General features: G+C 40.3%; 1 non-coding gene and 1 pseudogene across 1 annotated transcript; both read left to right on the top strand.

The window, feature by feature from the left end:
* Positions 1-23371: 23371 nt before the first annotated feature.
* On the top strand, positions 23372-24068 carry LOC132229335 (large ribosomal subunit protein uL30-like; annotated as a pseudogene).
* Positions 24069-39480: 15412 nt separating this feature from the next.
* Positions 39481-39587, top strand: LOC132232030 (U6 spliceosomal RNA). Its single transcript, XR_009452194.1, has one exon. It is a non-coding gene; the product is annotated as a U6 spliceosomal RNA (small nuclear RNA).
* Positions 39588-72089: the final 32502 nt, after the last annotated feature.

Here is a 72089-nt window from a genome sequence, read left to right as displayed (position 1 = left end):
TTTCCATTTCAGAAAGGCTGATTGATACTACCAGTTATTTGACTCTTACAATGGCCCTCTGAGGACTTGTTCTCCCATAAATGTTAGAGTGCTTTAGGGCCATACAGAACAGCCATCATGAGTATGAGTTAGGTACATTATTTTATGCAAATAACCATATAGTGCCTTTTTCTAAACTCTCATTTCTTCAACAAGGCAGGGTTTCAATATACTATTAGACAGAAAATTTGTCCCCTATAATTTTACTGTATATCATAATTGCACATTTTAAGGCAATTTTCTTTTAATGATCACACCCATAAATTTTCCAAAAGGTTAGGTAACTGACTAATTTGATGCCAAGTATCTTATCTCTAGAGACTTAGGTTAAGAAATGTCACTTTTATTATCTCCATGGCAAGCCATGACATATATGAACAACTCTATCTCACTGTCTAATTTGACCCAATTTTCCATATTGCTTAATACGCACATTACAGTGAATCACTGATCTATTATCCAAGGAATTATGAAGCTTATGGGTTATCTTCCATTGCACCTGCTTTAATCAGCATATTGCCTTGGGTATTATGGCCACTTTATTCTTTAATAAAAGAATTGTTAATATCTTCATCTGCAATTTCAAACAATTTGAAAAATTAGGTTAGCTGGATTTTATGTAGAATTTATCATAAACTCAATTACTTAACATGATGTTTTCAAAAATAATTCATATATTTCCAACATCCTCAAATTCATATTTTTATTAAACAAATTATCAGTATTGAAAATGGTAAATTTCATTTAATAAAATAGATGCAAATGTATCTTTGTTTGTAAAGTTACTTCCATGCTATATCTGATGCAAAGTTATTGCTATTCAAAGATGATTTTATAACAGCTAATACTAATAGGCACTATTGTGTTTATGACCCTGCATAGTTAAAGATATTTTAAATTGTTTTTAGAAACAGTTTGCTAAAATATATTATACTATAATGTTATTGAGTTATATAGAATAATTTCTTTGTTTTTGGACATTTTGTTTTCTACCAGTAAATATGTTACTCTCATTGTTTAAAAAAATCATTATAACTTATTTGTACACGTTATATGTGCTATCAATAAATAGGCTGGATATGGAACTACCATATTCAGGCTCCATATCATGTCTCCCAGAAAGTCAAAGTTTACATCACACATTTGAATTTATTCTCATTGAAAATACCTATTGAAGTATCTTCTGTGTGTCCGTAACAGGTACCTGTATTACATGGTAGGAGCACTCAGCCCTTACTCTCAATGAGCTCAGTCAAGCAGAGAATCTACATTGTAGCACAGAAAGCTGGAGAGAGAAGCAGTAATCAACAACTAAAAACCAAGCATTCCCTTTTCCTCAGGAAGTTGTAATTAGTGAATATTAGTTTTCTAGAGGTATAGTTTAAATTTTCTAAAATTTCGAAAGTAAAATTCCTGCAGTGCAGAGGAATTAGATATCTTGATTAGATTATCTAATTTATATCTATGCTCACTTATTATATCCAATATATGAATGTTTCTACCTTACCATTTCAAGTGTTAAATAGTTCTTTATTTGTTACTAGAGGCACCAGTGGGGTCCCTTGGCCTGGTCTGCGGGATCGGGCTGAAACTGGCTCTTCGACATCCCCTGAGGGGCTCCAGGTTGCAAGAGGGTGCAGGCCAGGCCGAGGGACCCCACTAGTGCATGATCCAGGTGGGGAGGAACGCAGGAGGTTGGCCAGCCAGGGAGGGACAGGGAGGGACCGTGGGAGGGCTCCAGGGCATGTCCGGCCTGTCTCACTCAGTCCTGATTGGCCTGACCCCAGCAGCAAGCTAACCTACCAGTTGGAACATCTGCTCCCTGGTGGTCAGTGCACATCATAGCGACTGGTCAACTGGTTGACTGTCTGCCCCCTGACAATCAGTGCACGTCATGGCGAGCAGTTGAGCAGCTTTAGCATATCATTAGCATATTATGCTTTGATTGGTTGAATAGACAACCGGACACTTAGCATATTAGGCTTTTATTATATAGGATATCCCTATAGTCCAGCGGTTCTCAACCTGTGGGTCGCGACCCCTTTGGGGGTCGAACGACCCTTTTACAGGGGTTGCCTAAGACCATCCTGCATATCAGATATTTACATTACGATTCATAACAGTAGCAACATTACAGTTATGAAGTAGCAACAAAAATAATTTTATGGTTGGGTCACAACATGAGGAACTATATTTAAAGGGCCAGAAGATTGAGAACCACTGCTATAGTCTATCAAGAATTTTTAAAAAATATACATATATTATTGATTTTTTACAGAGAGGAAGGGAGATGGATAGAGAGTTAGAAACATCGATGAGAGAGAAACATCAATCAGCTGCCTCCTGCACACCCCCTACTGGGGATGTGCTCACAACGAAGGTACATGCCCTTGACCGGAATCGAACCTGGGACCCTTCAGTCTGCAGGCAGATGCTCTATCCACTGAGCCAAACCGGTTAGGGAAAGAATTTTTTTAACTTAGTGACAATCAAAATAATGAAAAACAAGATAAAAGAAAAATATTTATTTTCTAAGGAGAATTTTACTAAAATATTGATTATAAAAATCCTATTAACTAGGTATGTTTTTCCCCATATGTCTTTTGACAGGGCCCTCTTTGATCAGCTATCCATTCTCTTTGACCAACATATTTTATTCCCTAATCATTCTTTCATAAGGAAACAATATGCCAGCAGTCCCTCCAAGAATCATGTGAAGATCTTCACCAGTTATGTTGCTTTACTGCTTTCATGAGTCTTTTGAGTCTGCTTTGAAAAATGGGTATCACCTATTTTTCTTATCAAAAGTTAAATATCTCTGTCTTTTTCTAAAATGCTTTTCAAAGTTGAGGTTGATGTCTCAATGGAAGTAAAACTGTCTAGAATTCAGGGTCCACACAAAATTCCACTTTTGTACTGGTTTGTCATACACAGTTTCATATACTTTCACCAGGCTAAAAATCAAAAATGGAAAGAATATAAGATGACTCTTGTAAGATTTGGTTTAAGTCTTAACTCTTTCACTCTACAGCTACATAATTTTGGGCAAGTCATTGTCTCATTTCATCTTCTGACTGTTAATTATAAAGTTGCAAAGTAAGTCCTGTGTATGTTATCACCAGGGCTGAAGGGCGCATCAAGTGGTATTATACATGTGAACCAGGTCTGTAAACTTCAAAGTGTTATATAAATAATTTCAGTTTTTACTGCAAAAGACTTTGCAGCCTTGGGGGAATTATCAAATAAGTAGATAATGTTAGAGCTTTTCCCAGTAATTTATTTCCAGTAGAAAAATAAATACACAGATTCTAGACCTTATGTGTGTAGTTCTTTCAGATTCGTTAATTTGGAATGGTGTTATGAACCTTTCCAGGCTAATGATTTGTGTTTATGTGGAGAGATTTATTCCTTTATAAATAAAACTGAGGTAACCTGAGTTATGACAATTTTGATTTACATTGGTGGCTTAGATGGAACACACATCCTTTATGTAAGAGTAGTTAGGCCTTTGAACATTTTTGTACAGATTGTCTAACAAGTATTTTTCAAAAAAAATATTTATTCAGAAAAATCCCTGGTTATATGATAATGAAAACTCATATATCTTTGAAATGTCCTGTGATGACATTTGGCAAGAATCAGTGAGAATCTTCTCAAATATTAGAAAATTCAAAATAAATATGTGTGGGCAAATTCTAAAGGATATTTTATTTTCCTGTTATTTTGTAGTGTTCTGAATCTCAAAATGATACTTACTAGTACTACTTATTATTCTTAGAAATAAAATGTATAATATTATTATTTTTTCATGCTATTGTATTTCACTTTTGACAGCAATATATTTATCTTCTGAATAGCATATATGGGATCTATTTGGTGTATGATCCATGCCTTAAAGTTTTTTACCTTCAAATGATAATGATTGCACAATACTAATTAAGTGCATTCATTTTATTTCAAAATATGGGGAAAACTTATGGAAACATTATTAAGTTTAGTGCATTAGAATTTTCCCATATTTTAATCATTAACTGAAAGAAATGAGTACAAGTAAATTATTGGCACAATATAGTGTCATACAAAACTTCAGACATAAGAAACAATATAAATATAAAATTTATCAAGAAATTTTGACAAATCGCAAGCATGGAAGCAAAATGCTGATATTGAAAATTTTAATAGATTATCATGTGCATAATTAAAGGTCAGGAGGAGGAGAGACTAGAAGCAGAAGGAAATTAGGAGGATGACAAGTGGTTCACAAGGGGTGGAAAAGATAACATATGAAAGAGATTTACAGGAGGTTAAGTGCACAAAGCAATTGGATATTAGGCTGAAGGAATGAAAGAAACCAAGATGCTTTCGGCAATGCTAGATTTCCCAGAAAATAATTGGATATATAAGTCTGTGGTAAGAAATAAATTTATAAGGAATAAGAATATCTTAGAAATGGAATCTTGAGACTATATAAACATATAAGATAAAAATGTAAAGGATGGGAAGAGGTAAGTACCTAAATTCTAACCAGTGGAAAGAATCCCACAAAAAAGATGGAGAATTTCAGGCAGAGAAGATAAACAACCAGAGAGAAAGGATAGAATAAATGTTAAATGTTGCTATTGGATCAAAGAAGATATACCAATAAATTTCCATGGAATAAAATAATGGAGAGATTTTTGGTAACCTTGGCAAAAATATATTTCTGGTGTGATGTAAATAGAAAAAAAATGATGTATTGAGAAGTGAGTGATAGGTGGTCAAAAAAAAATACTAGAATAGAGAGCAGATGGGGGAGTGAGAGACAGAGACGTTTGGAAGGAAACAAGATGATATTTGGGGTTGGGACAATTTGGATTTTATTCATTGTTGATATTTGGATTTATTTTGATTTTTTTGAGATCCTTAGAGGGAGAGAGAAAGGGGGAGAGGAGGGAATTAAGCCTGCAGTGATTGAAAGAGCAAACTGCTACGGAGTCAGAAAAGGTTGAGTTAAGAGCACAGACCTTAGTCTCAGGAGGATGAATATATTTTCCGTAAAAATAGAGAGGAAGAGAAGTAGGAAGAAAGGAAAGTGTTCCACCTGATATTTTCAGTATTCAACTGGCCCCATACATAATCATTAGAATATTAACTAAATTTCCTATGCTGTACTTTACATCCCCATGACTGTTTTGTAACCAATATTCTATACTTCTCAATCCCTTTACCTTTCCACACAATATAAACAAACAAACAAAAAAACAGAAACAGACTCATAGATACCTAGAACAAACTGATGGTTTCCATGAGGAGTGGGGTTGGTGGACTGAGTAAAAAAAGGTGATTGATATTATTTAAAGACTAGGGGCCCGGTGCATGAAATTCGTGCACTGGGTGTAGGGGGGGGGGAGTGTCCCTCAGCCCAGCCTGCCCCCTCTCACATACTGGGAGCCCTCAGGCGTTGACCCCCATCACCCTCCAATCGCAGGATCGGCCCCTTGTCCAGGCCTGACACCTCTGACAGAGGTATCAGGCCTGGGCAGGGGACCCTCATTTCCCCCCATCACTGGTTCTGCCCCCAGCCCAGGCCTGATGCCTCTGGCCCAGGCATCAGGCCTTGGCAGGGGACCCCCAGACCCTTCCGATTGCTGGCTCTGTCCCTTGCCCAGGCCTGATGCCTCAGCCAGAGGCGTAGACCCCCATCACCCTCCGATCACCTGATCGGCCCCTTGCCCAGGCCTGACGCCTCCACCAGAGGTGTCAGGCTTGGACAGGGGACCCCCATCACCCCGCCGATCACTGGCTCTGGCCCCCGCCCAGGCCTGAGGCCTCTGACCCAGGCTTCAGGCCTGGGCAAGGGGACCATCATATCCCCCCAATCCCCGGCTCCGCCCCCCACCCAGGCCTGATGCCTCGGCCAGAGGAGTTGACCCTCATCACCCTCCAATCACCAATCATCGAATCGGCCCCTTGACCAGGCCTGAGGCCTCCGGCAGAGGTGTCAGGCCTGGGCAGGGGACCCCCCCAGCTCCCCGTGGTTGCAGGCTCCGCCCCTGCCCAGGCCTAACGCCTCTGGCTGAGGCGTCCGGCTTGGGCAGCGGGGACCTGCAGCTGCAGCGGCCCCGTGATCGTGGGCTCCACTTTAGGCCCAGGCAAGGGACCCCTAGCTCCCGGGACTGCCAGCTTCGACCATGTCCAGCTCCCATCACTGGCTCCACCCCTACTTCCTGCTATCACTGGCCAGGGCGGCAAAGGCGCCTGATTCTCTGATCATGGCTGGGGGGCAGGGCAAAGGCGGCCCCAGGGCCGCCTTTGCCCTGCCCCCCAGCTCTTAGCTCCCCCCTGGGTTTCCGATCACTGTCAGTGGCAGGGGGCTTCTTCCTGCTTTCCCTTTCGCCTCCCTGCATTGTGCCTACATGTGCAAATTAACCGCCATCTTGTTGACAGTTAACTGCCAATCTTAGTTGGCAGTTAATTTGCATATAGCCCTGATTAGCCAATGAAAAGGGTATCGTCGTACGCCAATTACCATTTTTCTCTTTTATTAGTGTTGATCACTGGAGTTGCTATGGGAAGACTAGAATTTAGGTCAAAGAAGAAAGAATAGACAACTGGGTTGAATGAGATGATGATGGTATTGGCTAGGGTGGTAGAGATGGAAAGAAGTTGACATATTTGGGATATACTTAACCGTAGATTCAGTGAGACTTGTTGATGGATTGACAAGAGAGAAGTCATGGATAATATTTTGATTTTTGGCTTGATGACAGGGGCACTTACTGAGATAGAAAATCCCAGGTTAGGAATGAAATCTCAAATTCTGTTTAACTATAAATAGTTTGAAATATCAATTAAGCACTATGTGACGATATTAAGTAGGGGTTGGACTGATGAGTCTGAAATTCCAGGGAGAGTTAATCTCTATTGCCATCTCCTTACTATGCTTTTCATTTCTCAGTAGCACTTACCACAATCTGACATACTATGTACTTACACTTTATTTATTTACTAGAGGCCCGGTGCACAAAAATTTGTGCACTCAGGGGGGAGGGGAGGTCCCTCAGCCTGGCCTGTGCCCTCTCGAAGTCTGGGACCCCTCGGGAGATAACGACCTGCTGGCTTAGGCCTGCTCCCGGGTGGCAGAGGGCAGGCCCAATCCCTAGGTGCAGCCCCTGGTCGGGCTCAGAGCAGGGCCGATTGGGGAGTTGGGGCACCGTCCCCTGTCACACTCAAGGCAGGGTCGATGGGGAGGTTGTGGAGCAACCCCCTGTCACGCACAGAGCAGGGCCCATCAGGGGGTTGGGGTGCTGCCCTCTATCACCCACAGAGCAGGGCGGATCAGGGGGTTGGGGCGCCGCCACTCTCACACTCAGGGCAGGGCTGATGGGGAGGTTATGGCTCTACCCCGTCACACACAGAGCAGGGCCTGTGGGGGGGGGAGCTCCCCCCTATCAGGCACAGAGCAGGGCCAATAGGGAGGTTGTGGCCCTGCCCCCTGTCACACACAGAGCCGCAGGGCGATCAGGGGGTTTGGGCGCTGCCCCCTGTCACGCTGATCCCAGTGCCGGGAGGCATATTACCCTTTTACTATATAGGACAGAGGCCTGGTGCATGGGTGGGGCCGGCTGGTTTGCCCTGAAGGGTGTCCTGGATCAGGGTGGGGGTCCCCACTGGGGTGCCTGGCCAGTCTGGGTGAGGGGCTGAGGGCTGTTTTCGGGCTGGGGGTGACTGAAGCTCCCAACCGCTCCTTTTTTCCTTTTTTTTTTTTTAATTCTGGGCCAGCTTTAGCTTTGAGGCTTGGCTCCAGCTCTTAGGCCTCCGGCTGAAAGTAGGTTTCTGGCCTTTGCTTACAATGTTGCGAATCTGCTGGCTGAAGTTGGGCGTATTTGTTACAATGTTTCTTAAACTGCAGGCTCAGAGGCAGCGGCAGGCGGGGAACGTTGGTTTCCTCCGTCACTGAGGCAACCAAGCCTCATGTTAGTTTCAAGCTGCCTGGCTGCCGGCCGCCATCTTGGCTGACAGTTAATTTGCATATCTCGCTGATTAGCCAATGAAAAGGGTATCAGTCGTACGCCAATTACCATGTTTCTCTTTTATTAGATAGGATTAACTGCCTTACAGACACAAACATACACACACACACACACACACACACACACGACTATGAGCTTCATAAAGACAAGAACTTAATTTTATCTGCAATGTCCTCAACTATTAGTACTGCACTTAACACTAATAGATTCTTATTATTTTTTGAAAAATAAATATACTCTAGGATGTCCTGCCTTTCACTTAGAGTGTTTATATATTTTGAGGTCCTTTATAATGCCAAAGTGAAGAAATGGTTTTGATCTCAATCGAATTCATGATGCTGATGTCCTCTCCCCTGATTCTTACAGCACTGAAACTCTCTAGGTTACTTCTATGTAATAGCAAGAGACAGAACAGCATTTCTGCAACTTCAAAAGCATGTGAGAACATGTTAGTGTCCTCAAGGCTGCCTAAAGACCATAAGCCAATACACATTATGCACCCATTTAAACGCTGGTACCCTACCTCCTGCCCAGCAATAACCTAGGAGCGAGGACAAGGACCACTGTGTCCCTTTGCTTCTATCTACCCTCCCTCTCTCAGACCTGTGGGTTGTTTTCTTCAGCCCTGTAATGAATGGGCCAGAGGACAATATACAACTGAGAAATATGCAGTTTCCTTTCTCTACACCTTCCCTGTGTTTTCATGATGCCTTTCCTAAGTAATTGTTATGCCTTAAACCCTCTAAATACTTCAAGAGAATGAAGCTTTTGTGACACCCCAGCCAAACACATATTTTTTTTGCTTTCTATTTCATCACATCCTTTTGTATGGTAATTGATCTCAGTAAAATGATCTATGTGCTTGAAAGGGGAAAAGAGAAATGTGAATATGGCAAGAAAGACAAAAAGAACATAGGTTAATATCTTTAAAAATATTATTCTGTTATGCATATATAGATGTTGTCCCTATTTCAGTAAGAGATAAATTTTATTACACTTTTGTAAAACTTTCAAGAGTTTTTAAAATAAGCCTAGTGATCCAGAAAGTAATTCTCATGAAACACGAGCAGTTGTCATATTTCGGATTCATGTCATTGGGGCAGAAGTTCAGGCATAGCGTACTTAGGTACTCTGCTTAGGATCTCAGAAGCCTGCAACCCCAGTGCCAGTTGGAGCTATAGTCTCCATCATAGTCACAACTGGTAAGGCTTCCTGAGGTTGTTGGTAGAATCCATCTCTTTGCACTTTCAGGACCAATATTTTCAAAATGGGGATGCCAGGAAGAGAAGAGAGATAGCAAGAATTAAAAACCTATTTGAAAAAATAAAGACAGAAAACTTCCCTAACCTGGTAAAGAAAATAGACCTACACCTACAAGTCTAGGAAATTCAGAGTCTCAGAAAAGATGAGCACAAAAATGCCAACACCAAGACACATCAAAATTAAAATGCAGCCGAAACCGGTTTGGCTCAGTGGATAGAGCGTCGGCCTGCGGACTGAAAGGTCCCAGGTTCGATTCCGGTCAAGGGCATATACCTGGGTTGCAGGCACATCCCCAGTAGGAGATGTGCAGGAGGCGGCTGATCGATGTTTCTCTCTCATCGATGTTTCTAACTATCTCTCTCCCTTCCTCTCTGTAAAAAATCAATAAAATATATATTTAAATAAAAAAAAATTAAAATGCAAACATTTAAAGGGAATCATAAAAGTAGCAAGAGAAAAGCTGTTAGTTACCTACAAGGGAGCACTCATAAAACTGTCAGCAGAAACATTTCAGGCCAGAAGGAAGTGGCAAGAAATATTCAAAGTGATGAAAAGCAAGGACCTATACACAAGATTAATCTACCCGGCAAAGCTATCATTTAATTCAAAGGAAAGATAAAGACTTTCCCAGATAAGTAAAGGTTAAAGGAGTTCATAACTACCAAACCAGTTATTATAAGAAAACTTAAAGAGTATTTTTTAAGGAGAAAAGGGGAAAAAAGATAAAAAATATGAACAATAAAATGGCAATAAATGTATATGTATCAACAGTTGAATCTTAAAATAAAAATAATTAAACCAGCATTGCAGAAAGATACACACACACACACACACACACACACACACACACTAATATAAGAGAAAGACACAAATTGACCATACCATTGTGACACCCACCAGCCAATCAGGAGTAAGTATGCAAATTAACCCTACAAAGATGGTGGGTTAATTTGCATATGCAGGTCCCGAACGGCGGGAGCAGGGTGGGATGCAGGCATTCTGCACTGCCCCAGCTGCTCTGGGCCTCTGGGCAATGGGGAAGGCGGAAAGGCAGCTCCGGGACAGAACAAAGGCAGAAAGGTGGTTCTGGGCCGGAGTGAAGGCAGTGCCAGCAGCCAGGGGAAGGAAGGCCCATTCTTGCATGAATCTTTGTGCACCAGGCCTCTAGTAGATAGATAGATAGATAGATAGATAGATAGATAGATAGATAGATAGATAGATGATAGATAGATAGATAGATAGATAGATAGATAGATAGATAGATAACATTTTGACAGGTGCCAGATGAGAGGGGTTTGTTGAGTTAGGTGAAAAAGGTGGTGAAAGGATTAGAAGTGCAAATTGGTAGTTACAGAATAATCATGTGGGATGTAAAGTAATGCATAGGAAATATAGCCAGTAATATTCTAAAAACTATGTATGGTGTCAGATGGGTATGAGATTTATCAGGATGATCACCTAGAAGTTATATAATGTCTAATCCCTGGGTGTACAACTACAACTAATATAATATTGTATTGAAAAAATTTTTAAATGTTTAAAAGTGTTTAATTTTATGTTATGTTATTTCACCTCATATTTTTAAAAAGGGGAAAAATACTCCTACATATGTGTTTGGGGTCAACATTTGTAAATAGATAAAGGCAAATGAAATAATCATATACATAATTTTCTCTTTAGTAGTGCCCTTAATCTGCCTTTATTTAATAGTACTTTGAATTACTCTTCATTCCTTATTTCCCACATCTGATTCCAAAGTTTAAGGCACAAAAAGAATGTAATAGCCTTCAATTGCTCTGGGTTATGTTTTTTTGTTTAATTAATACATGATTTAAGTGGTTGGAGATATTTGAGTTTGCTGAGTTGTGTATTAATGGAATACTAAAACAGGCTTTGTCGTATCTTAGTGCCTTCAAACAGCCTCACATTCAATAAGTGAAAACTAATTAAAACTTAAATGTCTTACCACTAAAATACTTACTAACTTAGATGTGATTAAGTGATTAATCATTTGTTCACTGACATCATAAATGTTTTCATCCTGGTGCTAGGTATTATATATTATTTTTAGGTCACTTAGACTGTAGATCATTTTTTACTTCCCTTAGTGTATGTGTTCTGTTTATTTTAAACCATCATCAAAGTTATGGAAGAAACATACGGTCAACAGTTATGTTATAAAAGTCCTTGAAAATTGGGTGAAAATATTCAAATAATGGGGTTATGGAGCTGGTCTCTTACATAGCCTTTAAAGAAGGACATCAATGTTTCAGAATACAAAATATGAAATTCATGTGTAAAATAATACTAGTGCCTGTCTGATTCTCACTTTTATATAAAAAATGTAGAAAAGCTATGGATATTGATTGCTCAATTATCTATGGTTTCATGTTTTTATGAAAGTAAAGAGTTTCATGCAATATATGCCTATTAATATTTCATAATTCATATAGAATATTTCATATAGTTAACAGCCATACTATAAAGTCCTTGAGGTCAGCAGTGTAACATTGTACAATGGAAGTGCTTCCAAAATTATCTTTGGAGTCTGCATTTATATTTCAGACAAAATATTGTGGACATTAAGCAAACTGCTTTTCCTTATCTGTAAAATAGGGATAATTTCCAAATCCATGATTGTTTAACAGTTATACAAATTAATATAAGAATGTGTCTAACATTCTGCCCATTCTCCCTCCCCTATTTCTTCATCCTCACCTGACAAATCACACTGTTCATTCTTTAAGTTCCAGTTTAAATAAGATCACATTTTAGGGGAAAATAATTTCAGTTCTTAGATGATTCCATCCATTACAAATGTCTTTTTACCTCTATATTTTCCATGACTGCCAAATTCACCTCTGCTGTTCCCAAGACTCTTTTTATATCCAGCTACCTACTTGATTTCTCAATGTGGATATCTCCTAGGCATCTTAAAGTTACCATGTTCCCAGCTGAAATCTTGACTCCATAGACTCCTTTTCAGTGTCCCTCATCTCAGTAAGTGGCAAAACCATTTATTTCATTGCTAAGGATAAACTTTTAGAAACATTTTTTTTTTTTATCTAACTAGAGGCCCAGCGTATGAATTTGTGCACCAGTGGGGTCCCTCGGCCTGGCCTGTGGGATCAGGCCGAAACTGGCTCTCCAATATCCCCTGAGAGGTCCCGGATTGAGAGAGGGCACAGGCCAGGCCAAGGGAAACCACTAGTGTACAATCGGGGCCAGGGAGGGACATGGGAGGTTGGCCAGCTGGAAAGGGACTGCGGGAGGGCTCCAGGGTGTGTCCAGCCTGTCTTGCTCAGTCCTGATCAGCCGGACCCCAGCAGCAAGCTAACCTACTGGTCAGAGCATATGCCCCCTCGTGGTCAGTGCACATCATAGCTAGTGGTTGAGCTGTCTTAGCATATCATTAGAATATTACACTTTGATTGGTTGAACAGATGACCAGATGACCGACACTTAGCATATTAGGCTTTTATTATGTAGGATTCTTTACAACCCTTACCCAAAATATCAGAAAATCTGTTGCTACTTTCCAAATATGTCCAGAATTTAACCATTTCTCATCAACCACACTGTCATCATGGCATCCCAATCCACAATTATGATGTTCAGTATATTTCCAGCTTACCCTTTTGCCTCCTAGTAGTCTATTCCTCACATAACAGCCAAAATGAATTGCTTTATTCTTGAGTCACATCGTGCAGTTGATTGTTCAAAACTCTACATGGTTTTCCCTTGTGCTTAAAAGAAACAGCAAAGTTCTTAAAAGGCCAAACAGTCCCTTACTACTCCTTGATCTTATATTCTCTCTCCCTGGCTCTCTGCACTCAAGCCATAGTGGAAATCCTCTGGGTTGTTCTTTGACACTGCCTGCTACTCCTGCCCCGGGGCCTCTGTACAGACTTTTTCCTTTGCTGGGAAGCTTCTTCCAGGTATTCTGAAGGCTCACTTTCGTCAATTCTTTCATGTCTTCTTTTAAATGCCCTGTCCTTTAAAAGGAATAGCCCTTGTCTCTTGCTGTGATTGTTAATTTTATGTGTCAACCTCACTTGGCTATACGTTCAGTTGCTTAGTCAAAAATGGGTTTAGGTGTTTTGTCAAAGTATTTTAAGATATTATTAACATTTAAATCTATAGACTTTGAGTAGCATACATTACCCTCTGTAATGTGTTGTTTCATCTATCACCTGAAAGCTCTAGGAGAAAAAAACAAGTCTCCAAAGAGGAAAGAATTCTTCCTCTCACCTTCAGTCCTGTCGGCATTTTCACCTCCTGCCTCAATCCCCAGCTTGATGGCCTCCTTGCAGAGTTTACACTTGTTAGTCCCACAATCATATGAGCTAATTCCTTAAAATATCTCTCTCTCAGAGAGATACAGAAAGACATATATACACACATATGTATGGGTATGTTTTTGGCTAACATGCATACATACATATATATCCTATTGATTATATTTCTCTGGAGAACCCTGATTGATATCTTTTTATCTTCTTAAACTCTTTTTTCTTTTTTTTCATGTCTCTAATCACTTCCTCACATTACATTTTATATTTCTTTGTTTACTCCTTTATTATTTGACTCCTCTATTTGAAGATAAGCTCAAGAAGGAATAAATTTTCAATGTTATTTTCACTATTGTCATTCTAGAAATTTGGAAAAATCCTTAGCATGTATTTTCCAAAAGAATATATTTCAAAAATATTTTAATGAATCAATGACTAAGCACAAAAGTGAGAAAATATTGTGAGTTGTAATTACTTGAAACAACTCTTTTACTACTAGGTATTAAAATGCATTTGTTACAAATGTCAAGATTTCTTTTTTCTATATCTAAATAATAGAATAATAGGTACATGAAAATATATCACATTATCTCTATTCTGCCTTTTGCAACAATGTGGATAAAACTGGAGAACATTATGCTAAGTGAAATAAGCCAGAGACAGAAAGGCAAATTTTGTATGATCTCACTCATATGTGGAATCTTAAAACAAACAAACAAACAAACAAACAAACCATAAAAACATTGAACTCATAGAAATAGTAGAATAGTGATTCAAAGAGCTGGGGAGTATGGGAAATGGAGAGCTGTCTGTCAAAAGGTACAAACTTTCAGTTATAATATGAACTAGAAGCCCGGTGTACTAAATCTGTGCATGGGGGAGGGAGTGTTCCTCAGCCCAGCCTGCACCCTCTCCAATCTGGGACCCCTCAAAGGATGTCCTACTGCCGGTTTACAGGGATTGGGCCTAAATCGGCAGTCAGACATCCCTCTCGCAATCCGGGTCTGCTGGCTCCTAACTGCTCACCTGCCTGCCTGCCTGATTGCCCCTAACCACTCTGCCTGCCAGCCTGCTTGCCCCCATTGCCCCCACCACCACCAGCCTGATCACCCCCTGCTGGCCTGCTCACTCCAAACTGCCCCCCCACTGTCCTGATCACCTCCAACTGACTTCCACTGATGGCCTGCTTGCCCCCAAATGGTCCCCCTGCTGGTCTGCTTACCCTCAATGGCCCTGCCCTCCACCACCCTGATTACCCACAACTGCCCTCCCCTATTGACCTCTAACTGCCTCTACCTCGGCCCCGCCATTATGGCTTTGTCCAGAAGAACATCCAGAAGGTCTCCTGGAAGGTCTCCCAGTCTAATTAGCATATTACCTTTTTATTAGTATAGATAGAAGCCTGGTGCATGGGTGGGGGCTGGCTGGTTTACACTGAAGGGTGTCCCGGATCAGGGTTGGGGTTCCCTTGGGGCATGGGGCAACCTGGGAAAGGGAACTGTGGTGGTTAGCAGGCTGCCCACACCCCCTTCAGAATGGGGGGTCCCCATTAGGGTGCATGACCAGCCTGGGTGAGGGGCTGATGGCTGCTTGCAAGCTGGCCAAGCCCCCCAGCGAGGACCCACACCCCATGGGGGTGTGGCCAGCCTGAGTGAGGGTCTGAAGGCCATTTTTAGGTTGGCCACACCCCCTTCAGGGTGGAGATCCCCACTGGGGTACCTGGCCAGCCTGGGTGAGGGGCTGATGGCTGTTTGCTGGCTGTCTATGGCCCCAGGCAACCCAGGCTCCCAGACCCTCCTTGAGCGGAGGCCACAGCAGCTGGAAGCAGGTATCTGGGATTTATTTATCTTCTATAATTGAAACTTTGTAGCCTTGAGCATAGCCCAGTCAGCCAGGGCAGGAGGGAAGCTTGGCTTCCTCCATCACCAGGGGCAACGTAAGCTTCCTGTTCGCTCCAGCTCTGTGACCTCTGCCATCTTGGTTGGGTTTAGTTGCATACTTGCTCCTGATTGGATGGTAGGCATGGCTTATGGGTGTGGCTTGTGGGTGTAGCAGAGGTATGGTCAATTTGCATGTTTCTCTTTTATTAGATAAGGTGGTTCTAGGAATCTATGTATAGCATGGTGATTATAGTTAATAATACCTTATTGTATACTTGAAGTCTGCTAAGAGAGATCTTGCATATTCTTGCCACAACACAAAAATGATAGACTTATGATGTGATGAATATATTAATTGCCTTTATTGAGGTAATCATCTCACAATGTATACATGATATATCATCACATTGTACACTTTAAATCTGTACAGTTTTAGTTGTCAATTATACTTCAAGAGAGTTGAAAAATAAAAATAGTAATCAATAAAATGCATTTGTAAGCAAGTTTATTTCCACTTACTCTTCCAGGTGCTGGTATAATTAGAAAATACAGATTCATTTCTATGCATGGGTCTGTATGCACCCCATTCGCTTCTAGCTATCCAGTTTGTTTGGCTACTCATAGGTCTAACTCAGCTTGACTTTATTTCTGACCAACACCTGGGACTCCAAAATTAATTACTTCCTTGACCTTATTAGAGGGCTAATGTTTAGAAGGCCACACAAGCTTATACTTCCCTTTCCCTCAAATTCCCTCCAACATAAGGTTTTGTGTGAAAGGTTTTACTGAAAAGTGGGAGAAAATAAGCAAGAAATATAGGAGAAAATAAAAATAAATCCTTCATAAGAGTTCCCTTATTAATAGGTCTTAGTTCTAAGTTTTGCTTCCCCATTCCAATGCCCAAGCTTCCATCTCCTTCCACTCACAAGTAGAGTCCTTGACTTTCTGCAGTAATTTCTCATGTCCTAAGTCATTCATTCTAGGCAATCATTATTTAGGAGACATCAACTGTAAATTTTAAACATCACAATTTATCTCCTTTACGATCTTTTTTCTAGTTTTAAATGAGTTTACACCTTTTTATTCTCCCCACAGTCATTTTCTTTTGGGTAACTATTAGACAAAACACTAAATGAAAGGAAATATAGATAACAAATGTTTCTGTGTGCATACACATTCAACACTCATTTCAAAGAGTATACATTCAAACTATATTGATGAAAAGAAACAATTTTCAAAAGTCAACATCATCTACAATTATCACCCCTCAGATCCACAATGAAGACAGAATTTTACATTGCTTTGTGGATTGTGAATTCTCCTTCATTTACTGTGGCTTCTAGCCCAGCTCAGGTGTCTACCAATATAAAATTAAATGGGATTTATTGCTAAACTTTATTTTAAAAAGGAACACAATGTTTTTATTGAAGAACAAAGACAAACTTATCTACTCAAGGAGCTGAACAAAGGGTTGGAAACTCAGTTTTGTTGTTGTCATTTTTTCCCTTTTAATCAAAGAATGAGAATCAAATACCTCATATCCTGGGGGAAATTGACTTTTACTAGTAAAAAAAGAAAGATATAAAAGAAAAGAAAATAGTTTTGGAGAAAAATAAGTAAGGCATCATATGGCTATATAAGGACAGTGAAGTATCTAATTAGCCTAAAGTCAATGGGGGTGACACTATGAAACAAAGTCAGCACCAAGGCCTTGCTTTCCTGTAATGTATAAACTCCTCTACAGCAGAGGGAGATGGGGAGGCTACATTAGTTTTGTCCTTGACAAAGGCGGACACATTAGTTTTGTGTGAGAGAGTGACAGCTCTGAAAAGCTCTGTGTCTGACTCAAAAATCCATGTGATAAAAGGTAATTTTTACTTTATTAAAGTCAGTTCTGGAAGATAAAGTTGAGAGTTGGATATGTTTCACATTCTAAAATTACATGGTTCAAAATGTTGAGTCCCTCCTCCTTCTTTTAGAATAAGGAACAAATAAAAACAGTATAATTTTTTAATAAAATGGTAGCTATTCAGAATAGCTTTCCTTAAAAGAAATGCTATTTTGTTGGGCTGTTACTTGTCCCATAGTCAGTAGCTTCCAGCTGAGCCAGGACTCTAAGCAGACCTAGTAGGACACTGCAGGGGGGCCTGCTATCATATATATCATGAGACTGATAACTTATCCTGCACAATATCAGCAAGGCTAGCAATGAGGGTACAAATAAAAGCTGTTATTTTACTTATTTGTAAATTGTTCACTCTACTTTTTGAACAACAATTGTTTAGTTTTTATTTTAAACTAGATTTTATCAATATAAAACATAAGTTTAGTTTGGAAAGAGATGTCACCTCTGTCTGTCAAGTTCTTTCGATGTTTGAGGGAACTATTAAGTTTGCATTTTAGAGAAAGATGTCTATTGTTAGATTGTCCCTTTTAAAATGGGTAGTCACATACTCTGCTATCCTATATAATAAAATCATTGTATGAAAATTGTCTCCATGACCAGAGTTCTTCCAGGAGTTCAACTAGGGGGCAGATCAGCTGGGGGAAGGGAGGGAGTACCAGGCTGGCAGTCGACAGTCACTAAGGACCCTACCAGTGCAAGAATTTTGTGCACTGGACCTCTATTATATAATAATTGAACTCAAATACTCCAATGAGAAACTTCAGTACATATATTGTTCTAGCTGCTATTGTGGAAAATATAGGTGATATGAAGAATCAAAGTTAGAGAGGACTATAATACATAGTACTTTACAAATGTCATTCTAAATGTCTTCCTAAGGCTAATCATTCATTCATTTTTCCACCCAGCAGGCAGTATCATGAGTCCAATGTGTGTCAGGCACTATTCTTAGCACTTGGGATAGTTGTGGATGAAGTAGCCCCAAATCTACCATTTACAGTCTTTTTATTCTGAATCAGGTCACTTGGCAGATAAGTGACAGAGCCAGAATTGACACCCAAGTCTGTCTAGAATTTGGGGCTGGTATATTACTTTTTTCCTCATCTCAATCTGTATTTCCTTTTAAATAGTGGAAAATCCTATCTAAGAAAAAAGTACTATGCAAATTAACTGTCACTCCATCACTCCCTCACTCCATCACTCCCTCACTCAGTCACAAAGATGGTGGTAGCCACGGAGCTGGAGTGAGCAGGAGGCTTGGGTTAACCCAGCGATGGAGGAAGCATATTGCCAGGGGCAACCGAAGCTTCCAGCCAGACCAACATTACAAAGTTTCAATTATAGAAGTTAAATAAATCCCAGATACTTGCTTCCAGCTGGTGGGCGTGGCCAGCCTGAAAACAGCCATAAGCCCCTCACTCAGGCTAGCCAGGCACCCAAGAGGGACCCCACCCCACCCTGAAGGGGGTGTGGCCAGCCTGCAAACAGCCCTCAGCCCCTTATCCAGGCTGGCTACACCCCCATGGGGTGAGGGTTCCCATTGGGGGACTTGACCAGCCTGCAAACAGCCATCAGTCCCTCACCCAGGCTGGCCAAGCAACCCAGTGGGACCCCCCACCCTGATCCAGGAAACCCTTCAGGACAAACCAGCTGGCCCCCACCTGTGTACCAGGCCTCTATCCTATATAATAAAAGGTTAATATGCAAATTGACCCTAACAGCAAAACGACTGGGAATGACTGGTCACTATGACACACACTGACCATCAGGGGGCAGACGCTCAATGCAGGAGCTGCCCCCTGGTGGTCAGTGTGCTCCCACAGGGAGAGCTCTGCTCAGCCACAAGCCAGGCTGACAGATGCCAGCACTGTGGTGGTGGCAGGAGACTCTCCCACCTCCTCAGCAGTGCTAAGGATGTCCGACTGCAGCTTAGGTCTGCTCCCCGTTGGCAAGTGGACATCTCCCGAGTGCTCTGGGGTTGCCAGAGGGATGTCTGCCAGCAGGTGGACATCCCCTGAAGGGTCCCAGACTGCAAGAGGGCACAGGCCAGGCTGAGGAACCCCCCCAAGTGCACAAATTTTTGTGCACTGGGCCTTTAGTGTTTAATTATAAAGGCTCATGTCTTTGAATTCTCCTATAATATTTTATGTGAACAGGACACAGAAGAGTAATGTAGAGATATGCGTACTCAGGGAACTGAGAGTGGCTTATGTCTATGAAATTTACCCTGTTTTTTACAATATCATTTTTATAAAAATACTAGAGGCTCGGTGCACAAAATTCATGCATGGCCGGGGTCCCTAGGCCTGGCTGGCGATCAAAGTATGAGCATCTGGCATGGAAGGACAGGTCCCAGTTGAGCTCTGGGCCCTGGGAAGCACCTGGACCATCGGCCCCCCACATGCCCTCCTCCACCAGAGTCACAGAGCCCCAATCCCCACGCAGAGATGCGGTGAGCACAGCTGGATGTCATGGGCCGGGGCGCTATGTGGGCCTCTGGGCCCCCCAGCGGTGCCATGCAGAAGCCATCTGGGCAGCGCGCTCTCTCCTGACTGGCCTCGCAGACCAGCTCTTGTGTGGCAGGTGGCAGCGATGTCCCTGTGTCCTGGGCCCATGCCCACCACCCTCCATGGCATTTATCCAGAAGAAGCAGCAGGAAAAGCAGCTGCAGTTCTAGTCCAAGGAGTGATGAGCACAGGGATGGGTGGCTGGAGAGGGGCTGCGGGCGGAGAGCAAGGGACCCAGCATGGCACCTGTTCTGAGGCCATGGCCATGAGCACATTCGGTGCCCAGGCGGGGCCCTCAGCTGGAGCCCAGGATCAGGGCAGAGACCAAGCCTGATCAGGGCAGAGACCACCAGGGCAGGAGCCAGACTGGACTGGAACCCACGGGAAACCCAACTGGCCCCTGCGGTCCCAGTGGTTGCAGTCTGGCTCACCTGGAAGAAGCCACACAGGTACAGGGCAGGCTCCTCATGGGCTCCTGGCACCTGAGCACAGGGCATGAACCCTGGCGTCCAGGGAGAGGTTAGCATGGGGAGTGAGAGCAAGCTCAGCAGACACCCCGCATTCTCACCACACCTCTGTCCCCGTCACTCTCACCCCCAGGTAGCCAGCGAGAGGTCATAGCTCCCTGCCTAGGTGCAGCAGGAGGTTGGTCACAGTCACCCACCCCCAGTTCCCCATCCCAGATTGGGTGATCAAGGGCTTCCAGATAATCAGGGCCTGCTGGCCATGGGGAAGGCCAACCGCCATCACAGCAGGTGGGCGATGGGCCAATTGGGGCCTTCCAGCTGCGGGGAGGGACCCAGGAGGTTGGCTGTCAGCCCCGAGGAGGGAGCCAGCACTCAGCCCCCCTGGGAAAGGGGCCACATCCACCACCACCCACCCCCAGTTCCCTATCCCAGTTGGGAGCCTGGCCTCGAACAGGTGATGGGGGCCTGCCAGCCAGGGAGAGGGACTAGGAGGTTGGCCAGCAAACCCTGATCAGGCAATGGGGGCCTGCCAGCCAGGGGGAGGGACCATGGGAGGTTGGACGGCAGGCCACATCCAGCGATTAGGGCCTGCGGGCTGGGGGCAGCTCCTGTGTTGACTGTCTGCCCCCTGGTGGTCAGTATGCATCATAGCAACCAGTCATTCTGGTCATTCCATCATAACAGTTGCTTAAGCTTTTATATATATAGACTAGAGGCCCGGTGCACGAAATTTGTACACTGGGGGTGGGGGTCCCTCAGCCCAGCCTACCCCTCTTATAGTCTGGGAGTCCTCAGGGGATGTCCTCCTGACAGCTTAGGCCTGCTCCCCTTGTGTGTGCCCCGTGTGTGGTGTGTGTCCGCTGGGGGCCTGCCCCCAGCCGTGCCTCGGAGGCTCGGATCAGGCACCCCATGTGTGTGTCTACTGGGGGCCTGCCCCCAGCCGCGCCATTGAGCTCGGAGCAGGCATCCTGTGTGTGTGCGTGTGTGTCCACTGGGGGCCTGTCCCCAGCCGCACCACAGAGGTTCGGAGCAGGTGCCCCTCTGTGTTGATCTCTCAGGCTCAGGCCCTGCCTGCGTGTTGTTCTCTCAGGCTCCGGGCCGAGCCTGGCCCCTCCTCCTGAGCTGGTCATGACCGTGATGGAGTCTTGACCTCATCTGCATATTACTTCTGAATGATGTGCACTATTTGAATTATCATTTTTTTCTAGTATAACTAATTTCTGGGAAGAGACTAGAAACTTCAACTACTACATAACTAATTAGAAAGTTCATCTTCATAATGACTTATTTTGCCATTGACAGTATTTAAAGTATACTTTCATGAACTTCAGTATGATTCAGAATAAGTATTTGAACATTTATAATAATACAGTGTTTCTTAAAAGCATATATTATACAGTGATCATTTAAAAATGCTTATGACATCAATTACGTTTATCACAATGAAATATAAATGCATCAGGCTTTGTTAGAACAGTGCAGAGAGATAGCTCAGAATCAAGAAGGTGGAAGTGAAGATAATTTCCTTTTGCCTTAATAGCTTTAATTGCAGAATACAATAGAATACAGCTGTTCCTTTCTTCAAAGTTCCCTTTCATAGTCTGTCTATAAGCTGTCATATCATGCCTGCTGCCTGACTGTCTTGTCGTCCTATCCTGTTCCACCTGAACAGATTTGTGGTGATATGGGCTGAGTGCTCGTTTCTTTGCTTTAAAATATAAATTCCCCGTGCACTGCTGAATTAGAAATAGTTTAACCTTATGTGTGAAAACTTATTTACTCTGATAAAGGTAATAGGTGCTCTACCTGTATAAATGAAATAAAATCTAATATTTAGAATTGACATTTTACTTAGGAAAAATGAGGATATGCTTTATATATTTCAAAAATAGAAGTACTATGATTTGAATAAGATAACAGATTTCATGTACAGATAACTACAAAGAAAAGCAAAACCTTTATTTGAAAGGTATATGATACTTCTATACAATGACAACAAACTCAATAAAACCAACCACTGAAAAAAAAAATTTCATCAATATAGATGCTTAATTGCAATATATTCTCTAACAGTCTCCTTAAAAAATTAGTTTTTAAATAATTCACTTAACACATCTAGTTTTTGTCTCACCTTTTTAATCCAAATGCATCACACAATTATCAATATCAATAAATGAAACTCAAATTTACTGTTTCTTGTATAAAATGAGTGATTATTAATTGCCATGATGTGTAAATAGAACAGTGCTGTGTTTTCATATTGTTCTCTCTCTTCATCTGCTTATCTGGCAAAGGACAATGGTTCAAATTACTATTAGAATAGTAACTAATGAAAATGTACATAGCATATTTACTTTGCTTTACAATGGTTCATCACTGAGAACACTTAAAAATGTATAAGACAATATTTGAGAGTGTTTCCAGTGTTCACTATACAGTTGTAGGAGTGCACTATTTTCATCGCAGAAAAGTAAACTTTGACCTGATCAGAGACATAAATAAGAATTTGTTTGGAATCTGAGAGACAGACAGTGATACAGAAAGTAATAGCTGGCACCTAATGACTGTGAAGAACTATGAGATCCATCAGATCAACCCATTATCAGTTGAAAGTGACAGTTCTGGAAAACTGTAATTAGGTAGGCATAACTTATCATCGCTTCTAATTATTTCCTTCACTAAATGTCCATCAGTAAATTTAGAATATACATTTTACATTGCAAAGCAGTTTAGTTAGTGCAAGCTAGCTTCTAATATGACTATTGATGGTAGCCTTTATTTTAGGCTGCCAGGTGCAATATTGTTTTATCTTTCATCATTAACTGGGAAGATGTAAAAATCACACGTATTTATTATATTTGCAGGTGATACTGAGCTTAACTTTGTGTATTGTAAATGAGAAGGGATGGGGAAACAGGATAAATAATGATTCAGAAGTAGGAAAAGAGGAAATTGGAAATAAGAATCATATTTTAAAAAATAGTATGATGATGTGCATTAGAAAGATGGCTGAGGAAGAGCAAAAAAAAAGATCCCTTTGGTTCCAGAAAATCTCCAAAAAAAGAGGAAGGCTTATCATGCCCTCAAAGCCACCCAGGCTAAGCGGGCACTTTTGGAAAAGAAGGAGCAGAGGAAAGAAAAAGATATCAGATTTAAGCAACTGGAATGGTTCCTACATGATGCCTGGCGGCAACAACATGACAAAGTGCACCTCAGACAACTAGAAGTGAAACCTTATGGCTTCCAAAGGATCAGTGGAGTGAGCTTAATGGTACAAAGGACCATTGCAAGCCTTCACCTGCAGAAGATTTTCAGTGGTGTCTTTGTTAAAGTGACCCCCCAGACCATAAAAACACTGTGTACAATGGAACCTTATGTGACCTCCAATGGACTTCCAAATCTGAAGTCTGTCCAGGAGCCCATCTTCAAATGTGGGCAAGCCAAGGTCAAGATCATCCCTTTGACAGACAACACAATGATTGAGGAGCATCTGGGGAAATTTGGTGTCATTTGCTTGGAAGACCTCATTCATGAAATTGCCTTCCCAAGGAAGAATTTCCAGGTGATCTCAGGGTTCTTGTGCCCTTTCCACCTCTCAGTGGCCCGTCATGCTCCCAAGAATGGAATGGGCGTCTTCAAGGAGGTGGGCTCCCTGGTTATTGAGGTGAATGCATCAATCAGCTCATCTAGCAGCTGAATTAAACCCAGAATATCTGAACGCACACTGCTTTCGAAGTATGTGTTTTTGTTTTTTGGAATTATCCAGTTTCTTCAAAGTAGATTACTTTCTTCTATATGTTAAGAAACTGGAGGGAAAAAGTCATGGAAAAGATGGTGACGTCCCACTTCCAAAGGAAAAGTCCAGTGTGTTTTCCATGTTGGCCACTGCTGCCACCTCTGGAATCAACCAAGGACAGATGCCCTGGAGGAGAGGGTCCTGCGTCACAGATAGGAGATGTCCTTCTTCATATCTTCTATACTGAAGCATGAATGCAAGACATCATTGGACCCAGCCCAGAGGCATACCTGGACTTTGGGGTTCCTAATGCCTTGTTTTGGAAAGAACTTGAAATATATTTAGAAGAGCACACACATACACAGAAAAAAAATAGTATGATGAAAGAATTGAGAATTATATTTTTTATAAATGAAACCAGTGATCCTTTCCTTATCAATGACTGCCACAAGCAATCTTATATCTATATCAATCCTATATAATAAAAGGCTAATATACAAATATACCAAACAGCGGAACAGCCAATAGCTATTACTTGCACTGACAACCAGGGGTCAAATGCTCAATGCAGGAACTGCCTCCTGCTGGTCAGTGTGCCCCCACAGGGGGAGCGCTGCTCAGCCAGAAGCCAGGCTCATAGCTGGTGAGCACAGCGATGGTGGTGGGATCCTCTCCCATCTCCATGGCAGCACTAAAGATATCTGACTGACAGCTTAGGCCCACTCGTGGGGAGTGGGCCTAAGCCATCAGTTGGACATCCCCTGAAGGCTCCTGGACTGCAAGAGGGCACAGGCCAGGCTGAGGGACACCCCCGCCCCCCGGCCTCCACACCAGTGCACGGATTTTGTGCACCAGGCCTCTTAGTTAATAAATAAGAGAACAAGTGGTAATTTAATCTTTGGGCCAAATGCAGAATGCAGCACATGAGTTTGATTTTCTGAAAGAACCTAAAAAAAATAATAATTTGCTCTTTGCTGAAGGTAGAGCTCCAGGTTCCATGGCCACACTAACCACCAACTTTGTGAAGAAAGGAGCTCCTAATTGTTCCAAGGGAGATGATGGCATGCTCATATTAACACCAGAGGGAAAATTAAAGGCAATGGGTGGAAAGTAGAACAAGAAACATTCAGCTTAATACAAAAGGAAGTACTTTCTAACAATTGCTATTCTTCATGAAGTTGTGAGAACCCCAACACAAAATTATTCTAGCAAAGCCCAGGTAGCTATCTATCATAAATACTTGTGTTTGGATCTCATAATTCATTTTCAGCATATTTTTAATCAATGTCTAATATTGCCTATCCTTGTTCTAAGAGCTCAGGTTACATACAAAAACAAAGTGAAATAATGTTACCATAAATACGCAGCCTATATGAAGATTAATAAAACCAATAAATACAGAAATACACAATTTAATATAGGGATAATGCCACAAAGAAAAATAAAGCCTGACAAAGTTGTTGAGTGTAATGGAAAGAATGCTTAAGGAAAGCCTCTGACAATTTGAGCAGTAACTAGGGGTAGATTGTGAGTCCTTGTAAGCCATCATAACCATGAATTATTTTTTTTAATTTTTATTGAATTTATTAGGATAACATTGGTTAATAAACTTATATAAGTTTTAGGTGTACAATTCTATAATACATCATCTGTATATTGTACTGTGTGTTCACAACCCCAAGTCAAATCTCCTTCCATCACCTAAAGAACACAGTTACATTTTCACAGTGGAATACTACTTGGCCAAAAAAAAGAAGGAAATCTTTCCTTTTGTGACAACATGGATGGACCTGAAGAACAATGAATTTTATACTAAGTAAAACTGGAACCATATAGACAGGGAGAGGTAGATTCCATAGTTTTAAGTTCTCTATGAACTCTGCACAACTTTCCTGTTTCCCTCCTCAAACATTGTCCTCCTCAAAATTTTATAAATAATTAAAAATGGTGAAACTAAAAAAAATTAAACATCAAATATCTAAATATAATTTTACATGTCATGGAGTGAATTGCTTCATTATTTAATTTTATTTTAGAGCTCTCACTGACTTTCCAATTTTTTTTAACTTGAAAATTTTGAATTATAAAATAAAGTGGGGAGATTAATGTAATGAACTCCATATACACATTACTCAGCTTGAACAACTATCAAACTTATTTTATCTGCAAACCTACCCACTTTACCACCAATTTCATAGAATGCTAAAATAATTCCCAGATATCTTACTATTCTAAGCTTAAGTATTTGAGAATGTAAGAACTTTTTAAACATAACCATTAATATTATTAACACTCCCGCAATTATTAAGAAATATCTTTTAATGTCACGAAGTACTTAGTGTTTAAATTTATTTAAGTGTTTTACAAATAATTTATCATTCCCTCACACTATGGAGGATACCTTTCTCAAGCATACCTTTGCTATCCAGGTAGTTTTTGACTAGGGGGAAGGCAGTTTCCCCACCCCATGGAAAGACCTCTCACCCTACCCTGTGGTCTATAGCCTGAGGCTAATCAAGTCTGAGTGTCAATAGGATTGCAGGCAGAGATGGGTCTCTGAAGATTTAGAATCTTTGCCTGATCTAATCCCTGATCTGGGGCTAAGTAAAGTAAGTAAAACAGACCCTGGTACACATATTGGTTCTTTCCAAAGATACCCAGCCCCAGCAGAGGGAGACACAAGCTATGGATTACTGATAGCTCCAAACTGTACTCAGGGACAGTCACAAACAGTGTCTGACATTGTCTTACACTAGAAAATGGGAGTTGTTGCAGATCTACATTATACATAGATACAAAACCAAACAGGCAGCAAAAATGGGGAGAGAGGAAAAAAAAATAAAACAAGCCCAAAAAGAAAGAAAAAGAGAATTCTCCAGAAGAAGAGCTAAATGAAATGTAGATAAGAAACTTATTGGATATAGAGTTTAGAATGATGATGACAAAGATACTCAACAGCAGGAGAAAAGATATAGTAACAATGAGGAATGACATAGCATAATAAAGAACACAGTGGAAGGAATACACAGCAGATTAGGGGAAGCCAAGGATTAAATCAATGAATTAGAAGACAGGGTAGAAAAATTCAATCAGAGAACCAAAAAGAAAAATCAATTAAAAAACAGGAGGATAGCTTAAGGAAGCTATGGGACTACAAGAAATGTAACAATATTGACATAATAGGAGTTCCAGAAAAGGAAGAAAGTGAGCAAAGTATGGAGAACATGTTTGAAGAAATAATGGCAGAAAACTTTCCTAAACTGGTGAAAGAAAAAGTCACACAAATTCAGGAAGCAGAGAGTCTCAAGCAAGAAGAACCCAATGAGGCCCACGCTCAGAAACAACATAATTAAAATGCCAAAAATTAAATACAAAAAAGAGAATCTTCAAGGCAGTAAGAGAAAAGCAATTGGTTACCTACAAAGGAGCTCCCATAAGGCTACCTGATTTCTCATCAGAAACTCTACATGCCAGAAGGGAATGGCAAGAAGCATTTAAGGTAATGAAAAAGCAAGGAATTGAATCCAAGATTACTATATCCAGCATTGCTATCATTCAAAAGAGATGATGAAATAAAGAGCTTCCCAGCCAAAAAAAGACTAAAGGACTTTATCACCACCAAACCAGCACTGTAAGAAATGCTAAAGGGACTGCTGTAATGAGAAGAATAGAGAGAGAAACATAGGCATGCAGAATTAAAATTGCAATAAATAAGTACCATCAATAATAACTTTAAATGCAAATGGATTAAATGCACCAATCAAAAGATACAGGGTAGCTGAATGGATAGAAAACATGGTCCAATTATATGCTGTCTACAAGAGACCCACATCAGAATAAAAGATTCACAAAGGATGAGAGTGAAGGGATGTAAAAAAAAAAAATGTCCCATGCCTATGAAAATGGAAAAAAAAAAAGAAAAAAGCTCAGGTACCAAAACTCATATCTGACATAATAGACTTCAAAATGCAGTTCATAACAAAACACAATAGAGGTCACAACATAATACTAAAGGGATTGATCAAAAAAGAGGATATAATGCTGGAAAACCTATATACCCCAATATAGGAGCACATAAATATATATTAAAAATATTCTGGAGAATTTTAAGTGAGAGATAAGCAGCAATACAGTCATAATAGGGGACTTTAACACCCTACTGACTTCACAGGATAGATGTTCCAGACAAAAAATTAATAAGGAAAGAGTGGCTCTAAATGACACACTGGATCAGATGAATTTAACTGACATCTATAGAACATTTCACCCAAAACTGCAGAATATACATTTTTCTCAAGTGCATATGGGTCATCCTCAAAGATAAACCACATGTTAGGACACAAACAAGTCACAACAAGTTTGAGAACATTGAATAATATCAAGCATTTTCTCAGATTACAATAGAATGAAATTAGAAATCAACCACAGTATAAACACTAAAAAACATGCAAACACATGAGGTTAAATAGCATGTTATTAAACAACCAGAGGCCCAGTGCACGGATTCATGCACCAGTGGGGTCCCTCGGTGTGGCCTGCGGGGATCAAGTTGAAACCAGCATCCAACATCCCCCAAGAGATGTAGTAGTGTGGGAAGTGGCAGGAGGACAGGGAGGAGCTGATCCCACTCATCCCAGCCTGCTCATCCTGGTCAGCTGAATATCTGTCCCTGTCTTCCACCGCTGCCCCTTGTATCTCCTGGTCTGGCGCATTCAGCTATGGAGAAGTGGGTCCCTAGGGCCGAGTTCCCATGGCCTTGCTAGGGAGGCAGACTAAGGGGCTCGGAGAAATGGGGTAAGTGCCTGCGGGGCACCTGGGGCAGACCAGAGAGTCACAGTAGCTGTACAGCAAGGCCGCCACTTCACAAGCCATCCTGCAAGTCCTGGGGTGTCTCTGGTCTGATAGGAGGAGGCAAGTGCTAGGGACAGAGATTGTGGTCTCTTTTCTCTCCCTCCGTCAAACCAAAATGGTCCCAGCTGCCCAGGAAGAATGCAGCCGGAAGGGTTGATGGGGGTCAGGGGTGCTGCCGGAGTGGTTCCTGGGGAGCGGTGTAATTTGGGCCGATAGCCTGGCCTCCCAATGCGAACTGTAGCTCAGGCCCACCTGCTGGCGATCTTTCATAGACTCAATCACCTGTTTCTTTTTTCATCTGCCCAAGTTGACTGGCCCCTAGTGGTCAGTGTGTATCATAGTGACTGGTCGACCAGTCACTTAAGCTTTTATATATATAGATGAATGGGTTACAAATAAGATCAAGAAAGAAATAAAAACCTTACTGAAACATATGAAAATGAACATACGAAACCCCAAAATCTATTGGACACAGAGAAAACAATCCTGAGAAAGAAGTTCATAGCCCTACAAGGCTTACCTAAAAAAAACAAGAAAAGTTAATAATAAACAATTTAACCCTACAAATTAAAGAATTATAAAGAGAACAAGAAAAGCCCAGAGTAAGTAGAAGGAAGGAAAGAAATAATAAATATTACAGCAGAAATAAATGATGTAGAGACAAAGAAAAAAGCAATATTTAAGATCTATGAAACCAAGAGCTGGTTCTTTAAAAAGTTAAACAAGAATGATGAACCATTAGCTCGACTCATCAAGAAACAAAGAGACACTGGGAAACCAAGATGGCAGCATAGGTTAACGCCAGAGATTGCTGCCTCGAACAACCACTTCAGAGATATAACTAAAGGACAGAATGGACATCATCCAGAACCACAGGAAGGCTGGCTGAGTGGAAATTCTACAACTAGGAGGAAAGAGAATATCATACCCAGACTCAGAGGAAGCGCAGTGCTGAAGTGAAATACTCAGGTGCGGAGTGTGCGTGGAGCAGGCTGGCGGCAGAGGGCGAGGTTGTTGTTTTCAATCGGGAGGGAGTTTCAGACTCTGAGCTCCAGATCCGGGCGAGTCTTTAGGGACCAAGACTCAAACGGGAGAAGCGGGACTGTCTGGCTTCGGTCAGAACTCGAAGGCAGCTTTCTCTCCGAGGTTTGCAGCAGTTGCTGGGACTCTGAGAGGCGGAGCCTCTGTGGACTGGACTGAGAGCAGCCATAACTGCTTGTTCCGCCTGCCTTGTAGATCCCCAGGGACCCACCCCGCCCAAGCCCTGCGCAGAGCCATTTGCCAGATAGCCTCAGGCAAAGGCTAGATTAGCACCGCCCTAGAGATCCAGCACAGAAGCTCTTCCACTACAGACACAGCTGACTCTCATAACCAGTTAGCCTGGAGGTCAAATCACCCCTGGTATTGCCGACAATCAAGGCTTAACTACAACAAGACTGCCCACAAAGACCACTAGGGGGTGCACCAAGAAAAGATAAAAAAATGCAGAGACAAAGAAACAGGACGCAAATGTCAGAAATGGAAGATATAGAGCTCAAAACCACACTTTTAAGGTCTCTCAAGAACTGTCTAGAAGCTGCCGATAAACTTAGTAAGGCCCTTGAAAAGACTGGTGAGACCGCCGATAAATGTAGTGAGATCCTCAAGACATCTAATGAGACCCTCGATGTTGTGATAAAGAACCAACTAGAAATTAAGCATACACTGACTGAAATAAAGAATATTATACAGACACCCAACAGCAGACCAGAGGAGCGCAAGAATCAAGTCAAAGATTTGAAATGCGAAGAAGCAAAAAACACCCAACCGGAAAACCAAAATGAAAAAAGAATCCGAAAATACGAAGATAGTGTAAGGAGCCTGTGGGACAACTTCAAGCATACCAACATCAGAATTATAGGGGTGCCAGAAGAAGAGAGAGAGCAAGATATTGAAAACCTATTTGAAGAAATAATGACAGAAAACTTCCCTACCTGGTGAAAGAAATAGATTTACAGGTCCAGGAAGCGCAGAGAACCCCAAACAAAAGGAATCCAAAGAGGACCACACCAAGACACATCATAATTAAAATGCCAAGAGCAAAAGACAAAGAGAGAATCTTAAAAGCAGCAAGAGAAAGAAACCCAGTTACCTACAAGGGAATACCCATACGACTGTCAGCTTATTTCTCAACAGAAACTTTGCAGGCCAGAAGGGAGTGGCAAGAAATATTCAAAGTGATGAATACCAAGAACCTACAACCAAGATTACTTTATCCAGCAAAGCTATCATTCAGAACTGAAGGTCAGATAAAGAGCTTCACAGATAAGGAAACGCTAAAGGAGTTCATCACCACCAAACCAGTATTATATGAAATGCTGAAAGGTATCCTTTAAGAAGAGGAAGAAGAAGAAAAAGGTAAAGATACATATTATGAACAACAAATATGCATCTATCAAGAAGTGAAGCTAAGAATCAAGTGAATAAATAATCTGGTGATCATAATAGAATCAGGGACATAGAAAGGGAATGGACTGACTATTCTTGGGGGGGAAAGGGGTGTGGGAGATGCAGGAAGAGACTGGACAAAAATCGTGCACCTATGGATGAGGACAGTGGGTGGGAAGTGAGGGCGGAGGGTGGGGCGGGAACTGGAAGGAGGGGAGTTATGGGGGGAAAAAAGAGGAACAAATGTAATAATCTGAACAATAAATATTTAATTAAAAATAAAAAAGAAACAAAGAGAGAGGACCAAAATAAATAAAATCATAAACAAAAGTGGTGAAGTAACAACTGACACCGGAGAAATACAAAGGATTTTAAGAAAATACTATGAACAACTATATATGCCAACATGCTGGACAATGCGGATGAAATGGAGAAATTCCCAGAAAAAGACAGTCTTCCAAAACTGAATAAGGCAGAATTAGAAAACCTGAGTAGACCAATAACAATTGATGACATAAAAGCAGTAATAAAAAAACAAAAACAAAAACAAGAAACCTGCCAGCAAACAAAAGCCCTGGTTCAGACGGCTTCACAGGGGAGTTTTACCAAACATTCAAAGAAGACGGTTTGGCTCAGTGGATAGAGCGTTGGCTTGCGGACTGAAGGGTCCCAGGTTCGATTCCGGTCAGAGGCGTGTACCTGGGTTGCGGGCACATCCCCAGTAGGAGATGTGCGGGAGGCAGCTGATCGATGTTTCTCTCATCATCGATGTTTCTGACTCTCTGTCTCTCTCCCTTCCTCTCTGTTAAAAATTGATGAAATATATTTTAAAAAACAAACAAAACCTGAGCTTAACTTTGCTCCTTTACATAACATCCTCTGAAGTCATTTATTATACATGTCTTCTGTGTCAGACACAGTGATATGTTTTAGGAATATAGTGAGAAACAAGTTTTGTCTTTACCAACATTGAACTCTACAAAGAGTTTACAACTGAATGAGTAACCCTTGTCTCTGTCAAGCATTCATTCCCTTCTCTTTTGCAATTAGCAAAATTTATTCCAACTGTCACTAGTAGAAACTCTAAAATGTCTTCAAAGGAACATGTGCAGTTCTTGATTTTTCATTTATATCAATTTCCTCTCAGTTCCAATTACAGGTTTTATATTGGTTGCTAGCATGTGGTACCAAGAGCCCTGAAGCATTTACGCAAGCAGAAAGTAAAAAACACATAAAGCTGCTATGAGAAGGTCAAAAGTGAAAAGCTAGATTTAGACAGCTAATAGATGTAGGTTTACTTGGAATTTGTCCCTGCAATATGTTTGCAACTTTAACAGGATTCCATATCTGTGAATTAGAATTGTATTCTGTGCAATTTATATAAAGTAAGGAGTGGATATTTTACTATGTAGATTTGGACTGATAATATGTACTTCATGGGGGGATATATAACTGGGACTCCATAAGCAATGGAGAGCTGTGAGAAAGTTCTCTCTCCACTCTACCAGGTGCCTCAATGTTGTTCCTTCCTCCCATTCTACTTCCATGCCCACATCCAAAATTTCTCACACCAAGAATGAATCTATATAGGTACAGAGTGAGTATCCCCTTTTTTATGACCTTCCCTCAGCTTTCAGAAAATTTTATAAAAATTGCATTAGCAAATTGGAAGTTCAAAATGTGATCCAAAACACATTCTCAGAGCCAATTGTAGATTTCCTTTCATTACTGCAAAGGCAGTAACAATGTGCTATGAGATTTTTTCTCAATGTGTAGGTGGATTGAGAACATGGCTCTCTCTGCAGTTTTAAATTTACCAGTATTCTCTTCTGCACTCTCCTTTCTTTTTTCTTTTTGTTTTCCCTCTCTGCCAACCATTTTTAATGAAACAAATCTCCAGAAAATCATAAAATTACAGAAAATTGTAACTAGGTAAGACCTGAGAGATCATATATTCCATTTTATTCGTTTTAGAGATGGAATTGAGATTCATTTTTTAATAATTTGACAGATATTGTGATCTAAAAAACAGTATTCTAAGAAACATAAATGCTGTTAGAAGGAGAGTTTCCCAGACAGAATGATATTTTGGAAGAGTAATATTTTGCATAGTCTGCAAGTTCCTGCAGGTAATTAGACAGATGGTTCCTTGATTAATCTCTAAGTCAGTTCAGGTTTCCTCTCTTTAAAAGGGGGTGTAACTCAGCCAGAAGAAAAGATGAAATACTGCCATTTGCGACAACATGAATGGATCCTCAGACTACCATGCTAAGCAAAATAAGTCATACACAAAAAGTAAAGAACCTTATGATTTCACTCATATGTGGGATATAAAACTGAAAACAACAAGTGAGCAAATAAAAAAAAAACACCTCATAGACATAGACAACAGTATGGTGGCTACTAGAGGGAACAGGGGTGGTGATAGTTAAAGGTAATGGGAGTCAAATACAAGATTTGACTTTGGGTGGTGTGCACACAATGCAATATACAGAGCATGTATCATAGAATTGTACACTTGAAACCTATATAATTTTATTACCCAGTATCACCCCAATAAATTTAATTTTTAAAATTAAGGAGACAATAAAGGGATGGGGAGATTTTGTACACAGTTAAAAAGCATAGATGAGGAATATAGAATCCCTTTTCAATAAGATTGTGTTTAACTTTTATCTATTAGATGAGAGATTGATTACATGATGTCATATATATTATATATATAATATATTACATTATCTGTAATAATATATCTACACAGTGTGATTGGCAATTACAGTGTTTGTTGATTATATGTGTAAATAATACATTTAAATGTTTTTATTGGTGTATATACATATGTGTTAATTTGTAAAAAAAAAAAAAATGAATTTACCTATTATGTGAATTCCATCTCATTCTAACTACATTTGCCTATTTAGAGGTTTAGATGGGGGAAAACATGATTATCAATAACTAAAAGGAAAAGAGAAAGTAAAGGGAAGACAAAATGTTATGCGCTAACCATGGGCCAGGCACTGAACCAGTGGCTTTCGATATATCCTAATTAATCTCTAAAATAGCATCAATAGGTTGGTATTTCTTCATCTTAGAGACAAAAACTTAAGGTTTCAGAGAAGTGAAGTGTCTCCTTCTGGGTCACATAGATGGCAAGTGGCAGATTATGGGTCACTGCTAAAGTAAAATTGGTGGTAAAGAATAAAAAAACTAGCCAAAAGTAAAAGTGTTTACTATTCCTAAGTATTTTACATATATTAATCCATTTTATCATCACAAAACCCAACGGGGCTAATGTTGTTATCACTGTGTTATAGAGAGGAAAACTGAAGCCACTAGGAACTTCCATAACTTGCTGAAGTGCACACAGGTGGGGAGCAACACATCCAGGATGCAAAGCCAGGTGGGCTCTGTACGTGCTGTCATTTACCTAATGCTCTCCAAAGTAGGAACCCTTTATTCCTCACCATGGTCAACCTTCTGAAAAATAGATTGGAACACAAATCTTGCTAAATTATCAATCACATATAGTGCTAATATCCAGACCCAATAATCAAAACAGACTGATGCTTAAATGGCTTACAACGATATGTACAGGTATTTTCTTCTCCTACCATTGCAAATATCCTAAATGTTTGCCTGAAATGAGAAGTAATTTTATGAGAGAGATAGGAAAGAATCATGTTCACAGTTTGCATCTCATTTTAGATGAAAATAATCCTAAATATTATCCTAGCTAATAATAGACACACATGGTAATTGACCGTACCTTTGCAACGCCTCCCATTGGCTAATCGGCAAGATATGCAAATTAACCACTGACAAAGATAGTGGTTAATTTGCATACATAGGCGCGAAGTGGCAGAGTGAATACTGAAGGCGGCTCTAGCCTGAGCAGCAAAGACTGAAGGTGGCTCCGGTCGGAGCAAAGGCCTGGGTCCTGGGTGCCGGAGGAAAACCGGTGCCAGCAGCCAGGGGAAGGGAAGGCCAATTGCACGAATCTTTTTGTGCAACAGGCTTCTAGTATTTTATAAATAATTACTGACATGTTTTGGAAAGGCCTGATGTTTATCTTTTCTGATGTTTATCTTCTTTCTCATTTTTCTTATATTTTTATCACTCAAGGGGTTTTAATTTATTTCTATATTGGCAAAGATACATTGGCACAAGGTTTAGAATACAGAGAAATTACTTAATGTTAAATGGAATATATAGCACTGTATTAGTTATATATTAACAAACAGGTTTCTGCAATAGAAACCAGAAACAACAATGTTGCATAAAAGAATTTTGGAGAAGGCAGTCCACAAGGGGCACAGAAGTTCCAACATGAACCCAGGTTTAGTCTGTATTTCTGCTCCAAGATGTCCACTTGGGACTGACTCATGACTTTCACATTCCAGAAAAAATGAAAAAGGAAGATAGGAAAGGGAAGAGGGATGCTCCTTTCACCTGGGTTAAGTCTCTTAAAGAAGCCTTCCTGGAAGTTCCACACAACCTTTTTCATTTATATATTATTTAAAAAACTTTTTTCTTAAATATTTGCTGTTGAAAGTATTACATATGTCCCCTTTTTTCCACCATTGACCCTTCCTAGCCTGCCTCTGCCCCCTGCCCCAGCCATTAACTGTGTCTGTGGATTATGCATATATGCATACATATTCTTTGGTTGATCTCCTCCCACCCACCCACCCTGTTATTGCCTAGAAATTAGCCACCTGGCAAAACCTAGCTGTAAAGGGAATGGTGAAGTAGTGTTTTATTTAAGGTTGTATGATGGTTTGACATCTTCAGATTTCATATTTGTTAAAAAAAAAAGCAAATATAGGGTGTCCCAAAAAATGTTTACATACTTTGAATAATTATAAAGGCAGTGTTTATTAAAATATATTTCATTTTCAAAATTGAGCTATCAGATGTTAAAGTATGTATGCAATTTTTTTTGTGGGAGACACCCTGCATATTCTATGGTAATGTCATCAATCCACCTCTTAGCTAAATATTATGTTTTTTAAATTAAACAAACATAATACGTTATCATGTTTTCTGAAATTCAAAAAGATCAATTGTCTTATAAAGTAAAAAAAAAAATAATGAACTTAATTTCCCTAGTGCATATTGTTGAATAAGCACTTATTGAATTTTTAATTACAAGCTAAAGTCGATCCTTGTCCTTGTTCATAGGGATCAAAGAGGAATAACAGTTTATCCTTCTCTTAAAAACTTACAATTTAATGAAGAACAAACACATAAAATTGTCATATTGCACAATGTTAAATATATGTGAGAAGTTACAGCTCTACAAAGAAGGAATAACTGAGTTGTAAATTAAGGGTGGACGTGAGAAGGGATTGGGAAAGCTCCCTAGAGATGAAATTTGATCTGGACTCAGAAAGTTGAGTAGGATTCCACTGTAAATCAAGAAAAGAACAACCCAGACAGAAGTAATAGGTTTCCAAAACCATATTGCATATGTATTTATGTTCAACATATAACGTTAGTTTGATGCTTGAAAACATGAGTTAAATGTATGGCCAGAAATCAAAGGATCTAAATCAAGGTCATCACACTACAACCCATTGCTAAATCTTACCTGTGCCATGGTTTTGGTAAATGAAGTCTTACTGGAACATAGCCACAATCCTTGTTTATATATCTACTAGAGGTTCGGTGGACAAAATCTGTGCACTCGTGGGGCGGGGCCCTCAGCCTGGCTGTGACCTCTCACAGCCTGGGAGCCCCACAATCAATTGCCCCACAGAGGGAAGCCCCTCCCACCCAGCTGGGGCTCCACCATGGATCACCCACACAGAGCAAGGCCTTGACCACCTGCTACAGCCTGCCGGTCGGTGGCCTGGGACTCCCTCTTTGTGACAATTGTGGAGCTCTTCCATTGATCACCCTGCTGGCCCGTGGCCTGGGCCTCCCTCTGCGGGGTGATCATGGAGTGATGACAGAGCCCCCGACCAATTGCATTGCACCTGCTTTGGCTGGCCTGGTGCCAGTGGGTGTCATAGCGTGGTTATCCAGATGGTCGTTCTGCTATTCAGCCATTCAGTTGATTTGCATATTATGCTTTTATTATCATAGACTAGAAGCCCGGTGCACAAAAATTTGTGCACTGGTGGGGGGGGTCCCTCAGCCCAACCTGTGCCCTCTCACAGTCTGGGACCCCTCAAGAGATAACCACCTGCTGGCTTAGGCCCGCTCCCCTGGTGGCAGATGGCACTCCCGATCCCATGGTGTCTGCCCCATCTCCCCCGGTTGCAGATGGCAGGCCCAGATCCTGAGCTGGGTTGGGCGGCTGCTCAGATAGTGCTGCCACCCGCCCTGCCCCAAACATGACAGGTCCAGATCCTGGGCTGGGGCGGGCAGCGGCTGGGGATCTCGCTGATGCCCGCCCTGCCCTACACATGGCAGGCCAGGATCTCACGCGGGGGCAGCCAGCAGCTAGGGATCGCGCTGCCGCCAGACCTAGGCAGGGTGGCGCAGCGGGATTTGCCTGCCGTATGCAAATTAGCCACCATCTTTTTTGGTGGTTAATTTGCATATCATGCTGATTAGCCAATGGGAGGTGTAGCAAAGGTACGGTCAATTACCATGTTTGTCTATTATTAGATAGGATGGCTGCTTGTACACTATAACAGCTGACTTAAATAATTGAAGCAGAGACTGTATGTCATCCATAAAGATGACAATAGTTACTACTGGCACTTTATATAAAAAGTTTGCTGACCCTGATCTACATTAAAGACATTTTGCACAGGTATAAATTATGATCTGATTATTTTAGGAATAAATTAAATGTAGGATGCCAAACATTCTCAAATTCCCTGGCTGCAACCACAAAGCAAAATAAGATGTTAAATTAAATATGGATAAATACAATACAGTCAGGGAATAAATATAATAAAACAACTTGACATCTCAAAAGAAACAACCACCACTGTAGCCTCTATGAAAATGGCAAATGTCCCAGATTTTACTCTTTTTTTTTCCACTTTTTTGTACCAGGGAAGCTGCATGTTATGATATTAGTAAATGCCATAATGGCAAATATGGATTTAATTCACTTATTAGAAAATTATAGGACAGAAACAAAAATAGAGAGAGAAACAATGTAAAGGAAGCAAGTTGTAAATATGTGTTTCCATTCAAGACTCTTTTTTCTCCTTGTGGTTTAATACCTTTGACCTGGATCAATCCTTCCATTTTCATAGGGTTCTGATACATTGATGCACTTGACAGGATCAATACAATTTGAATGGAGGAGGGAAAAATAAAGAAACTTATATCCCTCAAATAAGTAGGTCAGCCCAAAAGCATAAGAACAGACTCAGAGGATTGATTCAAATAGGGTTCCTTTACCCCTTGGAATCACAATATAAATATATCTTTAGCCCCTTTCCATGTCAGGTGACAACAGGGAAACTGAACATAATTGCTTCTTTGTCTCATTATATGTTTGTTCTGATCGGGTCATGATGAACTGAATCACTGATCAGCAGCAGGTCTGAAGGATTTATGGTAATATAAGAAATAGATTGGGGTAATACAAAAAAGTTTGAATTGAGAATTAGGGTGCTTATGTTAACCGAGTTTTATCACTGAAAAGAATCTTGAAAGTCATTGAGTTCAACATCACATTGTCCTGCAGGAAACCCAGGTCCAGAAAGATAACTTGCTCTAGTGTTAGTCAAGGCCCAATTGGACCTTGGTGACTTCAATCCTCTTCAACACCTGCTTTTTTAAGTAAAGCTGACATAAATCAAACAATGCTAAGAAAATTCTACATTACAGAATGCTAGCAGCCCACATCTTTTAAAATAAATAAATGAATCCTATTAAATTTAAAATAAAGGTCTTTTTTATTTTTGGCTTTGGGGTTCAGAATGTGACTTTCAGGTTTGGACGGGTCTATCGCCTTGGATGAGTGATTCCCACTATACTAGACAAAACATTGCATTCTGTCTTTTCCTTTTGTCTTCTGATTTTAAGGGGACACAAATGGGGAAAGCCAGGTTTGCAAACAGACATATCCTAGTCCAAATTTGAAAACTTTCACTTACCAACTCATTATCCTGTTTAAGATAAATTTCTCAAGTGCTCGCTTCGGTAACACATATACTAAAATTGTAACGATACAGAGAAGAATAGCATGGCTCCTGCGCAAGGATGACACGCAAACTCGTGAAGCGTTCCATATTTTAAAGGAAAAAAAAAAGATAAATTTATCAAACTCTGCCAGCCTTCATTTCCTTTTTGGGAACACAGCAATAATATACCTACATATTTGGGAATTGTTTTGAGTGTTTTAGTAAACTGCCTATAGACAATCACTATGCTCTATACACAATAAATGCTAGAGAGATGGAAGCTTAATTTATATTTTTCCCTTTTCTTCTTTGTCTGCATTTCCTCTTTGATAGTGAACTTTAAAAATATCCAGTCTTTCTATATAATCATCACTTTATATAGAGTTATTACAAATATGGCACACGTCGTTTTTAATTCTTTATTTATAAAGTAGGAAAAATGATCAATTCTTATAAGCCACTTGGTACTATAATTTTTACTTTCACTATATCTGCATTTGAAGTTAGGTATTTTGACTGAAGTGATCAATTTAGTATGTACCGATAAAAAGTTCCAACTTGATTTTCCTTTTAAAGAATTTTGTTTAATTTCTCATACGAACTACAGAAATTGACCAGTTTTGTCATAATTCAGACACAGCTCTAAGGATGGCATTTTACCCTGTGTATTGCATATTAAAAATGTTTTCCCTCAGTATCCAGTATGGTTATAGGTCCCTCCTTACCTCCAACAGTTGGTGTGTACCCTGGGTGTGTAAAGTCATTTCAGTATTGGCTCAGTTACAACAGAAAGTAATCAGATTAGTAAATCTATTCTCTCAAACTCATTGTGTGTATTCAGGAGACAAATGGAATTTTTCTTATAATTACACAACGTTTGGGGATTATTCACACCACTGCTTATTTTCTACTCCAGCTGGTGGTCCATGAGTCTATTGCTCTCTTTCTATTTAGTGAAATATGGATCAGAAGGCAGAATCAAGGCAATAGTTTTAAAAATTAAATTTATTTTGGAAAGTGAAATTTCAAGTTTAAAAATATAATCAGATAAGCTCTTTCCTTGTCCATAAAAGAAATCTAAAAATATGGAGAGTTATACAGTCTTTTCAAGTGCAGAAGTAACAAGCAAAAAGTCACCAGGATACCAATAACCCTAAAGAACTATATGTTTCAACAGATGATTTACTTTTGTGGTATATTGAACGAAGATTGTAGCGAGTGCCCTATCGCCATTTAGCTGGGGCAATTAATTTACCTATGCTACATTCACTTTACTAATTATTAATATACTAGTGGCTCAGTGGACAAAATTCACGCATTGGGGGGGGGGTGTCCCTGAGCCCGGCCTGCACCCTCTCCAATCTGGGGCCCCTAGGGGGATGTCCGACTGCCAGTTTAGGCCCAATGTGGGATGAGGCCTAAACTGGCAGTCGGACATCCCTCTTGTAATCCAGGACCGCTGGCTCCTAACCACTCACCTGCCTGCCAGCCTGATTGACCCTAACCACTCTGCTTGCCAGCCTGATCAACCCCAATGGCACCCCGCCCCCCTGGCAGCCTGATCACCCCTAACTGCCTACCCTTGCTGGCCTGCTCATCCCCACTGCCTGCCCTGCCAGCCTGATCACCCCCAATTGCCCTCCCCTGCTGGCCTGATCTCCCCTAACCACCTCTGCCTCAGCCCCACCACCATGGTTTTGTCTGGAAGAATGTCCAGAAGGTCTCCCAGAAGGTCTCCTGGTCTAATTAGCATATTAACCTTTTATTAGTATAGATGTAAAGCTAGTGAATTGCAATAATTGGTTGCCCAGTGATGTCTTTCTCTTGCTATTAATGTCTGTCTCCTCTTTTTATTCTGATACAAGCTAAATTAAATAATTTCCAAAGAAAGCTAGAGGTCAGATCCCCATTACTTTTCTCTCTCAGATGACAGAAGTAAAACTAAGGGGCCAATTCCTAGAGTTTGTGTCTCCATCTTCATTTCTCTTATGTAATTATCAATTTATCCTCTACCTTTATCTCTTTTTTTCTATCTTTCTCACTCTCCCTCCACTCTCTCTCTTTCTCTCTGCCTTTCTCTTTCTCTTTCTCTCTCTCTTATTCTGGATCTAGCCTACAGCTAGTATTACTAATGTAATAATATAGTCTCTCTCTATTTTATAAAGGACCAATTTCAAGCACCCAAAATTTTTTTAGCCTCTACATAACTCCAGTAGATAATACACTATATTCTACCATAATTGCATCCTGGTGTGTGTGTGTGTGTGTGTGTGTGTGTGTGTGTGTGTATGTGAGATACCTCTCTAAAGGAGAAAACTGAATACTTAATTATTTTATTTCTATAGGTGATTCTGGATGATTACCAATTCCTTTTTTTTTTGCTTGATTTGATTAATTTTTTTTTAATCTTTATTGTTGAAGGTATTACATATGTCTCCCTTGTCCCCCATTGACCCCTTCTAGCCTGCCCGCTCCCCCAGGACTTCACCACCTTATGGTCTGTGTCCATGGGTTATTCATATATGCATACAAGTTCTTTGGTTGACCTCTTCCTACCCATCTCCCCATCCCTGCCTTTCCTCTGTGTTTCATAATGGTGATACCTATCAATTTCTTAAAGCCAGTGTTTAAATTATTTTCTCACTTTTTTCCCCATTTTTTTTTCTCTTTTTCCCAATCTTTTGATAGTTGAGCTCTCCCTAAATTGTCTGCCTTTTCCTGTTGTTCCTTCTGGGAATATCCCCCAAGGGTACTGAACTCGTTGTTTTAGACATGAAGAAACAATACTAGAGAAATTCAGTGGCTTGCCTGAAGTCACACAGAGAGTTTGTGTCAGCCACCTGTCCTCTCTACGGGTGCATCTCAGGCTTCTGTGGTCTAGCCATTGCCTCTCCTCTATAGAGCTCCATTTCCATCATTTTCCACTCTCCAGCACATTATCCATTCCTGTGTTTTCCACATTCTCTCATCATCTTACCTGTTTTTCTGACCTTGATGCTTTCTCTAGGTTGTTTATTTCTAAATCTATTTTTCTGGTGAAAGGAAGAATGTTTCTATATAGTAACCATCTGATAAAGGAATAAATAACCTTAATAAGAAATGATGGCAATGCTGAGTAGAAAATGCTATGGTTATCAGTAAAGAGGCTAAAAATACTAGTATATGATGGGTGATTACAATGATGACATTTAGTATGGGGAAAAATAGGCAAATAGCAAAGAAATAGAATCAGATGCAGTGTTGTTTACCAGTAAAGGAAAATCTGGAAAACACTGACTGCAAGCCTATGAATGAAAATGGGGAGAACATTTTTAGTGAATATGGTGTGTGTGTGTGTGTGTGTGTGTTTGTGTGTGTGTGTGTGTGTGTGTGTATGTGTGTTCACCTGGCAAAAGAAAATCTTAGAAAAATCTGAAGAAAATATAAAAACCATGCCCAGGTTTAAAAAGTCTTGCTAATAGAATTTAGTTTTTAAAATATAAAAAACACGAAGAAATTTCAGAAATTTATTACAAGGAATGCCAATGGAACCTTTGGATTCATGTATAAACCCTCTTAGTGTTGAGTTTGACGTGGCCACAGGAGACAATGGGGATCTGCATATATTTAAAAAACATAAGGTGCAAAGTGACCTGCATTTGAAAACATATACTTAGGAACAGTGATACAATTATTTTTTCAAGGGAACACGGATTAAATATCATGGAAACTACCCTACTGCTGTAAAACTGATGTTGCTGAAATGACAGATAACTTTCCAAGGCAGGCATTTGACATGTGCCCTATGGGTCACTTGAAACTAGATATATATACAGATTATAAAGTCTGTGATAGATAATACATGATTGCAGGTGATTTGTAAAGTATCCAGGTATTTGCCATAACTATCTGGGTTAACGTACAAATACCTATAATTTAGAGATTATGGGACACTTTTCAGCGCAATTAAATTATTTCAATCTATTTAGGACTGTTATCCTATATAATAAAACCCTAATATACATATCGACTGAATGGTGGAAGGACCAGCCACTATGACGCACACTGATCACCAGGAGGCAGACGCTCAACACAGGAGCTGCCCCCTGGTGATCAGTGCGCTCCCACAGTGGGAGCACCACTCAAACAGAAGTCGGGCTCACAGCTGGTGAGTGCCATGGCTATGGCGGGAGCCTCTCCTGCCTCCGCTGCAGGCAGGTGGTAAGGAGCGAGTGGTGCTGGACTGCAAGAGGGCATAAGCCTGGCTGAGGGACTCCCCCCAGTGCACAATATTTCATGCACCAGGCCTCTAGTTAATTTAAAAACAAGTGGATTTCTCTTGTCCTCCTAATGTTTTACTTAGTTTATGATATGTTAAAACAATGTGCATATTGAAAATTGAACACTGTCACCCAATTATTTTCATTATTGATGAGATGTCATTTGCCTCACTTTTCAAAATGTAGCACTTTGAAATTGCCAGGCTGTCTAGCTGATGGTTTTCATGCAATCCTATGACCTTCTTATTTCTAACAAATTATTAAAATTGGATAAGTCAATCACTTAATTTCTACTATTCCAGTTTAGTTCAGCCAGGTATCCATGTAAACCAATTTATAATGAGAAAAGCAGCAGAATTTGAAGGAAAAAGGGAAAAATGAGCTGGAAGGCAGAGAGAAAAACATATTTCTCTCATAACAGATGCCAAGGTGTAATCATGAACTGTTATTTTGTTTTTACAAGTCTGTCTCTGCTAGACTATAAACTCCTTAAAGGCAGTAAGATTAACCATTTTATTTTAACACCCAGTACTAGCAGATAGAAGGCATTTAAGAAATGAGTGAAGGAAAAAGATGAGAGTCAGGAATAGATATTTCTGAAAGAAACAAAAATATTTGATATGGCCTTTAATTTTTTTTTAAATCCATGATTTTAAGGTGAATGAGAGTTTTCATGGTTTTATTTTTAACATTTATTTATTCTAAATGATTCATAAAATAAGTCTAAAAAGACACTGGAGGTGTCTGAAATTTGTGTCTGAAAATTTAACGAATAAGCCCTTTAAAAAATGGGTTACCTTAGGCTTAGAGACAAGAAGTTAGCACTGTTTTAATATGCATTTACTATGTAAATAATTCATCATTTTTCTTTTCTCTTTTAAAATGAAAAAAATCTTTTATTTCAGAATCCCACTTTTCTGTGTCACAATGTTTGCTCAACCCATGTGGGCAAATAGTGATGTTATATTAGGGAAGCGGCGCAAAGGGGGTGTTTAATTTCTCTTATCATTTCCAGACAGACTGTAATTAGAATTAGCCAGGGTTTTACTTAATTTTGAAGGAGTTCTTGTGAACAGCTTTCATATCCTTACTATAATTAACATTGGATCACTCCCATTAGTGTTTTTAAGCACTTAAATTGTGCCATAATGGTCACAGCTAAAGTTGCCATTAAAGGGCAATTGCTATTTATTATGCTCATAAAGTAGACACTTTAAATATGTATACAGAAAGGTTCCATTTAGAAAGCAGGGATAGACAGTGCATTAGTTGTGGCACCTTTAGGCTGAAAGGGCTGTCTCAAATTGATCCCTTTCTTGTTCTGTTCAGTAGGCAGTGGGGAAGTAAAAAAATTGGAGACAAATCATTTTTAATCAGAGTTTTTAATTAGCTTTCTTTATAGACTCATAAAATGTTGGTGCTAGGACAAACCTACAAAATTGTGGAATCCTGCCTTCTCATTTTACATGAAAGACACTGAGACAGGAGTTTAAGTGTCAATCTCAAGGTTATGGAAGCATTAGTGAATTTAGGATTAGAAGTCAGATCATAAGACTGGCAGTTCTCATGCCATTTCACCAGACATTACTGAATTAATTTACCTTTAGATTTCCTTTTCTTTTGTTCCTGGCTAATGATTGACACTCTTATTAGATTTAGCTTTGTTGACTAGCAAGGTGTATTGAGTTTCATTTACAAGATACTTTAGCTGATTTCAGAGTCAACCGTCTCATGTAGCTATTAAAGAGGGTTTGTTTATAGATATTTGCTGATTATACATGGTTTTGCTATAGTTTGGTTTCATTTTTTTTCTCAAGGTTTTTTTTAGTAGAGCCTACAGAAATATCCATTGTGCCATTGGTCTTTGTCATTAAACAGCGAAGAACTCTACTAAATTTTAGTTTTTCTACAAGTCACATTACACATTCAGTTTGTTATTTCATAGGTTAATTTTCTTTCCCATTGCAGAGTGAGTGGGAGATATATTTTATTCAGTGGGATTGTTGGAACTCAAACCATTTATAAGAGTAAACAATTATCATTGAAATGAGAACAATTTAGTGGTCTTGCATGATTAATGTCCTACATGAATTGTTTATGACATTGGATTGAAGATGATAGTATGAATGCATAATAGAAGTTAACAGAATGTGTCACCTTTTGATTAGTTTCTGAGGCGACAAACCTTGCAATCTGTGATTTTATAATGATCCAGACCTATAAAAGTAACATACGTGTTTCTTGTAAACTAAAATTCAGAAGCCATGGTGTTGCATGTTCTTAGACCAGCTGGGCAGGGTGCCTGGAATAGGAGATTGGCTTATATTTTTTTCTGATAAATTTCAGCTGTGTATGTGTGTGGAGTTGTATTTTTCTCTTTCATATCATCATTAGTTTGGAAAACCTAACATCAAAATTTATAAATGTTTCTTTAGTAATTGTTTATGTTAGGGGGAAAATGTAAAAAATGCTATGTTTATACTGGGGAGGGAACTTTTTAAAAATGCTGTATTTCATGTAATCCTGACAAAAGCCAGACTAATACAGATACATAAGCACATAGTTATAAATTTCTATTTTCTGAAATGGGACCAGAGAATGGAGTATAAAATCTGCCATTAAAAAAAAATCAGAAATGTGAAAGATCTTATATTACACTTAGAGGCCCAATGCACAAAATTTGTGCAAGGGGTTCGGCCCTCGCAGCCCTGGCTTCATCTGGAAAGTGGTCCAGAATGACATCCGGTCTAATTAGCATATTACACTTTTATTATTATAAATATTACTCAACTGTTCTTATAGATGAAACATTGAAATTGCTTTTAAAAAACTATGTACAAAAAGTATTTAAAGATGATATAGTTCATTAGTAGCAACTTTAGGAGTAACATCTAAGTGCATTTATTTTTATTTTATCTTACAGAGTTCCTAATATTCTTTTCCATTCTTTGCTCTTTGGTGAACCAAACCAGACCTTCTTCCTATCATTAACTGATTCACTTATCATATCCATGCATGCTTTTTGAATGCCTATGATAGACCAAGTAACACTGTTTCGGTTAGGAGAAAAGGAGTGAATAAATGAGATGAAAATAAGCACTATCCTACACTTATGTTCTCTCTCTGTGTGTGTGGGGGGGGTGTAAATTATTAAAAAGTTAAAATCTATAGCATATTATATACTTTTTAAAAATATGTTTTTATTCATATTTTTACAGAGAGGAAGGGAGAGGGAGAGAGAGATAGAAACATCAGTGATGACAGAGAATCATTGATCGGCTGCCTCCTGCATGCCCCCTGCTTGGGATTGAGCCAACTGTAATGTGAGCATGTGCCCTGACTGGGAATCAAACCATGATCTCCTGGTTCATGGGTTGACATTCAACAACTGAGCCACACCAGCTGAGTACATTTTATAATTTTAAATAGGATGTAGAATATATAGCTGAACAGAGGGATGTGTAAATATTATAATTTTAAATAAGATGGTCAGGGAAGGATTTACAAAGCTTTTAGCAGAGCATGTAGAGTCACACAGGTATCTTGTGGAAAAACATTTCAGGCAGAAGAAATGGACAGACTTAGAGTCCTGAGGCAATAGTGTGCCTGCTAACTTTGTGAAATACTCTAGCCAGAAGGAGGGAGAAAGTGAGAGGTTAGAGATTAAATGGGGTTTGAGGAAAAGAACTTTAAAACTCATAGCCAACCAAAAAGTCCTTAGCTTTTACTTCCAATGAGAAGAAATGTATTTATTTTTCTTAACTCGTCCAACAAATATTTAGTGACTTCTTACAGGTCACTAGTGAGACATTAGTAAATATAAGACTTCTGCTTTGACTCTGAGCTCAATAGGATACCATTTGAGAGTTTTGAGCAGATGAGTAACCTAATGTGGCTTATCTTTACAGAAGCCTGATCAGTGATATTCTTCATGGGGTGTGTACTAACAGGGTAGGGGTGTAGTTTGAGGGGACTAATAGAAGGTTATCTTAGGGAGCATTGCAATAAATTAGACAAGGATGATAGTGGCTCAGACCAGGTAGGTAGAATTGAATATTGTGAATGTAGAGATAATAGACTCTTCAGATGATTACCTGAAAAACACTCTGTCATTTAGATTTCACTCATGCCACTTCTGGGCCACATATAACAAAAAACATCATTCAAGGGCCCTCTTTCTGCCTGAAAATGCTACACCCAATATATATCTTACATTGGTCACCATGGGCACTCCCCTATGTCGTGTCCTGATTTCCCCCCCATTGCCCCATCATAATTTACACTATAGTCAGTCTCCATAGTTTGGGTCAGAAAATCTCATTTCCTCTCAAGGACTTGGCTCTTGATCATGCAAGTGAGCCTTAGTTTGGGTACAGGCAAAACCTTAGTTTAAAAAAATGGAGCTCACTTTATATTTTTTAGGCTCTATCCACCTTTCCTCCAATGAAATGAATACACAAGCTTCAAATGGTGGAGGGATTGGAAAATGATAGTTATTAAGAAATAAAATATACAGCAGATACTATTTCAAAAAATATATTCTCCTGCTGCATGAGTAAAGATAGTAACAGGGCTGGCCTATGCTGTTATGGTAGCAATAAGCTATAGGCTCACTGTCCTTCCAACCAGAAGAATCCCTAACCCTCTTGCTTATATTCCCCACATAAATGCTCTCTCTTTCTTCATTTTAAGAGGTCATAAATTCAGTTATAGTAAGACATACATAAGTATTAAAGTATAAAGTTTTACTTTCCAATAGCATTTGGGTCTTTGCTGAAAATAAAGTCATAAAACTTAGGAATTCTAATGAACATGAGACAGATTGTTTATGTTTTCCCTGCCTTGGGAAAAAAGAATTAGGTATGTATCAAGAATGTTCTTGAATTTGAGATATTGTAAGAAATGATAAAATAAGTTATTGAGAATAAATGAAAGTTTATTCTAAAATTAAAACTATATATGTTTATCATTCATACCCAGCATAGGCTGGATATTTTACAGTAAGCTTCTGATAACAATTTTTCACTTCACCTCACTAAGGATTTAGTGATCACAGACTTTGTTCTGGTTTAAATTTCTCTTCTTTTGGGTTCAGTGGATACCTTTTGGTGTCCTCTGCTATTCTTATGTTCTTAACAAGACACAAATATTAAAATATTATTTTTCTCAGTATATTTTAATTTTAATACACAAACTTTTAATATGACTTTATTTTAAAATATGACATAAAATTGCACCATGAAAAGATAAAATAACTTCTCTATAGCTATTCTCATCTTCTCTTCTTTTGTTTTGTTTGTGATGTTTCTTTTTCGGTATCCTAGGCACATGCTTATTCTATCTATTGGGTAATTCAACAGAGCTCCAGTAAGGGTGTTGCATATTGTTTCAGACTTTTTAGTAATATCTGTTGAAAAAGTAGAAAACAAAAACAAACAAACAAAAAACAAACAAACACTATTTTAAAATTCTGGACTATCCAAGTGCTCAAGCTTTATTTCAATAATAAACATTAAAGCTTTAAAGCTATCATTCACTAAATGCATATTACACATTTTTCTATATGGAACATTTACTGCATTATCTAATTTTCCCAATTCCTAAGGCAGGTTTATCATAATTTTCATTTTGAAGATGAGGAAATTGAGAGTCAAAGAAGTGAAGTACTTTGCCCAAGGCCTTATAGCTAGTAAGGGTCTGAGCAGGAGTTATATCCATTTCTTTGAATACTAAAACCTAAGCTCTTGGAAAATAATTAGCATTGCTTCCTACTAGTACACTGCCTCTCCTGACTTCATGGCTTTGTCTGATTATGTTGCCCTGTCCCACCACCTTCCTTTACTCAAGTATGTGTTTTATTCTCTTCTCTTCTACTTAGCAGCCAGTTTCTCTGAAGAATGCTGACTTCATAATCTCCTCATTTTGTGAAGATACATGACCTGATTTCCAAATTAGTTGAAAACAAGTAATCACAAAGCACAACACTGCGACCCAGTTTAATGGGGATGTGTCTCCCCAGAAGGCTTAGGAACACTGAGTCCTGGTGGCACATGCTTCTTTGGGCAGCTGTGATCATCAGCTCAGGCTGTTATAATAAAATACTATAAAGTAGGTAGCTTATCAACATCAGACATTTATTTGTTCATAGTCCTGGAGACTGGAAGTCAGAGATAATGGTGCTAGCACGGTCAGGTTCTGGTGAGAGCCCTCTTACAGGCTGCAGAAGACTGACTTCTCCCTGCCTCCTCACATGACGGAAAAGGAAGAAGCTAGCTCTCTGGCCTCTTCTTAAAAATCCCCTTCATGGAGCTTCCAGTTTCATGACCTAATTTCCTCCCAAAGGTCCCACTTACAAACACCATCTCATTAGATATTAGATTTCAACATATGAATGAGGGTGTGGCACAAACATTCAGTCCATAATAGTTAGCTGTGCAAGTAGGTTGACTATCATCATCTAAGAGTGGGAAACCAGCAGTTATTTTAAAAATGCATCATAGAATTGTATACCTGAAACCTATATAATTTTACTAGAGGCCCGTTGCACAAAAATTTGTGCACTCGGGTGGGTCCCTCAGCCCACCCTGTGCCCTCTCGCAATCTGGGGCCCCTTGGGGGCCCCTTCCCTGGCTGCTGGCACCAGTTTTCCTCCGGTGCCCGGAACCCAGGCCTTCGCTCTTCACTGGGAGGGGCCCACACGGTGGGTGAGGGGCTTAGCTCTTTTAAAAATACTTCTGAATGTTTGGTAAATAACCCTGTAGGAATCTACTTTCTGAAACATGCTGGTTGTTAAGGGCTGATTTGGGTAATCAACAAAATGTATGTTAAAATCCTAATCCCCAGAACCTCAGAATGTACCTGTATATGGAGATAAGATCTTTAAAGAGGGGATTACATTAAATTGTGGCAGTTCCAGTGGGACCCTTAGCCCATCTCACTGAAGTCCTTATAAGAAGAGGAATGTTGGGGCCCAGCCCCAGCAGGTCCAGGGGTTCCCAAAGAAGGAATGACACAGAGGCAGCATTCAGGTTATCATCATAGCCAGGTTCTCTTTTTATTGTCCTGTTACATCTATATTTATACTATTTGATCCTATAAACATGCCTCTATAAGCTTTTTTTTTTTTTGCATCGGGTCCATTTATTGGGGGGTCAGTCAAAGGGGGAGCTGGCTAGGGTGGGGTAGGGCAGCAGCTTGTCTGGCCCCCGAGAAACCCAACTTAAGTCCAGAGCCTCGAGGGCTTAGAAGCCAAAGTCTTCCTCCACCTTTATCTGGACGGGGCCAGCTCCGGAGTCAGCGGGACTCCTGCCCAGTGCCCTTCCTATGGCACTCGCCGCCTCTTCCAACTGCTGGGCCCCTCGCTAGGGGCCGGGCTGCTGGCTTCTGTGGGCACTGGCATCCTCCTGGGCGGGGATAGCCCCTCTTTCTCTGGAGGCTCGTTCTCAGCGTTGCCTGGGTTGGGGGCGTCTCTGCCCTGGCTGCCCTCGTCCTCCAGTAAGATGGTGAACTGGCTGGCCCGGTAGTTGTCACCGTAGGAGTCCAGCACCTTCATGAGGAACCTCCGCTCCTGCTGGAGTCTCCATGTTATCCTCTATATCTGATGGAGCCTGTTCAGGACCCGCTCCTTCGCCTGCTCAATCTCCCTGCAGCGCCGATCCAGCGCCTGGTACTTCCTGCGATTGAGTTCCTGTTGGCGCCGCCCTTGCTGGCCTCAGGCTGCCTTCTCCTCTTCATCTCGCTCCTGGAGGCTGGAGCTGCCCAGACCCCCAGACACGAACTCCACTTCGGTCTCAAGCTTGCTCTCCAGGATGTGACCACCTTCAGCGGAGGCAGCGCCAGCTCCCAGCCGGGAGGTGCTGAGAACTCCTCAAAGCCCACGGCTGCCATGGACCCCTCTCTCTGCTCCAGCTCCATTTCTCCCTGGCTCCCGGCGCAGAACTTCCAACCTTGCAAGCCTCTAGTTTAAAGTGGCTTGCGAAACTACAGCCCATCTGATTTCACAGCCAGGCACCCAGGCCCTGGCCGCTAAGCCTCCTGGGAGTTGTAGTTTTCTATTTCCGGCTTGCCTCCCTCGCCCCACCCCCACCCCAGTCCCAACTGAAAGGCCCTGCTGGCTGGTCTAACCCTGTGGCCAGGCATCTGAGTCACCTCGGGTCTTTATTCCTGTCCCGACACCACGCCATCTGACCATGGAGACTCTCCTCTTGCGAGGCCCCTGGGTCTCCTTCTGGGTCTCCTCAGCCCAGGTACTGGATCGCGTGCCCCAGCAGCGATACAGCCCTGGTGCCTGGGTCTCCTTCTGGGGCCTGGCTGTATCGCCCCCGGACCGGATGGCGTGCCCCAGCTGCGACGCAGCCCCGGGCCCTGGGTCTCCTCAGCCCGATTGCGTGCCCCAGCGGCAAAAACAGCCCCGGCGCCTGGGTCTCCTTCTGGGTCTCCTCAGCCAAGGCACTGGATTGCGTACCACAGCTGCAACTCAGCCCCGGGCCCTGGGTCTCCTTCTGGGGCCTGGCTGTGTCGCCCCTGGGGTCCAGATGGTGTCCCCAGGCAGCTATGCAGCCTGGCCTCTGGCCCCGCCTCTGGGTGTTCTCCCATCACTGGTGATCAGTGATCTGAGAAGCCAGGCAGACATCCACCTCTTCCATGCCCCACCCAGCTTCTCCCATTACTGGCCCAGGGCCGGCAAAGGCGGCCAGGTTCTCTTATCACAGAAGCCGGCAAAGGAGGCCTGGCTTCTCCGAGCAAAGGCAGCTAGGTTCTCTGGCTCTTGGCTGCCGCCTGGGTTTCCAATTGCAGTCAGCGGCAGGCAGCTTCTTCCCTCCTTCCCCTTTCACCTCCCAGCATTGCGCCTATGTTGGCAGTTAACTGCCAATCTTAGTTGGCAGTTAATTTGCATATAGCCCTGATTAGCCAATGAAAAGGGTATCGTTGTACGCCAATTACCATTTTTCTCTTTTATTAGATAGGATTAGGCAATGTCACCCCAATAAATTTAATTTAAAAAAAACACACAGAAAATGTGGTTTTGATTGTCTATGTCTTTAACTCAACTTTGGTGTGATCAAAATAATAAGGATTTGTCATTAAAGTTTTTTAAGTGATTAGTTAACTCCCTGCCATTGATAGACAATTTGCCTTATAAGTAAAATCTGCAATCATGACTTTACCACTTTGTATTCAGTCAGTAGTGACAGGTGATTTTCTACTCCTCAAATTAGGCAGCTATCCTAGCAACTCAAAGTAATTTTTGTGACATGTGAAAAAGTGATATATCTCTTTCATTAAAAATATGCATCTTATGAGCAAGGAATCCCCTGTAGCCCGATAAAACTAAAGGAAAATACTTCTAACTTGATAACCCTGAGAAAGAAAGCTGATAAATATTATTCTCATTACGTCCTCATTAACATTATTATAAATTATAAGACTAGTAGGGTCATTTTAAATTAGGTCTTCAGAGCAAAGACATAATCAAAGTAATTTTTAAATGCAACATATATTTGAGAAACTAAGAAGCTATTAAAAATGTTAGATATGGGTTGAAGTAAAATGATTAATCCTATTCTTCTGAAAGATATTCAGTCCCTTTCATTTTGTTTTATATTAAACTAGAAACCTGGTGCACGAATTCGTGCATCAGTGGGGTCTCTCAGCCTGGCCTGTGGGATTGGGCTGAAACCCACTCTCTGACATCCCCTGAGGGGTCCTGGATTGTGAGAGAGCGCAGTTCAGGCCAAGGGACCCCACTGGTGCACAATAGAGGCCAGGGAGGGATGCCACAGGAGGACTCCAGGGCATGTCCCGCCCATCTCACTCAGTCCTGATTGGCCAGACCCCAGCAACAAGCTAACCTACTAGTTGGGCGTTTGCCCCCTGGTGGTCAGTGCACATCATAGTGAGCGTTTGAGGGGCCTTAGCATATTATTAGCATATTACGCCTTGATTGGTTGAATAGCCAACCAGATGACTGGACACTTAACATATTAGGCTTTTTTATATAGGATAATGTTTTAAAGAAATATTCAAAATCTGAAAGAGGATTTCAGCAGAAGGAAGAGTATTAAATAATCAATTCCCATGCTTTTAGTTTATGCACACCTTTAAATGAAATAATTTTGAGGCATAAATCTGTTTATCCCATGCAGGTGCCACAAAATTTAGACATGGATATAGAGACATGCCAAGGTTTTGAGACATGAAGTTAGATACATGCCAGACAATGTGACTTAAAGAGGGTGTGTGTTTTCTTCTATTTTACTTCTAACTTCCCAATTCAGAATACATGTGGTAAATAAGTATTTTACAATAGGCTAAAATTCATTATTTTTTGTTCTTATGAAGTGCCTTGCTTTTGAGGACCTACAACAGGTATTTCATTCTAGGACTAAAAGGTGCTCACAATTTCCTCAAGAGAGATGCACATCATGTTAAGATTTTACTTCCTCCTGAATGCATAAAAGATACAGACACATGTTATCCAGACATAAGAAAAACTAAACCAAAGCAGCAGACACACGCAGGTGAGTGTATATATGTAGAAAAAGAAAAGATCTGGCTCACTGTGTACAAGCTCACAGAGGAACAATTCCCAGTGCTTATTTTTCTTCTTCCTTTTCTTTTGCACGAAAGGGATTTCTACAGTGCCCAATAAGTTTACAACTTCTACAACAAAGCTGTCTTTAAATTTTTTATCTTTATTTCCTTTTCTAAATTAACAATATTAATCAGCTGTACCACTCATCTAGGTCTTAATTCAATACAATTTTAAAGCAGGCATCCATTATCATCACATACCACTGTTTAACTGTTATGACTTATCTTCCGAGGTAAGACCTGTGTCACCCCTGTAACTATTAGTTCCGTGGTATGAAAACCAGTATTTTATCTTTTAATATCCTTGTAGAGTACCAGGGTGCTCTTAATTAAAATACTACATTGTGTTTTATTCATGAATAGGAGGCCACCAAATTCAAGACTAAATACATCAAGTTGCATTTATACAAATTTTTTTTCTCCTGACACAAAACTGTTTGAGTTGTGTTATCCATCCATCTAAATAGTAAAGTATAAAAGGTTAGATATGTAAACCCATAAGAACCTAGAATTATCTGTTTTTGTTCCCTTTCAAATAATGTGAGGCAAAGGAATTCTACTAAAAATAGTTTATTTAAAAAAGGTCAAAACAGAAAGACAGATGAGTAGGTCAGACAGCAACAGGATTTGCTTATTCTCATTCTTCTTTTTAAGGCTTTTCTACTTTCATATGTCAGAAAGCTTATAGCATTATCATTTAAGCAACAAAAGTTTCCTGGCAGAGCTTCTGTTATGAGGCCAATGGTCTAGAAGAGGATAAGAGAACGCTGTGTCTCAGTGAGAAAAAGGAGCATTTGCTGTAAGGCAGTCAAGCAAACGGCCAACTATAATGAAAGGCATAAAAAAAAAATTGAATACCCCTTAGGAGATCCGTACCCAGTTATGGGATCCTGCTGGGGAGCAGCTAACCTTGCATTTTGGCCAAGATTTTTAACATAGATGTTTCCCTAAATGACATTCTAAGAATTCAGCATAAGCTTTAAAGGTATTTTTCACCTGACATGATATTCGGTAACAGACAGCAGTATGCATAAGTAACAAAAAAAAATGTTTTTTTTTGAAAGAGGTGGGTTCAAGTGGTATCTCAGAGACCTTGAAGGAAGGGAAGAATATGGATTTAAAAAGGCTAAGAGAAATGGTTTTGGGATGTGACAATTACAGGGGCTAATGGGGGTTTCAGGTGTACCTGGGGCAAAGATGTGCCTTGTGAATGCATAAGAAACAGGGTTAGATAGTCAGGGTGAAGCTGGACTGAAGTAGAGTTTAAACCGATGCATTGGGTGAAGGGTATCATTTATTTTTTTATGAACTCAGCATTGGTATGTTTTAACTGCACTTACTTTATTCCAGCTTCTTTTTAATTTACAAATATTGAACTACTTTTTACTATCAAACTACTCCCACTACAGAAAAACTAGTACATACAGAAAAGCAAATTTGGAAAATTAAGAGGTCTATAAACTTACCACCCAGGGAGTGAGCCACTTTTAATTCTTAAGATATCTCCTTCATACATGAAACTTCCTTTCAAGAAAAGGTTATATTAAGTTGGGGGCTCAAAGCAAGTCCTTGAAATAATCACTATGCTTCTCTTGTCATTTTCCTTTTTTCTTTTTATTCTGAAATGCAAAGAAGAATCATGGAATCTGCCGTAATAAATAAAAAAAATAGGAAAATTTACTTATTTAAATATTTTTATTTAACTTTCCATTTAGTTTAACCTAAAAATGATATGTTAAATGTCAACCATATTCCTGGAAGTGGTGTTGATTTAAGTCTTGGGATTCATTTCTCCAACAAATAACTATTGCATAACTACCTAGTATGTGTTAGGCCAGATAATTAAGACATCTTGTCTTCAAAGAGCTCAAAGTCTAATACTCTTCAAATTAGTTTCCATTTAAGATCTTTGTCAAACATATGTGGGGATTTATGGCACTCCAAATAAAATAAACATTTTCAAATCTTCTAATTCCCAGGCCAAGTTTATTCTCAGTACTAATGCTGCTGCTTCTATAAAAGACATTAAATACTTTAAGTTGTTGAAGAATGAATGTTTTACTTATTTATTTGGTTATTTTCTCCTATTTGTGCCATGAGCTGTCCTACGCCATGATGGGAGAGGCCAGCGCTGTAAAGACAAGTCAGAGTCTGGTTCAGGGGAGCTCACCACCTTCAGAAGAAAAGAGGAAGGAGTAAATCTAGTGAATCCACATTTCTGTTGGATCCCTCCTATGGTATGGAGCATGGAGAAGAGGAACAGCCTCCCTAATGGAGTTGATTTCAGACCTGGGTGCAAGTAGCCTGAAAGGTGTTAAGAGATTGACACAGAATTGAAAATAAGGGGTTCTCACTATATCTTTTTTCTCTTTAGTTTTATTTATTTACTAGAGGCCTGGCCTTCCCCCTCTCACAATCCTGGAGCCCTCAGGGGATGTCCTACCGAAGGCTTAGGCCCCCGTGGGGAGTGGGCCTAAGCCACAGTCTGGCCTCCCTCTGCAGGAGGTGACCAGGCTGATCAGGGGGAGGCGCCACTCTCATTACCCAGCTGCTGCTGCCACTGCTGGCCAGGGCGGTTGCAAGGCCTGAACCCCGGGCCTCACAGCCGCTGGGGCTCATGGCTGCCTGAGCTCACAGCTTTATGAGCCCCCGGCCTTGCAGCCACTGTGGCTTTGTCTGGCTGGACGTCTGGAAGACGTCCACCCTAATTAGCATATTACCCTTTTATTAGTATAGATTTAAAATCTTTATTGTTAAAAGCAATTCCCCCCATTCACCTCTTCAAGCCCACCCCCACCCTCTTCCTCAGGCCTTCATAACCTCATTGTCTATGTCATAGGTTATGAATATATGCATAAAGGTTTTATGATTGATCTCTTCCCACCCACCTACCCTGCCCTGCCTTCCCTCTGAGATTCTCACTATTTCTTTATATTAACATGGTTTTGGTTTTCACTGTATTTGTCATTATTTTCCTACCTTGCTCATTTTTAAAGCTTTGTCCCAAATAGTCTCTAGTGCCCTTGAGCCAGAACATTTACTACACACTGAGCCCATATGAGGGATTATTTTACACCTATTTTTTGAGAAATTAAAGACTAGAGACATAAAATTTCCCAATTCTTTTTCTTTAACTCAGTATTTACCTTCACCAACTGCTCCATCTCTTCCCTCCCCTCTTCACCTCAGAGTCAAATCTCATTTCCATCCATCTTTTCAAGGACTTCAGTGGGGATTATTCTTTCTCTCTTCTATACTTCAATCTCTTTTCCTCTACCAGATTTTCTTTTCATTCTATCAACATGTTTAAGACACTTCTATTCTAAAAATTTAAAAGTTAAATAAAACAAATCTTTTGCTTGCATGCTAGATCAATTTCTCATAGGGTTCAATGATGCAGGAATGTATAATGGTGATCAGCACTTACTTCATATATACAGAGGTAAACCTCACTGTGTGGGCTTTCCCCTCCACAACCCCACCCCATAGCACCCCTCTCAGTCATAACCTGTAAAGACAGTGAATCTGGGCCCTGGGGTCCTCTAATTTGGCATGTTCTTTATACTAAGAATTGAGACCATCATAGGGAGAAGCATTTATTCAATGGAATATATATATGTATATATATTTGTATCACTGTATCTTTTTATATATATTTGCATTTCTGGATCTTTTTTTTTGTGTGTGTGTGTGTGTGAATGTGTGTGTATGTATGTGTGTGTGTGTGTGTGTGTGTGTGTGTATTGCATTGCTGTTTACTGACTGAATAGAAAGCCTAAGTGAAAGTAATCTTAGAGAAACAAGATGGTGGCCTAGATAAATGCTGGTACTCACTGCCTCTCACAACAACATCAACATTACAACTAAAATACAGAGCAACCATCATTCAGAACTGTCTGAAATCTGAGCTGAATGGAAGTCCTACAACTATAGAAGTAAAGAAGAAAGCATATAAAGATTAGGAGAGAGGGCAGAGGCACAGAATGGGCTGGTCAAACACCCATGTGTGGTGTTTTTTAATCAGAAAGGATATCTTGACTGAAGAAGCCTCCTCTGATAACCAAGGGACCCCAGCTCCACAAGAGACCCTCAGCCCCGAATTCCAGAGCTGAGAATAGAAGTCCCTGTAACTTCAGGCTGTAAAAACCAGTGGGGACTGTGGCTGAGTCACACAGAAGATGATGGAAACCCAGGCAGTTCCTCTTAAAGGGCCAGCACATGCACTTACAGGGTCCTGATTCCTCTGAACTCCAGCACTGGGGCAATGACTTGGGGGTGAGGGAGGAGGGCAGTGGAGGCAGGGATACACAGGGAGGAACTGGATTATTTGGCATTGGGGCAAGAAGTAGGGGGCAGTTTTCTCCCAGAGAAAATTGCAAAGCTGACTGGCAGCCATATCTGAGTTTCCATCAGCCTGGCCCATACTGTTCGCTCTGCCCTGGTGATTCCCTGAGATCCTGCTCCAATTTGAAGCCCCACCCAAGCTGTTTGCAGTGGCTTTCCCATATGAATGGCCTGTCCTAGCTCAGGTTTCAGACTTTCCTAAAATCTCTCAAACAAGCAGCAGCTGGCATCAGTGTGCCACAAACCTATCAATAAAGGCCCATGACCCAGCACTGACACCAGTCTGCCTTGCTTCACAGTTGGGCCTCCCATGGGCACTGTCAGGCACAATAAAAGTAGTAGCCATCTTCAGATCGCTCTGTAGCTCCTGCCAGGTGGCCCCAGGCAGTGGCTGACTCTGCACCTCCCAGGAGACCCCAGAGCTATTGTACCCAGTGAACAGCTTCAATCATATCAGATTACAACTCTACACATCCACAAGTGACACACTAAAGGGGAAGACTCAGTGAGCACCAAAGGCCCACTGAAGCAAGTCCTGCTCCATAGGAGTGTCTCCTGTATAGTAGCTCCTCCACCATAGTCACAGCTGGTCTTCAAAGCCAATTGGCCTGGAGGTTAATTCCTCCCAGTGATGCCAACAGCAATCAACATTCAACTACTACAGGACTGTGCATACAGCCCACACAGGGCTGCACCTAGAGTGCCCAGCTCAGGTGACTGGGGAGGCTATGCCACTAGGCCCTACAGAACACCTACTATACAAGGCTATTCTACAATTCCAGGAGACATAACATCTCTACCTAATACATGGAAACAAACACAGGGAAGCAATCAAAATGAGGAGACAAAGAAACATGTCACAAATCAAAGAAATGGAAGCAAGCAAACGACTGGGTACAAAGTTAAAAATAATGGTTATAATGTTACTCAAGGATCTTATTGAGAGTTTCCAGGGACTTAATGAGAGCTTTAAGGGACTTAATCAGACTTTCAAGGATCTTCAAAGACATGAGAATTTCAAAGACAGAAAAGGACCAGTCATAAATTAAGCATATACTAACTGAAATAAAGAATAATTTACAGGGATTCAATAGTAGAGTAGAGGAGTCTAATAATCTAATCAACCATGTGGAATATGAGGAAGCAAAAACCACCCAATCAGAAGAGCCAAAAAAAGAAAGAAAGAAAAAGAGTCTAAAAACATGAAGAAAGTGTAAAGAGCCTCTGGAACAACTTCAAGGGTACTAAAATTCATATTATGTGGGTGCCAGAAGAAGAGAGAGAGCAAGATATTGAAAACTTATTTGAAGAAATAATGACAGGAACCTTCCCCTACCTGGTGAAAGAAATAGACTTACAAGTTCAATAAGCACAGAGAGTCCCAAACAGGGATATCCCAAAGAGGCCCAAATCATGACACATCATAATTAATATGTCAAGGGTTAAAGACAAACAGATAATCTAAAAAGGCAGCAAGAGAAAAGCAGTTAGTTACCTACAAGGAATTGCTCATAAGATTGTCAGCTGATTTCTCAACAGAAACTTTGCATGCCAGAAGGGAGTGGCAAGAAATATTCAAAGTGGTGAATAGCTAGGGCATACAATAAGTACTACTCTATCCAGCAAAACTATCATTTAGAATTGAAGGTCAGATAAAGAGCTTCACAGATAAGAAAAACTAAAGGAGTTCATCACCAACAAACCAGTATTACATGAAATGTTTTAGAGTATTCTTGAAGGAGGAGGAAGAGGAGGAGAGGAAATATGAACAATAAAATGGCAATAAATACATATCTATCAACAATTGAATATAAAAATCAAAATAAACTGACAAGAAATCTAATGAACAAAATAAACTGATGAATAAAATAGATTCAGAGGCATGGAACAGACTGACGAATATCAGAGGGAATGAAGGGGTCAGGAAGATATTAACCAAAGAACTTATATGCATACTAGGGGCCCGGTGCATGAAATTCGTGCACTGGGTGTTGTGGGGGGGGGGAGTGTCCCTAAGCCCAGCCTGCCCTCTCTCACATACTGGGAGCCCTCAGGTGTTGACCCCCATCACCCTCCAATCGCAGGATCGGCCCCTTGCCCAGGCCTGACGCCTCTGCCAGAGGTGTCAGGCTTGGACAGGGGACTCCCATCTCTCCCCGATCACTGGCTCTGGCCCCCGCCCAGGCCTGAGGCCTCTGGCCCAGGAATCATGCCTGGGCAGGGGACCCCCATCTCCCTCTGATCGCTTGCTCCACCCCCTGCCCAAGCCTGACGCCTCTGACCCAGGCTTCAGGCCTGAGCAAGGGGACCATCATATCCCCCCAATCCCCGGCTCAGCCCCCCGCTCAGGCCTGATGCCTCGGCCAGAGGAGTTGACCCTCATCACCCTCCGATCACCAATCACCGGATCGGCCCCTTGACCATGCCTGAGGCCTCCGGCAGAGGTGTCAGGCCTGGGCAGGGGACCCCCCAGCTCCCCGCGGTTGCAGGCTCCGCCCCTGCCCAGGCCTAACGCCTCTGGCTGAGGCGTCCAGCTCGGGCAGCGGGGACCCGCAGCTGCAGCGGCCCCGCGATTGTGGGCTCTGCTTTAGGCCCAGGCAAAGGACCCCTAGCTCCTGTGACTGCCAGCTTCGACCGTGTCCAGCTCCCATCGCTGGCTCCACCTCTACTTCCTGCTATCACTGGCCAGGGCGGCAAAGGCGCCTGATTCTCCGATCATGGCTGGGGGGCAGGGCAAAGGCGGCCCCAGGGCCGCCTTTGCCTTGCCCCCAGCTCTTAGCTCCCCCCTGGGTTTTCGATCACTGTCAGTGGCAGGGGGCTTCTTCCTGCTTTCCCTTTCGTCTCCCTGCATTGTGCCTACATATGCAAATTAACCGCCATCTTGTTGGCAGTTAATTGCCAATCTTAGTTGGCAGTTAACTGCCAATCATAGTTGGCAGTTAATTTGCATATAGCCCTGATTAGCCAATGAAAAGGGTATCGTCGTACGCCAATTACCATTTTTCTCTTTTATTAGTGTAGATATGCATTATCTATGGGCACAGACAATATGTTGATGAAGGCTTGGGGTAGGGCAGAGAGGGGCAATGGTGGGGGGGGGAGGTGGGACAGCTGTAATACTCTCAATAACAAAGATTTTTTAATGTAATCTAGGGCTGAATTCTAGCCTTAATCTCTTTCAAAATGAGCTGAGAACAACTTTCATGGGCTACATCAGCTCATGAATCCACCAAGTTGTTTACTGTCTTTCTCCTTTCTTTTCACTCCCAAAGGTCTTGAAAGGACAGTCCACACTTACTGGGTCCACTTCCTTAACTCCTTTTTACTATTCTACTCAATACTGGATCCCTCCTTTTCATACTGTGTCAAATAATAGCATTAATTAGTTATACATCTGCTTGTTTTGTTCAGTATTGCTGTTACAGAAGTTTCTGGCAGAGTGGCATAATTTAAGTGGATACTTTGATCATATTTAGGGCACCTGGTCTTGTGAAATAATTGAACAACATGTGTATAGTTTACATTTGAAATGCATATGGTTCATTGAAAGGTAAAATAAAATTTAAGGGATATTATTGTCTATGTAGGATAAATGAAATCCAGATTTGGATGTGATTATAGAAGATCTTAATACTGTATACCTGTCAATGAAATCATCACCTAAAATTTTTAGAAGAGTTTTTCATGTTTCTGTCAAAGTGATAAGCATTTTCCTTTGAAAATGTGAAAGTTTTCTTAAGATAAGGCTTATAAGTAGCTAAAGTCCTGGTGCACAAAATTTGTGCATGGGGTGCGGGGTCCCCTCAGCCTAGTCTGCACCCTCTCCAATCCGGGACCCCTCGGAGGATGTCTGACTGCCGGTTTAGGCTTGATCCTCAGGATCGGGCCTAAACCGGCAGTCGGACATCCTTCTCACAATCCTGGACCGCTGAATCCTAATCGCTCAGCCTGCCTGCCTGGTCACCCCTAACTGCACCCCCCTGCAGGCCTGATCACCCCTCACTGCCTCCCCTGCCAGTGTGGTCGCCCCAACTGCACCCTCCTTGCCAGCCTGGTCGCCCCTAACTGGCCCCCTTGCTGGCCTGGTTGCCTCTTACTGCCCCACCCCCGCTAGCCTGTTCTCCCCCAACTACCCCCCTGCTGGCCTGGTCACCCCTCATGGCCCCGCTGCCCACCTGGTTGCCCCACACAGTCTGCTTGTTCAGTCATTTGGTCATCCCTTACTAACCCCCTTGCTAACCTGGTTATAGGCAGCCATCTTGTGAGGGCATGAGGGTTAATTTGAATATTATCTCTTTATTATATAGGATTATATAGGATTACTGATGAAACTGAAATGATTCTCCTTGAGCTGTAAAAATTATGTGTGCTGTCTTTAATAGCCTTCCCATTAATGATTTTAACTTTATTAATTTTTGTAATATTGTTCTAATCCTATTCAGTTGTAGCCTTAACTTTGACTCTAGTGGAATATATTCCTACAAAATATTTTTTTAATTTTATAAATTGAAATTCATACTAGGTAATTTTTTCCAATTATCCAAAGTTATTCTGATCTTTCTTCTTGAGTATATTTTGTGTTTTATAATGCATCCTATTATTCTTCTTCAAAAAGTATAGTTTTACTCTAAATTTTTTATTCTTCCTAATTAATGCCTAGTTTCACCTACTAACATATTAGTGATATCTGTGCATATGCTTAATTAATTGTTATCCAACTTAAATTATTTGGGTTAAGACAAGATTCACTTTATTATGAAAGCACTATCTTCTTATGTTCTGAAAGGGACTTAAGGAAACTTTAAAGTACATATAGCAGAGAAGGTTCTTTTTACTGTTGTTCCTAACTTTTTACAAAGTAAAGTGAGTGTCATTGGCTGAGTTTTCATCTGGAGTTTTATTTCAAAGACAGTATTATAGTCCAACTGACTGTATCTAGATGTTTCATGGTAAAATGCTTCCAAAATCTCAACTAGACATATTTTCTAGAGTTGCCCATCTACAAAGTTATATGTAAATAGTACAAATTTGAAAATTTTTTTTCTTTCATCAGAAATTTAAATAGTTATTAGACATTAATTAGAATTATCCAAATTTAAGTAAATATAATTTTACAAAGGAACTTAGTACAATGGAAAACAATTGTATTGTTTCCTGTCATTTAGTAAAAAAAAAAAATGACTTAATGAATTCTTCAGGCTCACCCAGTGATTTGTAGCAATTACACCTGTAGTAAGCAGGTGGTGCCCAAAAATATCTATGTCCTAATCCTCAGCACCTGTCAAAAAATTAGATGACAAAGCAAGTGAAAATTAAGGTTGCAGATAGGTTAAGATTGCTAAGCATCTGACCTCAAATTAGGGAGATTAGACTGGATTACCCATGTGGGTCCAATACAATCCAATTTCCCTGATTAATCCAGGGAAAAAGGGGCAGAAGAGAGCCAGGAAGATAGCAGAATGAAAAGGACAGCTCCTGTGTTGCTGGTTTAGAAGATGGAGGAATTAAGTCATGAGTCAAGGGCATTGATGGTAGTGAAGGGCTAGAAAAGACATATGAAAGGATTCTCCTGGAGCCTCCAAAAGGAATGCAGTACTGCTGACACCTTGATTTTAGTCAGTGAGACCCATTTGGAATTCTGACTGTCAGAACTATAAGTTAATATGTTTTTGTTGTTTTAAGCTTCTAAGTTTTTTATAATTTGTTATAGCAACAATAGAAAGTTAATACACTACCAAAGCCTATACCAATACTATCTTGTATAATAAAGAGCTAATATGCAAATAGTCATCACATCCTCAAGCTGTCATGCTGTAATGGCTCTGAACACTGGGGAGAGAGAAATGGGAACCAGCCAGGCACAAAGGAGCTCGCGAGAGATGAATGGGGACCAGCCAGGCTTCAGCCCGGGAGAGGGACAAGCTGCCCACCCCACGGTCCCAGGCACCTGTGTCTGTGGCCCGGGCAAAGCCACCCGCCCTTTAGCTGCGGCTGGCCCTGGGCGAAGCTGGCCTGGGTCTGGGTGTCTGAGGCCAGCCAGAGGAGGGAATCCTGGGTCCCGGGTGCAGGGCGAGGCAGAGGCAGTTATGGGTGATCAGGCCAGCAGGGGAACAGTTAGGGGTGATCAGGCAGGCAGGCAGAGGTGGTTAGGGGCGATCAGACAGGCAGGCAGGTGAGTAGTTAAGAGCCAGTGGTCCCGGATTGCAAGAGGCAGTCGAACATCCCCTGAGGGGTCCCGGATTGGAGAGGGTGCAGGCCAGGCTGAGGGACCCCCCTCCCTGTGCATAAATTTTGTGCACGAGGCCTCTAGTCCTTAATGTTTGACAGTGAATATTTTTATTTTTCCACAAGGAATTCTGAACAACTTGATTTTATTCCACATAAAATTTCACAACTCTGCCTTGATGTCTTTGGTATATTGATCTGGGCCAAATCCAAGCTACCAAAAAAGTGATATTTCCACCTCAAGTGCTGATCCCTTGGGCCAAGCAGCACTTGGGTTCACAATTTTTAAAATTAACTACCCCATATTTAAGCAATCCAGTTCAGAAGCAAAATCTAATTACTTAATTACTCTAGGGAATTTTCAAAATTCAATGCACAGGAACAGTTATATTTACTTTCAGAAAATAATCTTCCATTTTAATTTAGTTGCTACAGTTCAACTACACACAACTTGAGTTCTGATTTTATATTTATTAAAATATATACACTTAAAATATATTTTAAAATAAATATGATATTTAATAGGAGAGTCCATAGTTTACTTTTACTAAAATTAAATGGTCTTCCATTTAAGCATTTTGCAAAATCTTATAGCATATTTATTTTTCTCTTATGTATAAACTTCTAAATATACTCACGCTTTAATGTTCAACAAGCATTTAGTGAATATCCTCAGTGTGTCAGGCATGCCATATACACATAGAGGCAAAATTCTTTTCTTGACTTCGCCTATCATGTCTATGTTTTTTCCTGTCTATTTTGTTTTAAACTCTTAAGTTTATCACCATGATACCAAATTGCTTATGTTAGGAAAGGGATGGACAATACAACTTGTTTTTATTTAGGTATATCTTATTTCAAAAAGATAGCTGCAAACACACAAACTTTTTGTCATACTTAATCTTTTCCCCAGGGTGAAATTTACCAATTTTCTGGATAATTTGATTAAATGAAACAGGGCCTCTTAAAATGCCCTGCTTGGGCTTGAATTATTAGGTCAATAAAGGATGACATTTCATGATACCTTATACTTGGACCAAATTAACTCTTAATTATTACATTTAAAGCACTTTCTTAATTCCCTGGACTGATGGTGAACATGTATGACTATGCCAGAAAGCCCATGTGTTTTCATTTGTACAATACTGCATGCTTTACAAAACAGGTTCTTTTTTTAAGCCATAGATTTATGTCTATGTGGGTAAAGTTTGTGATTTATGTCTAGGTGGGAAATGTTTGTTTTTATGTTCTGCTGACCCTAGACTATATCCCCACTAAAAAAAGAGAGCACTAAACTCATACTAAATTTAAACTTAAAAATGTAAAATTATCATTAACTTGTGTTTTTTTTATTATTATTATAAATTACTCAATATACCTCTCCTTGAACTAGGCTGGGTTACAAAAGGGCAATCATCAATAAGGCAGCTCATTATCTGTGATACCTCTAATTACCCCTGTGCTAGCACTGAGGCTGTGGTTTAACCAGTGCATATTAAGAAAATTTGCTAATAGGATCTTGTTATCCTAATTTTTGCTGTGGAGTTTTATTAGAAAATTATGTTACTCATTTGAACTGCCACAACAACAGCTTTATCCCTAGAGTTTTCTTTTCTTTTTTTTTTTTCATATCAAGGTTAATTTAAAGTGATTAGCATAAGTACTACAGATGTTGCTATGAGGATAAGAACCCTACATCTACTATGATGGACATCATATGATTGCTGTTACAGTCTTGGTAAGATTGGATTATTTGTTTTAATGTCATACCAAGCAAGTCACATGATAGAGATCAGTATCTTTTTAATAGCATTCCATATTCCTAAATCAATCACCTTTTCATTCAGAACAGTGTGTGTATAAAAATCACTACTTTATTATAGTCCTTAGAAAATTTATCATGTTGTATTTGGATGTTCGGAATACTTATTTTAATTGGTATTGATTCTCCCATCTCCCAGGAGGAGAGAAACGGTAGTTAAAAGGAGAATGTTTGTTTACATGCAATTTATTCAACGAACATTCACTGAGCTTACTGTGAGTTTGGCACTTTCTCTACACTGACAAAAAAAAGTTTGTAGTCAATATTTATTATGGGTTTTTTTTCTAATTGAATATGAACTTTCATGGCTTGCAGCCCTGTAAATAAAGTAAAATTGGAGGAGGGCTGAGAGGCCGAGATTAGGAGTTGGAATACAGAGCAGGGTGCACTCTGTTTTGGAGAGTTGGTAAGGGAACACTAAAAAATAGAGATGACAGAGAATCTCAGATGGGACAATGGCAGTGTTAAATAGAAGACATTTCAAAAGCACAGATTAAGAAACGAATATTGAGATATTGAGAATTAAATAGAAAAATGTTTTATCATCTGTAATTTTTATTATAGATGGGAACTAGAGGGAGGCTTTTATAAAAGTGAGAGAGAGCATCAAGGAGAAATCAGCAAAGTTGGAGGAAGATGGGACAGTAACAGTTATTTCTCACCATAGCCAGGATTTTGGTTCCTGTGTCCATTGAGAAATTGGGGGTGAGGGGTAGGAGTGGGCAGGACATCAATCACAAAGGAAAGATGAGTAAAGTGTTTCAATAAGAATATTCAGTTGCTAGAAAATTATCCTACTCCCATGGATTTAAGTACAGATTGTGTGGGAATATCCACAGTTTGTGTGATTCTCAAATTCTTAATACCTAAAAAGACTAGTATTGATATAAGATGGTATATCATGAGAGAATTAAAATTTTTCTGAAAAAGTTTACAGATGTTTATGCATCATTGATCACTACTCTGTCAAAATGTTTCTTAGTAAAATTTGTATTTTTCAATCTCACAATATTATTGGGGTTGGGGTATAAGAAAAATGTTACAAATAGGAATTTAATACTTAAAATAGGTATTAATAATCCCAAATTATCTATAAGATTATATTTTTCATTGTAAGTTTTTAAAATTATTCACAAAATGCAAATTTCCTTCAACTCTTAAATTTCATATGAGCAAATGTACCAAGTTCTTGAACTCTTTGCTTTCAAAGTCCTTAACAAAGTTCTGCATCATTTTCTATAATCTTGGTCCCAAAGAGTAGGCCACAGTAACTGTGGTATAAATTTTACTGCTTCTAGATATAATTATTAGAAATGCATCACAATCTCCTAGCCTCTATAGAGATATTCCCTGAGACAATGTTGTGTAACAGCAGGGGGGAAGCTATCAACTATCCTCTAAGGCAGCTCTTTGTTTCCAGAATTTTTAAATTAAATCACTTACAGATTGTAATCAAGTTGACATTTCAATGTAACAAGTAGAGCAGGACATATCCTTATACCTCAGAATATCCCATCAATATACACTTTCCTATAGCTCAGCCTATTTCCTTTACATCGGCCTTGATCAGTGGCCATCAATAATGTACTGAAGCATTTTTAGTGATAGTGGATTCCTCCATCAGAAGCCTATTTCATTTTCAAACAGATTTAGTTAATAGAAAATTATTCCTTAGGTTCAATCATCATTTTCCTTCTTAAAATGTTCCTCCATTAGTCCTAGATATGGTCTATCTCTCACTCTGACAGTTTTCAAGTATTTAAAAACACCAAGTCCCACCATCACTTCAAACTTTATATATGTAAAAGTAAATTCATTTCCTATTACTCTAAAGTGGATTCTCTCTCTCTTTTTTTTTAATAGTTCCCTGCCATCAAGCAGCTGACAAACTAACTGGATTCTTAAATGTCACATATAAATAAGATAATAAATGTTGCTTTTGTGTTTTAGTTTTACTTTCTTTGTATCTCAAAATTTTTCTTTATCATAGTAGTTGATAAATGTTTATCATCTTTCTTCTTTACAAAATGACCTTTGCAGGCTTTCTTCAAACGCTAGTTCCCTTTCATGTGTCCCATGTTTAAGGCCGAGTTTTTCAATACTTCATTCACAGAACATAAGGGGGGGGGGGACTTAAATTGTGATCAATAACATTTTTCTGAGAATATTTTCTAAATATTTTAAGTTAGCATGTGATAAATAAATAAATAAAAAATAAATAAGCAGCAATCTGGATTTGAAGTGAATTAGGTAGAATTTACTTTATAACAACGTTTATTATGATGTTTAAACTAGTAGTACTATACATATGAAATGACAAATTTCATATGTATAGTACCAGCTTAGAGGAAGTAGCCAAGGACTGTCAGAAAGAAAGGGAAAGAAGTTTTAGCTTCAACTTTTTTTCCATATAATTAACTCAATAGTAATCATTGAATAAGATATTTGTGCTTCATGTCACAATGGAGAGTAAAAAACAAAAACAAGAAAATGATAAGCCTTTCATAGACTTAACAATCTACTGCAAGGGTGAAAAAGAATCCTCTTGAGCAGGCAATTATAATGCAGTATGGTAACTATCATACCAATAAGCTCTTTTATAAATCTAGGATGAATATATTACTAACATTTGAGTGGATCTGAAGGCTGTGATATCCCAAATTAACCTAAAGGATCAGACACTGCATGGATTTTTAAGGTATTAAAAGTAGTTTCATTTGTTTCTATCTGGTTAGTTCTATTGTTCAGAGTTTCAGTACTGGGAAGATGAGATATTAATCTGGAAACAGATCATGACAAGTCTCTTAAAGGATATTAAGTAACTTTGGACTTTAAGAGCAATAGGAAGCCATTGAAAGATGCTTGTTAAATAAGATTTGGTTTGAAAAAGATTCTGGATTCCCTGATTAGCAAGTTTGATGGATGGTTGGGTAAGCACGTGGTAAAGTAGAGAATTCAGTAGGGAAGTTTGGATGTGAAAATGGACATGACCTAAGTATAATCAAGGTCTTGAGAGAGAACTTGAATAAAGATATAAATTTGAGTCATCAACATATAAATATAGATGAAGGACTGAAACATTGCTTCATTAGTGATAAAAGGGTCAAATACAGAGCATTGAGGAGCTGCAAGATACTATAGTTGGACAAAAAAGAGGCATCTAACTGGGATTCCAACTGAAACAACAAAGGCAACAAGAGAAAAACCAACAATGTGCAACAAGGAAGCCAAGAGCAAATTACTATCCAGCAGAGAGTGGACCATAGTGTCTCATTCTATCCACATATTTAAAAATACTCATGTAATCTCTTGATATATCACTGTTAAAAAGTACTCTGGAAAAGTTGCAGGCATTCGTAATCCTATGTTACTTTCCTCTCCTTCAAATTGTTTGCATAACTCCTGGAATAGACTAGACATTTCCTATCATTTCAATTAAGTTTACTCTATTACTGAAGTAAGAAATAGAAAATTTACTAGTAGTGACCTTGATTTATTTATTGCTCATTCTGGGTACAGATTTTCTATAAAAAGATTTTATGCTTTTAAATATAGTTCATATTTGCTGGTGACAAAATTAGATTTGAACCACCTGCTTATTGTGTGCAAGCATCAACTCAAATTCACTGGTTTTAATCCTATATAATAAAAGGGTAATATGCAAATTGACCCTTACAGCAGAACAACTGGGAATGACTGGTCACTATAATACACACTGACCACCAGGGGGCAGATGCTCAATGTAGGAGCTGCCCCCTGGTGGTCCGTGTGCTCCCACAGGGGTAGCTCTGCTCAGCCACAAGCCAAGCTGACGGCTGCCAGTACACTGCCTCCTCAGCAGTGCTAAGGATGTCCGACTGCAGCTTAGGCCTGCTCCCTGCTGGCAAGTGGACATCTCCCAAGGGCTCCCGGGCTGCCAGAAGGATGTCTGACTACCAGCATAGGCCCAATCCCCCGGGGAGCGGGCCTAAGTCAGCAGGTGGTCATCCCCAGGCCCAGCTGAGGGACACCCACAAGTGCAAAAATTTTTGTTCACTGGGCCTCTAGTAAGAGTATAAAAGAGACATATGGATTTAATGACAAGAAAGTCATTGTGAACTTGGATCTTCAGTAGACTGTCAGGAGTCAGAAGCAAGGTATCTCTGAGTAGAGATAAGAGACATGGGGTATTAAATTCTACTTTACTAATTAGTTCTTTGACATTGGCCAGGGTCCTGAAAACTGTAAGTCTTATTACCCATGTGAAATAATGTTTAAAATCTTCCATCACTGGATCTTCATACATTTAAAATTATCAGAATAAATCTTGGACCTCCATAAATTAGTCTGTACACTTCTTAAGAACTTTCTGCTCCAATGTAGATTAGATGAAGGTGATTGTATTAAATCTCGCTAATTTTTTTTTAATTTAAATTCTTTATTGTTTAAAGTATTACATTAAGTCTCCTTCCCCCCCCCCCATTGACCTCTCCCCGAAAAACCCCACTCCCAAGCACATGCCCTCACCACCCCCCTGTCTTGTCCATTGGTTATGCTCATATGCATGCATACAAGTCCTTTGATTGATCTCTTACCCCTTCATCCCCCACCTTCCATCATAGGTTGAACAATCTCTTCTTTGTCTCTGGTTCTATTTTTGTTCATCAGTTTATGTTGTTCATTATATTTGACAAATGAGTGAGAACATGTGATATTTATCTTTCTCTGACTGGCTTATTTCATTTAGCATAATGCTCTCCAGTTCCATCCATATTGTTGCAAATGGTAAGAATTCCTTCTTATTTATAACAGCATAGTATTCCATTGTGTAGATATACCACAGTTTTCTAATCCACTCATCTGCTGATGGGCACTTAGGCTGTTTCCAAATCTTAGCTATTGTAAATGGTTCTGCTATGACCATAGGGGTGTATATATCTTTTCTGATTGGTGTTTCTTGGGATATATTCCTAGAAGTGGGATCACTGGGTCAAAAGGGAGTTCCATTTTTAACTTTTTGAGGAAACGCCATACTGTTCTCTACAGTGGCTTTGGTTGATCTCTTACCCCTTCTGCATTCCCACCAGCAGTGCAAGAGGCTTCCTTTCCTCCGCATCCTCTCTAGCACTTGTCGTTTGTTGATTTGTTGAGGATAGCCATTCTGACAGGTGTGAGGTGGTACTGCCTTGTCATTTTGATTTGCATCTCTCAGATGATTACTGACTTTGAGCATGTTTTCATTTGTCTCTTGGCTTTCTGAATGTCCTCTTTCAAAGTGTCTATTTAGGTCTTTTGCCCATTTTTTGATCAGGTTGTTTATATTCCTTTTGTTAAGTTGTATGAGTTCCCTATAAATTTTGGAGAATAAATCTTTATCAGAGATAAAATTGGCAA

Source organism: Myotis daubentonii, chromosome 3 (assembly GCF_963259705.1).
Source record: "Myotis daubentonii chromosome 3, mMyoDau2.1, whole genome shotgun sequence".
NCBI classification, from domain to species: domain Eukaryota; kingdom Metazoa; phylum Chordata; class Mammalia; order Chiroptera; family Vespertilionidae; genus Myotis; species Myotis daubentonii.
Note: the sequence above shows the minus strand (reverse complement) of the source record. Positions and strands in the feature narration are given on the sequence as shown.